This window comes from Falco biarmicus, chromosome W (assembly GCF_023638135.1).
Source record: "Falco biarmicus isolate bFalBia1 chromosome W, bFalBia1.pri, whole genome shotgun sequence".
Taxonomy (NCBI): domain Eukaryota; kingdom Metazoa; phylum Chordata; class Aves; order Falconiformes; family Falconidae; genus Falco; species Falco biarmicus.
In genome coordinates this window covers 23609983-23674171 of record NC_079310.1, presented here as the reverse complement: position 1 = coordinate 23674171, position 64189 = coordinate 23609983, and the positions used below count along the sequence as shown (strand labels likewise).

Below are 64189 nucleotides of genomic sequence, written 5' to 3'. Positions count from 1 at the left end.
CGAACCATCTCACATTTATACAATGAACAAATGAATATTCAATTAACGCCTATACATATTCGTTACCTAAACCCGCTTACTCTCGCTTCCTATGTTAATTAGCTTATCAGTCCTTTGCCTGGGATGTGGTGGTCTTGCAGGTTTGTAGGTGATTCATGTCCTTGTGACCATCCGATCTTCTCCAGCAAGGAGACTTAGCACTCCCTCCCTCTAGATAGCATTGGAATGTCTCTCATCCTTTTCTCATTCTTTTTTAAATAGCCCCTTTGTTAGAGGAAGAAGGGCAGGTGTCTCCTCAAAGCTGTGTGCCTATGTGACCAGACACCGCACCCATGACTAGTCACCATACCCACATTCCTGAGCAGACACATACAATCACAGTGGGTGTCCATTGTCCCCATTTCACACTATTTCTCCATATCAATCCCCCCGTTTCTGTTAAATTAAGTAAATTCTTTTACTTAAGCAGTCTTCCCGAATGATATAAAGCATCATACATAAGTGTTACCCTTTTCTTTGGTTTCTTCCAGTATACGTTGTAAATCTGCATGTTTTAATAGTTCTTTTATACTGCTTATATTTAGTCCTATGGGGTAGGAGTTATCATCTGTGATAGGGTAAAGTTGGATTTTAAGAATTGATGAGACACTACTGCGGCTGAGTAACTAAAATCGCATCCTGTGATAGTAGTAAAATTACAAATACAATAATTTGAATACTGTGCAGTCTCTTTTACCTCCCCATCCATGGTTATTGTGTTACACTTAGTTCTCAAACACGCACATCCCTTCCCTGCATATATAATTACTGTTTTCAAGTTTGCATTTGGTCGGGCCTCGAAATGACATATTTTCTGATCTGTATCTAAACAAGTATCCTGAGCCATTATAGTATTGCTTTCACAGAGGAAGCCCTGCTGTTCTTGCATAATACAAGATTCTAAATCTACTGTTTGCCACTTGTCGCCTGTCTTTCTGGCCCATGTTCTATGTTCAAAAGGGTATAGGAGCACCCCATTATGGTTAATTCCAAGGGCTACAATGGGGTGTACGGTAATTATTACTGCATTACGTATGGTTAACACAAAAGCTGTGATGGTGTGTGTGTTGGGGTCGTAGGTAAAGTTCACCATATTCCACCATGACTGGAGTTTTCTTTCTACCTCCGTAGCATTGTCCCAAACCATCTTTCGAATTTCTGTAGGAAATATGCCTTCCTCTCCTTCTCTTATTATGGATGCAGCTATTGATTGCATCCACATTTGGGCTTGGATGCAACTTAGAGCCGGGGCGACGTCATCCTGTAAACTGCCTAATGCCTTAGTGATGAGTTGATGATCTTCCATGTTTATTTGTTCCCACCTGGGGAGTACCTTCGATATCAACCATTGGTGTGCCCCTAATGCCAATAATGAAGATTTTAGTGGTTGTTGTAGTTTTGATAGATCGGCCGTGGTGGCGGCTAGTTTATTCATTATCACCTCTGAGTCTATGGAATTTAATACTCCGAGTCCCGTTCCCAACATTCCAGTTACATCTCTCACTATTCTGTTTCGATAAATATTTCCCCTTTTTCTTAACCAAGTTGTCCATCCCTCATAAGAGGTTCGTAAGAAGGGGGAACAGGATGGCTTAGCATCAGAAACATTGACTTGTATTTGTAACTCTATTCTTTTAAGAGACCATTCTGGGTTAAACAACATTTGTTGCTGACCTGTATTTCTGATTACATATGGTCCAATTGTATAAATCTTTGGATCTGGTTTAGTTAATTTAAGATCAAGCGTTAATGGGGTTGTTGTAACTGTGGTGGTGGTAGGAACAGTGGTTAGCATGATTGTTATTTTGATCTTATAAGTCAGAGCTGTTCTTGGGGATTCCTTTCCTAGGCATGTTATAAAGATGGGCTCGGTTAAGGTAAAATTGTGCCAACATTCCCGTGAATTAAAGCACATGGTTGTATTTAGAAGGGTAAATTCCTTATCTACCTTTCTGACATTAATCAGGGTGTCTCCCGAAATCTTGGTGTTATCCTTTTCATTATATGTTTGACACCCTACTTTTATCCTATCTCCTAATTTTCCCCATAATCGGTCGACTTTGTGTACATCCTCCCGATCCCATTGATTCCTTTGGTACACCTCATTTTCAGAAAAAACCACCATAGCTAGTTTCGTCTTTGAGTCCACCTTTCCCATTATTCCAGTGTGTTTTTTCTGGGCATGATTCCAAGGCCAGTTATCAGGCTCTTGGTTGTAGGCAAGAGAGAGGGTACAAAAAAACACAAATGGTTTAAACCCACTATTGATCATTTTAAGAATCTAAACGTTCCTCATATATACATATAAAATCTGTTTTGATCAAAATATCTTTGTTTGAGTTGGGGCTTACTAATAACAAGTTGGGCGAGCCTGGCCACTGGCTCAGTCCCCGACTCTTGTTCTATATTGTTTGTTGTGGTGCCCTTCCCATATGGTGGATCCGCAACCGCTCAGGTTCACTTACTTGCCACCCACATTGTTCCCATTTGTCCGAGTAAATTTGAGTTTCAGTTCTTTTTTATCTGGGGTTACTTTCCACGAAGTTGCAGGGGCTTTCTTAATCCGGGTATGGTGAATCCAAGAATTCTGTCCCTCAACCTTGACTGCAGTGTAGGTGGTGAGTGGGACTTGAAAAGGTCCGGTCCACTGTGGTTCCAGGGTTTTATCTGCAAAACACTTAACGTATACATAGTCCCCTGGTCGTATATCGTGAACAGGTCCATCCAGACCCCTACTGCGTGTTCCCATCACATGCTTCTCAATTCTTATTAATTGTTTGTTTAGTGCCACCATATAGGAAGTCATTGTTTCTTCACCAATCTGTGAAGACGTCCCCTTTTGTACCCCATAGGGTCGTCCATATAAAATTTCAAATGGGCTAAGCCCCTCTTTTGCTCTCGGTCTAGTTCGAATTCGTGTAAGAGCTAATGGCAAAGACTGGGGCCAAGTTAGATTTGTTTCTTGGCCTAACTTGACAATCTGTTGTTTGATTAGATGATTCATCTTTTCCACCTGGCCACTCGATTGTGGTCGGTATGGGGTATGTAATTGCCAATCTATTCCTAGATGGTGGCTGATCTGTTGCACTATTCTGGACACAAAATGTGGTCCTCTATCCGAGGACATTACCGCTGGGACTCCAAACCTAGGTATTATCTCTTGGAGTAGTATTTTGGTCACTTCCCGGGCTTAAGCAGTTCTGCACGGGAAGGCTTCTGGCCAACCTGAAAAGGTATCTGTTAGTACCAATAAATATCGATACCCCCCTTTTCTAGGAAGTTCCGAGAAATCGATCTGCCAATGTTGCCCTGGAACATTTCCTCTGCTAATGTTCCCTAGTTTTATTTTATTTGCTGTATTGGGATTATTGTGTAAACACATTTCACATTGCTGAGTCACCTGTTTTATTACAGTATACAAGTTTCACCCTATCAATTTCTGATTTAGACTTTTATATAAAGTATCAGCTCCCCAATGCGTCTTATTAATAATAGGGCTGTGGTCCATATTAAATTGGATGGTACCACTATACGACCATCCCTTAAATAAGTCCACTTATTTATTTTTATTTAATCATTCATGTCCTGAATTACCTTTAAGTTTTCTTTAGAATAGTTTGGCTCCTGATCTGTACTTACAGTTTGGATTTTATCGTCTGGTATTAAGGATAATTCCTCCTTTCCTACCTCCTCTGTTACTCGTCTGGCCTCATGGTCGGCCAGGCGGTTTCCAATTTCCAAATCAGTGCCTCAGAGTGGGCCATTCCTCACATCAAGGTCTGGCATGGCACATGTTCCCACCGCTCAACGCCTACTGGGTTGCAGCCAACAGCGGAGCTCAAGATTCTTCTTGGTGGCAAACACAGAGGCCACCCCAGTCTTGCCCTTGACTATGGTAGGAGGCACCTGACCAACCTTATTCCTTGTACTTCGTTGTCAATGCAGAGTTTCATCTGCACATCCCATAACAAGTCACTGTCATGGCAAAACACACAGATTTACATTAGTAGATCTACTACAGAGTGTATTTTATTTCACTTTTTCTGCCAATATCCCCACAGCCTTGCTGACCAAGGGATATTGTTTTTATCTGAACTGAGCAAGCCTCCCCCTTATCATTTTACTGTAACAGGTAAAGCATTTTTCACCTTTCCTGGAATTTATTTTCAGGTACACCTGGTTAAAAATTTCTTTTACTTCAGGGAGGTCCTCTTTTCCTCTTTTCTGTTGAATTAAAGATAATATCAATATTTCAATTACTTGATCATTTTTAACTTTTAGTTTCATTTCTCCTTCTTTAAAGTCTAGATGTTCTAATAAATCTCATCCCAACAAAGATTTTGGTGAATTTGGCATTCTTATTTGTTCTCTTAGTTTGTACTTTAAAGGTTTCAGGATGTTTTCCTGGTGGCCAGAAGCTCCCACACCTGTAACGTTTTCTTTTTGTTTTTTTTTTTTTTTTTACTGAAGTTTAACAAATAAGTTGGTTTTGTATTCACTAAAATTCCACCTCATACCCATTCCCTGCCCTAAAAGGGGCCGTTACCGGTCCTGTTGTACTGCAAATGCTGCAGCAATTGGGGTGACATTGTCAGGTCCTTCTGCTCAATTGTCAGCAACAGCAACCCCCTCCTCCTCACCAGCAGAAGGGTTCGGGGCAGGAGATGCTCTTCCTGCTCTGCAGGTTACACAAACCTGCCTCTGCAGCAGCACTTCTGTTTTAACTCTTTCTGACCCTGAATGCAAATCTGCTACTTGTTGCTTTAAGTCTGTTATTACATATCAGGCCTTCGCAGGCAAACAGCAAACACCCTGCCATGCGTCCAGCATGACTCAGTCGCACCTTCGAGGGGGTACGGGGGTTTGTACAAACTCACCCCAACACTTTCACAAGGTCTTTGATTCTCCACACACACACACGCCTCAGGTTTTACATACATCAGTACAAGTTTTTAGATCTTACAACGTGTTTCATTCTGGTTGCTCCACAGAAGGAACCGCAACCTGAGCTTTTTAACACAAAAATTTCAACAAGAACATCTTTCTAGTTTAGGTCTCAGTTTTTTCCTATCCTTTTCTAGAGCCACAATCAAAGATCAGGTGATGTTAATCCCGCACTCTTTCTAGTGCTAGTACCATAGGATCCCGAGGGGGTACTAATCCACAGTCCTTTTGCCACTCAGGTTTGTCCTGGAGGGCGAAGAACATGTCTGCATACGATACTTCGTCCCATTTTCCTTCTCTTCTCAGACACAACATTAATTGCAGGAGAGTGTTATAATCTAACGTTCCTCCCTCCTGAGGCCATTTCGCATCACTCCCCAATTTATACAAAGGCCACCACTGATTACAATATTTAACCAATTTCCTTCTATTTTCGGTGCCACCCTGTCCTACGATATCTCTCCAATGTTTTAATATACAACCCAAGGGCGATTTTTCACAGGGCTTACTCCTTCCATTTCCCATTTCGCAATTTTAATTACTTTGTTTTTCTCCGGCCGCCTTAGCCACCCAAGGTCGGAAACGCGGATAGAGCTTCTTATTCGTTTTGCACTCAAACGCCTGTCTCAAGCACTCTTGCACTCACACTTAGTCAAAATAATTAAGCTATACACGGAAAATCAAAATGCGCATCTCAGTCACACCATTCACACTCTCCGGGCAGCCCGCAGTCACACAAGCAGTATGTTATACGGTACCGTGCACTTACGTACAACTTTTAGGAGCACTAACAGTTCACAAAGTATGCATTTCAATGAACAATTGCCAAAAAAACCCAAACAACAAACAAAAAACCAAATTTTTCCTGGTCTTAAGCAGAGTGTTAAGTTTTCCGCTATTTGCCACGAATTACCAGAATAGTAATATTTTTCAACATACATTTCATAACTCCGAGTTTTGAACATATAACAAGACAACACATAGAACAAACAAGACACAGAGCGCTATTTCAGTTGTTACATTCCAGGAATTCCCCAATTCTTAAGACAACCTAAAGGAAGTTTTTAGCTTCCTCTTTTTCCTACGCAAAAGTTTCCCTTTTACTTTTGCTGTGAGGTCCCTCTTGTTCCTGTGAGATCCCGCCTTATTCCGTCCCGCCCCCCGCTTTCCGTCACGAGGCCTCCGGGCTTTTAGGAATGGCAGTAACCTCGGGTTTGCTCGATCTGCCCTCAAGATCGCTAGCGGCCACCCCTTGGTCAGCAAACCCCCTCCCAAGGTACCTTTCCTCCTGGGGACTACGCTGCGCGCCGGACGTCTCCGTGCGTCTCACCAGCCGCCCCGTTTCTAAACATACCGTTTTATCCGCGGATCCAGGGGTTTCTCTTCTGCTCCCGGGTGAACAGCTGAGAAGAGGAGGCTCCTCCGAGGAAATCTCCCGGGGCGCGCCTAGGAGCGTCCGCTCCGCAGCTGGTCCCTCGGCCGAGCAGAAATCCTCCTGGCTGGCTCGCCAAACTGACGTGCGGAATTAGACTCTATAACTCGAAAGTTATAAAGTAGGTATGTTTATTGCGCGCAGATGCACGGGGGATCGCTCCTCCACAAGCATGCATGCCCGAAGTGACGAACCATCTCACATTTATACAATAGAACAAATGAATATTCAATTAACGCCTATACATATTCGTTACCTAAACCCGCTTACTCTCGCTTCCTATGTTAATTAGCTTATCAGTCCTTTGCCTGGGATGTGGTGGTCTTGCAGGTCTGTAGGTGATTCATGTCCTTGTGACCATTCGATCTTCTCCAGCAAGGAGACTTAGCACTCCCTCCCTCTAGATAACATTGGAATGTCTCTCATCCTTTTCTCATCCTTTTTATAAATAGCCCCTTTGTCAGAGGAAGAAGGGCAGGTGTCTCCTCAGAGCTGTGTGCCTATGTGACCAGACACCGCACCCATGACTAGTCACCATACCCACATTCCTTGAGCAGACACATACAATCACGATCGATGTCCATTGTCCCCATTTCACACTATTTCTCCATATCATCCGCATATTAATATTTCAGCCATTGTTCTCCATACCAGAGAGGAATTAACCACTTGGCTTGCTTAGTTGCAATGCATGTTTCACATTCATGGATTACCTGTGCAATAGTGTCCATGGTCAAGTCCACCCCTTGATCTCGGGCCCATCTATATGTTGCATCTCTTCCTTCATGGCCTGAGGTGTCATGGGCCCACTGAGCTATGAATAATTCACCTTTATGTTGCCAATCCAAACCTACTTGAGCCACTTCAGTCTTAGCAGCCTGATCCACCTGCTGGTTGTTTAGGTGTTCTTCAGTAGCCCAGCTCTTGGGTACATGAGCATCTACATGACATACCTTCACAACCAGGTTCTCCACCTGGGCAGCAATATCTTGCCACGATGTAGCAGCCCAGATGGGTTTACCTCTGCATTGCCAATTATTCTGCTTCCATTACTGCAACCACCCCCACAGGGCATTTGCCACCATCCATGAGTCAGTATAGAAGTAAAATATCATCTTTCTCATTCAGTAATGTCCAAAGCCACCTGGATAGCTTTCACCTCTGCAAGGTGACTTGATTCACCTTGTCCTTCAGCAATTTCTGCATTTTGTCATGTAGAACTACATAAAGCAGCTTTCCACATTTGATGTTTTCCCACAGTACAACAGGATCCATCTGTAAACAGGGCATATTGCTTTTCATTTTCTGGTAATTTATTATACAGTGGGGCCTCTTCAGCATGAGTCACCTCCTCTGGTGACATTCAGAAATCTTTACCTTCTGGTCAGTCCATCATTACTTCAAAGTTTCCTAGGAAGTTGGAGTTTCCCATTAGAGCCCATTGTGTTATCAGCACAGCCCACTTACTCCATGTATCACCAGATGCATGATGTGTAGAGGGGACCCTCCCTTTGAACATCCAACTCAGCATAAGCAATGAAGGTGTCAAAAGGAGGTGTGGTTCAATACCACCTACTTCTGAAGCAGCTTGAATTCCTTCATATGCTTCTATTATTTCTTTTTCAGTTGGAGTGGAACAGGCTTTAGAACCCCTATATTCCCAGCTTCAAAACCCTAGAGGTTGACCTTGAGTCTCCCCTTGTGCTTTCTGCCAGAGGCTGCAGGTGGGGCCATTATCCCTGGCTGCAGTTTAAGGCATGTTTTTCACATCTTGTCCTGTCCGGACTGGCCTAAGTGCTATTGCTTGAACTATCTCCCATTTACTTTGTTCAAAGGCTTGCTGCTGCTCAAAGCCCCATTGAAAGTAATTTTTCTTACTGGTCACTCAATAGAAAGGGCTTGCAATCATACTATAACCTGGAATATGTATTCTCTTCTCCTTGCCTGTCTATTTCTACATGTATGTGAACATTTATTAGAATACCATTCTTCTTTAAAGGGCTTCCTTCATGCTTATCATATAGATTATAATTAATAGCTGAGAGACACCAATAGCAGTGTCTGTCCTCATAGACCAATAGGAATAAAGACAAGGGTGGAAAATCAATAAAGTTGTTAGGTCAAGGGCAGTTGGTAGTGCAGAGGCAATAAATGCCTCTTGGCTGTATATACTCTGAATAGCTGAAAAAAGAGAGAGATTTTGAAAAATATAATATCTACTCGTGAAAATGCTGAGCCTTTCTGACTGAGGAAGTTACTATACAGTACATATTTTTGCAATCAGACTTCTGTTAGTACGTTTAAACCATGAAGTGTTTTTGCTGCTGATTTGCCTATTATTGGAGGAAAATGATCTGTAAAGCTCTCTTGAGGAGCTAAGCACTTTGCATACATTATGGCAATGTGAGACATAAAGTGGTAAGAAAGAAATTTAGTAAAGTTGCTACAAGGCAGCTTATTCTCCACATCACAGGAAGGACGTCATAATCTTCTAAACTAAAGGGAAACAAGTCTGTAAATGCACACACACAAAATTCAGGATTTGGAGAATCAGTTTGGAAAATGCTCCCATCTGGACACCTCCCCCCCCCCCCCCCAACTTTTAAAATTACTAATATGAAACATTCAGCTGTGTTATTAGACAGTGTTGCCAAGCAGGGAGTACAAGTAGTATAGGAACAACTTTAATCCAAGATAAGAAGACACAAATCTTCAATACAAACTACCAGTGGAGGATGGCTTCTGACACTTCAGAGCTGTGATTGTGTCTTACTTGCCATTCCTTTCTAAATGAAGTGAATGTGTTTATCAAGCACATGGAAACACTTTGAGCCCACTTACAGACCACTGGTGTAGGTCCCCAAAATAGATATTTATTGACTTGCATGCCTCTAGCCACTCATTATGGAGTTATACATTGGGAGCATCTGTGTTCCAAATATTCCTATAATCGGGAGCAGCGACTTGGAGGACCCTATCAGAAATATGTGAGTCTAATAAATTCCCTGAGGCATTGCAGACTTAATCTATGTTTAATTTTAAATTGTCTACAAAGTGCTATGAAAGTCAATTTGTGTAGGCATGTTTGGATCAGGGTCAAAGTGCTTAGTGCTTTGACTTCCATGGTCAGGATATCACTACTGTTTAAAACAGACTGGGAAACCAAGGTTTCCCTAACAGAAAAATTAAGTGCTTTTTCTAAGGCATCAAGTCAGGCATAAAGCAAATAATTATGGCCTAATTGCTGTCTCTTTTTCCTGATCAACATTAAGAATATTGAAAAGAAATAATGAAAGCTTCAAATTGCTAACTAGCCATTGGGTGAACAAATTTCAGTACTGTTCATATTAAATATGGGGCTTGTGCTAAAAGCCACCTCATGACTATTTGCTGACCTGTTCTAAAGTAGTGACAAGCACTCTGCTTTGGACTAGGGAACAGCAACTGCAGCAATGGAAAAGAAACACACACTCACTGGGGTAATAAAAATTTTCAGGGAAAACTATTTATGCATCAGGATTGTGGCAGCTATGAAAAAAAAGAGATGTGACATGCCAGAAAGACGGGAAACTTGTATAAATACTGCTCATAAACAAATCAAGAATTAAAGAGTGAGCAGTAGTATAGACATAACTGTTATCAAAGATAAAAAGTGAGAGATGCCCCACCCCCAGCTTTTGGCAGAAGTACTGCCTCCCTGCATGAAGCCTTAGGGGCATTTGCCCCAGAAGTCTTTCCCCTCTTCTGGTCACATGGTCTGTTGTGATTGGCACCTCTTCCAGTTTATCTGGAAGTACATCAAACCAGGATGTCCCTTCCCCTACATACACAGGAGACCAACGTTTTCTTTCAGACGCCATTTTATGGCAGGGGAGCTATCATTTTAAAGCAGGGAACTGCCATTTGGTTGAAGATAATAACTGTGGAAAACATAGGCATGATTCGTGTCAAAATAGAATATGGTGTGATAAGTGTAATTGTTGTGCCCTGGATGAATCTAAAATAATTTGTGACCCCTATAACCTATATCACAATTGTGATGAATGTTTGAATCAAATTTGTTATAAACTATAACAATTAAAACAATTTTATTTTGGGTTCAATCAATTTAGGTTGAGAAACAATAAGCAAAAACAGCGCTGGGTGCATGGAGAACTCAACTAGCTCCACCACACACACATCTGAGTCCTAAAAGCAGCGTCTTTTATACCAGCATCTTGACCAATCTCTTCTCGCCAGATGTTCGTCCTGCTCTTTCCCCACTGGGCCGTTAGGGTACACCTTCTCCTCCTATTGGGTCTTCTTTGGAGTGCTTTTTTGAATCTCAGGGTCTTTGTCTCCTTTGGCAGGCTTTCCCTGGTGTGCTTTCTTTGTCTCCTTTGGCGGGTTTTTCTAAGCAGCGATTGCCTCAGGGAAAGAGGGAGCTTTTATATTGTCTCAAAGGAGAAGCACATGCGCCTATTCATTACAATTGTGATACATGTTATAATGGTCACAAACTATTTTAGATTTACATAGGGTACAACAATTACACTTATCACACTATATTCTATTTTGACATGAATCATGTTATAAATTGAGACCACAATGGATCATAATCCAATTAAAATTTTTATTAATTACAGCAAGTAGAATACGAGCAAAGACAGCGCTGGACGACAGGGGAGTCTGCGCTCCGCCAACTGCCGTCCTGAGCAGTTCAAACAGTCCCTTTTTATACTTTTTTTACTTTCGTGTTCATGAAGTAGTGGAGGTGTTGACCCTTCATTCATATGCACAAGCGGCATCCTGGACACCTGGCGGTTATCTTATCTTTCACAAGCGGCATCCTGGACACCTGGCGGTTATCTTATCTTTTGTTGCCTAATCTTTACATTGGGCTTAACATAAATCTTAATAAACAATACTCTAGTCCATAGTTTCTTACAATCATGACTGTGTTTATCACAAATTGAGAATATGTAAGAATAAAATACAGGTGAGTGCGCTTCTCGCTTGAAACAATGTAACCACTTCTGAGAAACCCCCCTAGAACTGATGCAACTGCTGCTTAGAAAAGCCTGCCGAAAGATGAAACCATGAGACTTTCAAAAGATCCAATAAGAGAAAAGCACGCCAAGAGACAAAGACCTCGAGACTTCTAAAAGACCCAATAGGAGGAGGAGGCGTACCCCAGCAACTCAAATGACCCAATGGAAGAACAACAGGACGATTATCTGGCGAAAAGAGATTGGTCAAGTGTCGAGGAATTTTTAAAAGATTGAGGACATATGTTACCATTGTCCGGGTTGGACAACCCAGGCCTGTTAGTTGAAGCTGCAGAGCAACTTTAAATTGTCCTGGGAACAAGCAGTGTGAGAAAGAAAACAAGCTCTGCACAAACAAGAAGCCAGGTGCAGAGCAAGTCCTGGGAACCGCGAAATCAGCACACTCTCATCGGCACACTGATCAGGCGCCTGCAGCATGCTCACCGATCAGCGACACGGACGCCCGCGTGGGCAGAGACTTTTATCCAATCACCTGTGTGTAAAGTCTTGTGAGCGGTTGGTTTAAGTTATAAATATGACCTGTTTGTTTAATAAAGTGAGCACGGCATGTAGCCATATTGGTGTGATTGTCGTGACTTGGCCGACTCTCCACAGGGGACCCTCTTCGGTTAAGATGCTGGTATAAAAGACACTGCTTCTAGAACTCGGTGTGTGTGTGGTGGACCTAAGGGAGGCTCTCTGCATACCCAGCGCTGCTTTGCTTATTGCTTCTCAGCCTAAATTGATTGAACCTAAATAAAATTGTATGATTTTTATAAAATTGGATTCTGGTTGTTTATAACATAACCCATGTGTTTTCATACTGCTCTCTGGTTGATGGCAATTTGTTGACACTGTCATACCCAAGTATTCTCAGGTAGCCCTGTGATTGGCTGGCAGGACTAGCCACTCCTACCAGTGTACCCAGAAAAGGAAGCCCCCACTGACTACTTATAGGGAGGCTGCCATTTTTGATGGTGTCATTCCCCATGTGTTTTCATACTGCTTTGTGGTTGGCTGATGTCTATTTTTGACACTATCTTACCTATATGTTCTTAGAACTCCTTATGATTGGCTGCCTACTTCCTTTGTACCAGGAAGTGCTCAGAAATAAAAATATATACATTTATATATTTTCCTGACCTGTTCTGTCTGGCCATAACCTGTAAGTCAACACGAGACGTCTTGGTTGCAGGATGGAGAAGGAAAGACTTCTCCTTAAGAGGGATTAATTCCCTGTACAGGGATCCACTCCCTCTACCTGGTATGTACAGCATTCCTGGAATTAAGGATGCTTGTAGTCCTCCGGAGGGAAGTGGGCTGTGTCCCTGGTGTGATTGAATGTGGGGACCCCTCTCGTCTTGTCTTGTTTTGACTAAGTCTTTTGTGTTTGCATGTTATGAATTGGAGCTGCGATTGTATTTGGTTTTTGTGTTGTTTCGTTTGTTATTGGAAAGGGTATTGTGGATCTAGAACATTTTTGTTACCTAAATTGTGTGAAACACCTGTTATTGTTTCTTTGCCCGAGTTGCTCGAGAAAACTCATTGCTGAGGGCAGTGTGCCAAATGATTTGGTTCTTGAAGTCTTAGTAACTACATTGTTAGAAGATTTATGGGAGGTGATGTTGAAAAGTTAACTGTAAGCATACCACACTGTGTAAGACCAAGAATAAGAATGATTCTTTTGTAATTGCCCTCTTTATGTTAGATGTAAATGTAATAGATGAGATAAATATATTTTGGGACCAAGGGGAAACCAGGAAATAAGATTAGATAGAACCTTGAATTTGTGGTGTATTTGGTGTGGGTTTAACCAGAGATTAGAAGAAACTCAGTGGAGTAGATTCTATTGCTGTTTGACTCATGCATATGTGTTTTTATATAGATAGATGTGTGATTAATGGATTTTTCTGTTTTAAATCAGGAATTGGTGCCTAAAAGTGATAAATTTGTTCTTGTCACAGGAACCACTGGCCAATCAGAGAAAGCATACCTTTTGAAAACTCTTAAATATAAAATTGGAAACCAAATGGAGCTTATAAATTGTTTCAGAATTTAAGAGCAGTAAATGGAATAGCTAAAACCATACACCCAGTAGTTGCAAATTCATACACTCTTTTGACAAAATTAAGGGACAGTTCTGTCACCAAAATTGGGAATCAAACCTCTTAACACCAATGTAGCATTAAGAAGCAGGCACTCCTTTATTGCAGCACTGGGTGCTTGGTGGCATCTCCACAAATCAAGCACACCTGTGTAGATTTTACAGTTACATTTACACACAAAATTACAAGGTCGTACACTCCCAGTTACAATGATTGGTTAGTAATTTGCATATAATTGTAATATTTGCTGTGTCATCCTTTTCTGTTACTACACTTGCGTGGGGGAAGGGTCGTCTTGACCTGTGGGCGTGATTTTTAGTATTATAATGAAGGGAGTTCACCTCAGGACACTTTAAAAGTAAGTTTTGTTGCCAAGCTGGAAGGCTGGATATCTGCCTTGCCAAGCTGTCCAATAACTCATCCTATACACAATAGAACCCAGGTGCTCTGGTTATGGTCTAGAGAGCAAAGACTAAGGTTATTATGGTCTATAACATAGGGACTTCAAGTAACAGTCTCGGATAACAAGCAGCACAGCAATTCATACGTCATTGGTTAATAAGTGCTAACATAATTCTATCATGAAGGTTAACTCCTTAGAATCAAAATGTTCTTATAACTGTTACATAAACACAAAATATAGATTCAGTAAAATCTTAAGATAATCTGAAACAGTTTGATTTGGTTTACAGCGTTAGATTTGAAGGATGCATTTTCCGCCTTCCCTTAGCACAGGAGAGCAAAAAGATACTCATCTTTGAATGGGAATCAGTTTCCAGTGGAAGAAAGATGCAGTTAGCCTGGACAGTGTTACCTCAAGGGTTTAAAAACAGCTCCACTTTATTCGGCAATCAGTTAGCTAAAGAATTAGGGCTATGGCAGCAGCTACTGGGAGATGGTGTTCTACAATATGTAGATGATCTGCTAATAGCAACTGAAACAAAGGAAGAATGTGTCCAGTGGACAATCTCTCTTTTTAAACTTTCTGGGTTTAAGCGGCTATCAAGTCTCTCAACAGAAGGTGCAGCTGGTGCAAGAGAAAGTGATGTACCTGGGTTATGAAGTTTCTTGTGGACAACATTCTTTGGGAACAGCGAGGATAGAAGCCGTCTGCCAGATGCCCAGACCACAGACGGTGAGAGAACTGCGAGCCTTTCTGGGCATGACAGCTGTTGTTATTGAGTTATAGCGGTCAGGAAATAACGCAACACGAACAAAATAGCAAGCATCAAAAAACTCACCTTTATTTGAATCTCCAGGTTTATATACCCTTCCCCCAGCTTCTCCAATTGGTTATCCTTACATCTAGCATGCTCAGCAACAACTATTGATTGGCTAAGATGTGTGGGTTTCATGTTCTCAGCCAGAAGCTGACATGTCACCCCGCATCCAGCTCTAGCCTTGCTTCATATCCTGTTTTCTCTCTCTTCCTTCTTGTCTTTGAGTTCACTTGGTCAAGATTGTGGCTCGCTCTCTTTAAAGACACAGCTCTATCTCATCATTGAAGCCTGAGCCACCAGCAGCCCAGTCTAATCCCTCATATCCCTCATTTCCCCCTTTTTGTTTTTCAACCAAAAAGGCCGTGTTTATCATCTGTTGTAGGGCCGTTTGCAAACAAGGCAGGCAAGGCCCAGGAAACCAAAAAGTCCTTGATTTAGTATAAACATCACCCAACAACAGCTAAAACCATCAGTGTCCTATCAACATTGCTTTCACATCAGAGCCAAAACACAGCACTGTACTAGCTACTAAGAAGAAAACTAACTCTATCCCAGATGAAACCAGGGCAGTATCCACCCCTTATTCCATACCATTTAATTCATGCCACACTTCCCAATACCACCTCATTAAACACCATCATCCTTTGATATATTATGCAGATATCATTCCCCTGGTCTATGCACCACCCCTGTAAAAATGTCTATCAAATGTCCACAAAATGTCCATTGAGTTCATTTAGTCCATGAACACGATCTCTTATGGTGGTCACTCAGGAGAAGAGAGGTTGTGTGTTCTATGGGATTATCGGGCAACAAAGCCAGCTCATGTCGGGTCACTGTTGTGCTTGCACTGCTTCTTGTAAGCCTTGTCCTCCAGTGGTTCAGGTGGTTCCTGCTATAGTCATTCCTATAACATGAAACTCAAATCATGGGTTACAACAATTTAAAGGTATATCCATTACAATCTCCAACCCTGGTCCCTTCGGACCACCCTGTAGGGTTTAACATTGCAGTGTTTTTCTGTCTGGTGGCCAGGAAATATGAATATTCACCACAATCTTTTTCTTTTTCTTTCTTTTTACTTAAACAATACTTACTCCCCTTGCCCCTGCTCTGGCTTGGACTTATCCACAGACTGCAGTCCCTTAGGGTTGTACCTGCTCCAAGTGGAGTCTCAGCTACAAGCCACAGTCTCTCCAGGGGCCATGACCATAGACCTGCACCAGTGTGGCCTTACCCACAGCCACAGTCCCTTCAGAAGTAAATCAGCTCCAGCATGGCCTTATCCCTGGCCACAATCCCTCCAGGGCTGTACCTGTTCTACCATGGGCTTATCCATGGCCACATCTTTGAGGTGCTCCAGCATGACCTCATGCACAGCCACTGATGCTTCAAGGTGTACCTCCTGCAGCATGGACTAATCCATAGCTGTTGCGACGGAGGGAAGACACAGTCACTCAATATGAGTGATCAGCAGACTTTGTTTATTCTGTCTTACAGTCACCTTTTATGCCTTCTTATAATTAGCTCATACATATTACAAAAGTTAAGCTCATTATTGGTTAGTTGCCTAAATACCAAGCCTGCCCCTAGTTTCTCTTCTGTAGTTTTCTGTTCCCACCTGCAACATTCTTTTCCCACCACGATCTTCCTGTTATTAGTAACAAGAACAGCCAAGGACAGTGTATTTTGCTTTACTTCAGATAAGCTGAGAGCGATGTGCATTTTTGTCCAGCCAGCTGGACTATGTCTATGTGACCCTTTTCAGCTAGCCAGTTATCCACAGTTCCCCCGTTTTTATTTTGGGCGACATAGGCTTGGTTGACCATTTTCAATAACAGCGTTTTAACACAGGAAAATACACAGCCAACTTATAAAATCTCAGTTCAGAAGTATAATTCCTGAAATACTTGAAAAATAAAGTTAGCTTGACGCTTTAATTTAGATGCTCTTTCTGTTCCAGTGATATAAAAAGTTTAAAAACTTCAAAGGTAATTTTACAGTTCTGAACATGGACTAATGCAAGCTCAAAACCCCAAAAGAAACCAAACTGATGTTTGACTAGGAATATTTGCAAATATTTTAGTGGAAAATCCCTGACCATTAACAATTTTCCGTCCAAATAACAACTACCCTTATGCAACCAACCAGTCCATACAGTTTCTGAAGAATTCCTCATTGATATCAAAGAATTAACAAAGGGAAAAAATTAGTTCTAAGCTATATACATTCATAAGGGGATTTTTCAATAGTTACATACAGATTTACACACTAAGCCATAATGGCTTGTAGGTCATACACACAAGAAGAGTACGTTGCTTATCTGTCTGAATGTCTATGCTAAATTTGACAACTGTGCCACAAGCCAAGCCTACATGGGTGCTGTGTGTTATGCACGTTCCTTAACAAACAGAAGTATAATAGACAAATTCCCAAGATCTAGTCCCCAACCTAATTATATTATTTTGTAGCCAATTAAGGAAAATAACACAAATGTGCATATCTACATGTGCACACACCTTTTAGTTCAGAACCGATCTGTGATAAAAGGCCTTAGCCTTATGGCATCATCGAATCTTAACGAGTACAGTAATTAAAAATGCAGTCTTACTGTAAGTGCGATTTATGCTGACATTCCCTCAAATGCTACACGTGAGTATTTCTCACTCAACTGCCTCAAGTTAAAATAGTAGTATTCGTTAATATGTATTAAAAAATCATTAATTCTCTACAAAAGCAGTTGACTTCCATAACACTATGTAAGCAAAAGAGGCTTAAGATGGGTTTTCTGAATACTAACAATTTATTTTAGACTGTCTAAACTCAGGTCTTGAAAGATTTCACTCTGCCAGACGTAGAAACACTGTTGCACTCCAGTTGTGATATCCCTTTTCCCAAGTTGTCACATGCACATCTCGCTCAAGCAACATTATTGTTAAAGTTTCTCTCTGCTACATAAAAGCATATTGCACTTGTAGATATAAAAGACAGCACCCTTACTTAGATTATTACCTTATTACCTCATAACTCTTAGTATACCTTGTATCTCTGATTTCATCACTTCAAAAATTCACCAGAAGCAGATAAAACCACAGCCTCAGACTAAACTACACCTTAACTGCTGATTCAAATAAAGGCATTCTCTTCAGATATGCCTAATGCTTACAAATAATTTTGGCTGGTTTTGATCAAAAAACTATTATTACAATAATGATCATAAATAATAATCCCGTTTGCAAAATGCCTTTAAGCCAGCCTCCTAGTCCCAACCAATTTCCACATTCAGAATACAGCATAAATACAGAATACAGAATAAATTATCTCCATCAAGGCAAAAAGGCTTCTCTTTAAGCACAGAGATGTTTGCTAGGTCAAGGCAGAAACCCATTTCTTGTAGGTGACATCTGAAGCACTTTTTTTTTTTTTGGGGGGGGGGGGGGGGTTGGTGGGTTTGTAATCAATTCCGTATTTTTCCTTGAGAAGCTTAAGCTGTTCCTCTTGTTTCAGGAGAGTTTCCAACTCTGATTTGTCGACTAGGTCCGTATTTCCCAAAGATATCCTACATTTCCTCCGCTGTGATTTCATACGGCAGGTTCCGAATATAAAGGACCCGACTGACCTCTGGGGGCAGCCGGATGTCAGCTCGCTTGGCCGCTTGCATCGCCATGGCGCCGATCGGAGGGGGGGGGTGCCGCCTCGGAGAGAAACCGCGGCCGGGACGGGGCCTGCCGGGCTGCGCCGCCGCTCGCCGCTGCCGCGGGGGACCCGGATGCTACCCCATACGCTAATAACCCGGGTAATGCCTTTTTACAGTCTATGTCCCGAACGCTCCGCTTTTCTAAAAAGCATATGAGCGAATCGTACGTCGCTTGTCTCTCCGTACCGTCGTCAGCGCTGTTGCAGCCTTTGCGAGACTCCGGCGACGCGTGGCCGGCGGGACCCTCTGTAGGTGCTCCCGGGCGCGGGGACTGTGCCCTTCCGCCTCCTGCGCTGCTTTCAGGACCGGTACCCGAATCTCCGTCGAACCGTGGCTCGCAGGTTCAGCCCTCTCTAGGGTCCCTGTTCGGGCGCCATTTGTCGCGACAGAGGGAAGACACAGTCACTCAATATGAGTGATCAGCAGACTTTGTTTATTCTGTCTTACAGTCACCTTTTATGCCTTCTTATAATTAGCTCATACATATTACAAAAGTTAAGCTCATTATTGGTTAGTTGCCTAAATACCAAGCCCGCCCCTAGTTTCTCTTCTGTAGTTTTCTGTTCCCACCTGCAACATTCTTTTCCCACCACGATCTTCCTGTTATTAGTAACAAGAACAGCCAAGGACAGTGTATTTTGCTTTACTTCAGATAAGCTGAGAGCGATGTGCATTTTTGTCCAGCCAGCTGGACTATGTCTATGTGACCCTTTTCAGCTAGCCAGTTATCCACACACAGCCACAGATGCTTTGAGGTGTACCTTCTCCAGCATGGACTTGTCCTTGGGCCACAATCCCTTCAGAGGCATACCTGCTGCAGCACAGACATATCCATGGGCACAAACACTCCATGATATACCTGCTCAGGCATGGGCTTATTCATGGCCACAGGGGCTTTGGGATGTCCTGCTCCCACGTGGACTCATCCACAGGTCACAGTCCCTTTGACTGGAGTTCACACTGGAGTTCCAGCCTGTCCAGTACAGCAGCACAGAAACAGCAGCAATGCCCTGGCCACCTGCCAGCCCAGGCACATCACCACTGCTGTTATCAGAATGTTCCTGGGCACAGCACAGTAAGATGATAAGCAGTACAGCAAGCAGCGAAAGCAAGAAGCAGCCATTAACGAGCACTAGACTCTAATATTCAGTAAGGCAAGCAAGCCCCATGGCAAGCACAGAAATCTGCCCCTAATAGCTAAACAGCAATAACAGCTATGAATTTGATCTAGCACATTCCAATCAAATCTGTTGTTTTCTCAAACCTTTCGAGCCCCACGTTTGGCACCAAAGAGGACTGTCATGGTTTAACCCCAGCTGGCAACCAAGCACCATGCAGCCAGTTGCTCACTCCCCCTCACCCAGAGGGATGGGGAGGAGAATCAGAAAAGAATGTAAAACTCAAGGTTTAAGGTAAGAACACTTTAATAGGTAAAGCAGAAGCCACGCATGCAAGCAAAGCAAAGCAAGGAATTCATTCAGCACTTCCCATGGGCAGGCAGGTGTTCAGCCATCCCCAGGAAAGCAGGGCTCCATCAGGCGTAACGGTTACTTGGGAAGACAAACGTCATAATGCCAGATGTCCCCTTCCTTCTTCCCCCAGTTTATATACTCAGCATGATGTCATATGGTATGGAATACCTCTTTGGCTAGCTTGGGTCACCTGTCCTGGCTGTGTCCCATCCCAGTGTCCTGTTCCCCCTCCAGCCCTCTGGCTGGCAGGGCCCAAGAAACTGAAAGGTCCTTGACTTAGTATAAACATCACCCAGCAACAACTAAAACCATCAGCGTGTTATCAGCATTGCTCTCACATCATAGCCAAAACATAGCACTTTACTAGCTACTAATTTGAAAATTATTTCTATCCCAGCTGAAACCAGGACAAGTAAGCCCCATGATGTCATGCTATGTATATAAACTGGGGGAAGAAGGACAAAGGTGGGGACATTTGGCATTATGGCGTTTGTCTTCCCAAGTAACCCTTACGCGTGATGGAGCCCTGCTTTCCTGGGGATGGCCAGTGGTCCAATGTAGTCAATTTGTCAGGCCTCACCATATAGAAAACCCAGCCACCACCTTCTATTCCAGGGAGATTTTACTCATGTAGCTCACTTGATTGCAGCATGTTTCACATTCGTGGATGACCTGTGTGATGGCCTCCATGGTCAGGTCCACCCCTTGATCACGAGCCCATCTGTATGTTGCATCTCTCCCTAGATGTCCTGATGTTTCATGGGCTACAAATAGCTCACACTCACACTCTCAATCCAGGTCCATCTGAGCTACTTCAATTCTGGAGGGCTAGTCTACCTGCTTCTTGTTCTGATATTCTTTTGTGGCACAGCTCTTGGGCACTTGAGCACACCTTTACAGCAAAATGCTTTTTTTCCTGGTTAATGATGTCTTGCCACAATGCAGCAGCCCAGAGGGGTTTACCCCTGTGCTGCCATTTGATCTTCTTCCACTGCTGTAGCCACCCCCATAGGGCATCAACCATCATCCAGGAGTCAGTATAGAGTACTGGACACTTTTCTTGTTCTGCAGTCTCTAGGGCTAGTTGGATGGCTTTCACTTCGGCAAACTGACTTGACTGTCCTGGTTTCGGCTGGGATGGAGTTAACTTTCTTCTTAGTAGCTAGTACAGTGCTGTGTTTTGGCTCTGATGTGAGAACAATGTTGATAACGCACTGATGTCTTTAGTTGTTGCTGGGTGATGTTTATACTAAGTCAAGGACTTTTTGGCTTCTCAGGCCTTGCCAGCCAGAGGGCTGGAGGGGCACAAGAAATTTGGAGCAGACAAAGCCAGGTCAGCTGACTTGAACCAGCCAAAGAGGTATTCCATACCATGGGACGTCATGCTTGGTATATAAACATGGGGGATGGGGGTGGGATGTGTTAGCTGGGGCCTGGGGATCCTTGCCCCAGGGACTGGCTGGGTATCGTTCAGCGGGTGATGAGCAGTTGTACTGTTCATCACTTGTTTTTTTCCTTTTCCCTTTTCCTTTGGATTTTATCCTTTCCCCCACCTTTCCATTATAACTACTGTTGGTTTTGTTGTTGTTATTGTTGCTGTTCTTATTGTTATTTCCTTTTTATTCTGTTTCAATTATTAAATTGTTCTTATCTCAACCCTCGAGTTTTACATTCCTTTCTGATTCTCCTCCACACCCCTCCGGGTTGGGGGGGAAGTGAGCAAGTGGCTGCGTGGTGCTTGGTTGCTGGCTGGGGTTAAACCACAACACTTGACTCACCCTCTCCTTCAGTGGCTTCAATGACTTGTTGTGTGGGACTCCACACAGCAGCTTTCCACTTCTGATGGTTTCCTACCACATGACAGGATCCATCAGTAAACAGACCATGGTGCCTTCCATCTTTGTGTAACTCATTATATGGTGCTGCTGCTTGGGCACAGGTCATCTCCTTGGGCAATGCTCCAAGATGTCTGCCTTCTGGCCAGTTCATGATCTCTTCCAGGATTCCTAGGTGGTTGAGTTACCCCATTTGAGCCCGTTGCATGATCAATGCTACCCATTTACTCTGCGTAGCGTAGGTTTCATGATGCGTAGAGAGGAACCTTCCTTTGAACATCCAAGTACAGCACAGGCAATCCTGGTGGCAAGAGGAGCTGGGCTTCTGTACCAACAACTTCTGAAGCAGCTTGAACCCCCTCATATGCTGCTACTATCTCTTATTCAGTCAGGGTATAGTAGGATTCTGATCCTTACACCCTGGCTCCAGAACCCTAGAGGTTGAACTTGGGTTTCTCCAGGTGTTTTCTCCCAGAGGCTCCAGGTGAGGCCATGCTCTTCACCTGCATTGTAGAGCACATTATGCACAGCTCTTACTGTCTGGACAGGCCCAAGAGCTACTGCATGAGCTATTTCCTTTATGATACACTCAAAGGCTTTTTGTTGCTCTGGGTCCCACTCACGATAGTTCTTCTTTCAGGTCACTCAACAGAAAGGGCTCACAAGTTGACTGCAACCCGGCATATGCATTCTCCAGAAACCCATGATGCCTGGGAAAGCTTGTTTTTCTTGTTAGCTGGTGGGGACATGGCTGTAATCTTACTGATCACATCCATAGGGTTATGATGATGTCCATCTTTCCATGAATTAGATCTCCCATGCAGATCCTTTGAGCTTGCTTTTTTTAATGACAAAACAAGCTTTCAGAAGGATCTGGATTATTCTTTTCTCTTTCTCAAACATTTCCCCTGCTGCATTGCCCCACATGATGATGTTGTCAGTTGTAGGAAGCGGAGACAGTGGATTGTTTTGACATTGATAATGTGCAGCTTTGGCCTTGCTTTGACTATGTGCAGCTGTGATCCTGCAGCAAAGAGGTAAATAACTTTGAGGGAGTATGAGAAGAAACCCGGATGAGACAGAAACAAAGGAGGAATGTGATCTCACCTCTAGAAAATAAGGATACAGTGTGAACAGCAGAGAGTAGCCTATAGTGAACAGCGGCTGGGTGCGTGGACAGTAGAGTTTGACCAATAATAAAGCTTTTAGCAGCGCGTGTACAGAGTATAAACTTATAAAAGCTGTAACTAACTAACAATAAAAGTCTTTGGTTTACCATCCTGGCAAAGTCCATGCCTCGTACGCCATAGTCAATATATTGCAGATGTTCAGGGGCTTTGCTCCGTTCCAGTACAGTCTGGATCAGTCCATGGCAAATGGTAGGGCTGTGCTTCCACCCCTGGGGTAGTCAATTCCAGGTATATTGGACATCCCTCTACATGAAAGCAAACTGTGGCTTGCATTCTAATGCCAAAGGAATTGGAAAAAAAAAAAAAAAAGCATTGGCAGTATCATTTGTTGCATACCACTTGGTAGCCTTTGACTCCAATTAACACTGGAGTTCTAACATGTCCTGGATGGCAGCACTCAACAGCATCATGACTTTGTTCAGGCCACAGTAGTCCACTGTTAGCCTCCACCCTCCATCAGACTTTCACGCTAGCCATATGGGACTATTAAAGGATGAGGGACTCTTGCTGATTGCTCCTTGCCTCTCAAGTTGATAAATCAACTCATGGATGGGAACCAGGGAATCTCAGTTGGTGTGCTATTGCCCTTGGTGCACCATCATGATAGCAATCAACACCTGCTGTTCTTCAACACACCACAAACCCACCACAGAGGGATCCTCTGAGACATCAGGCAGATATTTAATCTTCTCTGCGTCCATGGCAGCTAAACAAAAGGCTCACATTGATACCCTTTTGGGTCCTTAAAGTCCCTTCCTCTTAAATAGTCTTTGCTGAGGATACATGGGGCCTCTGGGCCTGTCACAGTAGGATGCTTCTACCACTTGTTCCCTTTTAGGTTCAACTCAGTCTCCAACCCAGACAACTGTTGGGATGCCCTTGTTGTTCCAGAAATCCAGATGGGTTCTGCCTCCTTGTACCTGATGGTATTAGGGTACACTGTGCACTGGTGTTTACCAGAGCCTTATATTCCCATGGATCTGATGTGCCAGGCCATCAAATCCACACAGTCCAGTAAACCCATTCATCTGTTTTCTCTGCCTGGCCAGAGGTGGGGACCCTTTATTCTGGGTTGGAGTATTTGCTACCTGACTCCTGCAGTGTCAAGACCATAAGTCCCTTCACCAAAATCAAGAGGAGAGGCATTCTTAGACCTTCTTTTACATCTGGGGGATTGCTGGCTGCCTCCCACCATCTTGACAGCACCTGGAGTGGCAGCCTTCTTGGATGGCATCTTCTTAGCAGCTGTTTTCCCCCTCAGTTCACGTATACAGGCTTATAGCTTATATGTAGAGTCTCCAACCCATTTCCTTGTGTCCTCTCCCTGGTCACACAGGAAGAACCACAGGGTGCCACGCAGCAAGTGCCCGGGGTTCCCTTTCCTTCCAGGCAGGTGGAAAATGACTCCATTAGGTGCTTCTGGTAGCTGAAACACTAGCTTGTGGAGAAAAGAAGGAAGAGATTCTCTTTGAAACACCAGAGCTGGCAAGACAGTTTCTTCACAGTTGGTATCTTGAGGTCTGGCTAGTCCATCATCGCCAGGATGTTGGCATATGACACCAGTGCATTTCAGACAAAACTCTTCCACATGGCCCATGTATACCAGACATCATCTGGATCTTTGGAGACCTGGTTCTTGTCCGATGCTGCGATGGAGAGACGGGACGCTGCTTGATGCAAGCAAATGTCGATTTATTGTACGCAATCACGAGTTTATATGTTTTCAGAAGCTGCGCGCTTTAAACAGATTGGTTCTTTAAGCTAAGCATTGCAGGCTAGGCAATCCCTAATTGGTGGTTAACTACAAACAAAGGACACTTAAAGTAAGTGTTTACAGTCATCAATTAACAGCAAGGTGTTACCTCTCCTTGGCCCCATCCATTCCTCACTCCCCTATCCTCTCTCAGCATGACTCATCCTGTTAATTGTTATCTATTCACACTCCTTGTCCTCCCAGGGTTTGGTGCCCTACAAGTTCTAACACGTCTCCATTCATCAGGCTAACAGTGCTTGGACTCTTGTCCTTGAGGCCTTGCCCTACAGTTCGAGTCGCTGTAGACAACCTCCACCACTGCTAATTCTCTCACATATTGGACACCTTCCTCAGCTGTGATCCACTTCCCTTAGTAATTTAAAAAATCTTCCCTGATGGGATATCTCGCCTTCACATAGAACAGGAGATGCCTAGAGAAGCCGTGGATTGTCACCTCTTTTCCGATTTCTTTCTCAGTTCCCTGGTCCCTAGCTAGGGATGCCACCTGCTGGGCTTTCTTACCTTCCAGTTCCTGACAGTTGCCTTCACTATCCCAGCATCAGAGAAACCAGGCAGCAATCCACTCACCTGGCTGGTGGCTGTAATTGTTCTGCATATCTCAAAGTTCACCCAGGGTTAGAGACCAGGTGGTTTCCACCTCTTGGGTGATTTCGGTCACTTCGTCCTGTTTCCTTGCTGAAGGACCAGCTTCTTGATTAGACCCTTCCTCCTCCCTTACTAATCAATGATATGGACCCCTTGACCTCCACTTCCCCTGTTTCTTTTTGACTACCGGGGTGATTAGTGTAGTTGGGGTTTGAGTCCCCATCTCAGCCATGGTGGTGTTAGATGTAGAAGCCCTCCTTACCCTGCTAACTCTGATGGTACTGGACAGAGGCTCAATAGGCATAGGCCAAGCCCTAAAACAGTATTAGGAGCTGCTGATATCCACCCACTCAAATCCTCCCACACACCCTGCCACCCAGGGATTGACTGCCTCAGGGCACGTTTCTCTGTCACCTCACCAAGTTGTTTACTGTTATGCCAGGAACAAACCAGATTCCACACACTCAACAACAAGCCAGTGATGTTAGCTAATGGGATCAAGCAGCTTACATAAGAATGTACAAGAACCTTGGGAGGCCATGCAGCAAAGCTAGCCATGTCAATCCCAGAGGAGATGAGGAAAGAGTTTTTTCTTTCCACAAAATAGCTCACACAGTACAGGAACGGCAATGCCAGGGCCATATGCCAATCCAAGATGCATGGCTATTTGTTGTAGCACAGGCAAGCTATCAGGCTGCAACAAGACTTTACCATTGGTCAGATTCTACTATCTGTGCTGTATCTCCTTCCTCCAGAGGTCAGACCACACTGCTGCTCCTCTATCCAACCCCCTCTCCCACAATCCTCAGGGCTATTTAACCACTTAGTGGGAACGAGCTACAGCTGCACATCATCCATGTCAATCAACCCACTTCCTCTGCGGTAAGACCACAGCTGCATGTTATCAATGCTAATCAACCCACTGCCTTCATTCCTCTACAATTCCCCCTTTTTGTTTTTAACCAAAAAGGCTGTGTCTATCATCTATTGTAGGGCTCTTGGCAGGATATGTGGAAAGGCTGTTCAGGTTGAGTTAAGAAGGAACAAAGCTACATCTGATTCAGCCTCCGCATCAGGGTCACCCAGATATTCTGACGCCCCTCTCAAGGGTTCTGTGGAACAGCCAGTATCTGATGTCCTCTTGTCAATTCTAGGATCTAAAACAGGCTTAACACACCTAGCTGGAAGCCACCGTGGCCCTGCATCTGTGGAGACATAAGCATACCCTCATCCCCAGGTAATTAAATTCCACGGGCCTGTCCATTTTCCCGTTTGTAGATCTCTCATTAAAACCTTTGCTCAGATAGGAGGATCTCCTCCCCGCAAAGACAAGAAACGTGAGATAATCACAGGACATTCTTTCCCAGCCAGCACAGTCAAATAATTCAACGTATACACAGCTTTCCATAGACAAGCATGTGGAGTCTCAGAACCCATTCCCCCTTTCTGTTTTTCAAGAAGTAGCTTTAAAGTATGATGAACACGTTCCACAATGGCTTGGCCAGTTGGGGAACGCAGGATGCCAGTAACATGTTCTGCCCCCCCAAGAGGCAAGGAACTTGGCCATGCGTGCAGATGAATATGCTGGTCCATTGTCTGTCTTGAGATGCTTCGGAACCCCCAGAGCAGCCCAAGCCTGTCGAAGATGTGAAATGGCATCCAGAGCCTTCTCCCCAGTATGGGCCGACGCCCACACAACTTTTGAGAAGGTATCAACGGAGACATGAACATACTGTAAACAACCGAAAGAAGGCACATGTGTGACATCAGTTTGCCACAGATCCAAGGACTGATATCCATGTGGATTGACCCCTCGTGGAAACATTAGTCTGGGACCCAATTGCTGACACCCTGGACAAGCAGCGATAATGGATTTTGCATCCACAAAAGATATTTTAAATTGACGGAGCAGTGCCCGAGCCCCCTGATGAAAAAATTGATGAGACATGAGGGCCTGTCGTATCAGATCCGGCACTGGAGGAGTCCAAGCGGGAGCTGCAAGAGCATCAGCACGGGCATTTCCTTCACAGATGAATCCTGGCAATCCAGTGTGACTGCAGACATGCAGGATGTAGCATCTATGTGTACGTTGACTCGCTATTACCCATAATGTTTTTAATAAAAAAAATAGTTGTTCTGAATTTACCTTGTTAAGCAGTGCACAGTCAATGAGTCGTGCAACATCCGCAACATAAGCAGAGTCTGTAACAATGTTTACAGCACATCAAGAAAACATTTTAAAGGCAACAGTGACAGCACTAAGTTCAACCAATTGAGGTGATCCCCGTGTCAAGTGTATCAACTCTTGCCATTGCTTTCCATCATACCAAGTGACCACTGCCTTTCCCGATTTCCCAGAACCATCTGTAAAGACCGTAGGGCCTTGCACTGGGCTATCTGCTAACAGCGGCTTTTGAAGTATCTGTATGTCCGAATAAGTTTGTAATAATTTATGACTGAGAAGATGACAGGATATTTGTCCCTTGAATCCTTCCGGAGCCAACTGAAATGGTAAACTGTTTGCCAAACACCAGCTTACATAGTCACGTTCAATGGGAATTATCAGGTAATTGGGATCTTGGCCCGTGAGCTGAACGCACCGCGTACGTCCTTTGGTGATGATTTTTGATACTAGCTCAATCTGAGTGCTCACTGTCCTCCATGGTTGTACAGATAAAAATAACCACTCTAAGACATGTAGCGGATCTTGCCAGCACTCATTCCATTGGCCCAACAATCCCGTGGGATGATAGTTAGCAATGACAATATATAAACTTATCGGAGTTTCTAAGTCTACACGGTGTACCCTTTTTTATTGCAGACCATCGGCCACCCTCTCTAGGGCTAAGCTGGCTTCCTTAGCTAGTGATCGGGGAGACATTAAATCAGTGTCAGCCTTCAAGAGATCAAAGAGTGGTTTCAATTGGTCTGTTGTAAGGCCCAAGTATGGCCTCACCCAATTTATGGTCCCTAATAATTTTTGCAAATCATTTAGGGTTCTGACGTTTACTGGGAGCTGGATAGACTGTGGCTCAAGCGTTTGATCTAGCACTTTAACTCCCAAGTATTTCCACGGGGCTTGCTGTTGAGTCTTTTCTGGTGCTATACATAGCCCAAAGGTGGCCAACGACTGCTGCAATACTGGATACACTTGCTGAAGTTCAGCCTTATTTGCAGCTGATACAAGAACATCATCCATATAATGATAACAATATACTTGTGGAAATTGTTTCCATACAGGTGACAAAGCCTTTGCTACATACCATTGACATATAGCAGGACTGTTTTTCATACCCTGCAGCAACACCGTCCATTGGTATCGCTTACAAGGAGTCATGTTGTTTCTGCTAGGAACTGAAAAAGCAAACATTTACCAGCTTCATGTAAAGGAATACTGAAAAAACAATCTTTTTAAATCGATTATCAAAATGTCCCAGTTTCACGGGATCATCGTTGGGGAAGGCATGCCCGATTGCAGGGCTCCCATTCCCTCCATTACATCATTTACTTTCCTTAAATCTTGTAACAAATGCCATTTGCCTGATTTCTTTTTTATCACAAACACAGGGGCATTCCAAGGACTATAGGAAGGTTCTAGGTGTCCTTGTGCTAATTGTTCTTTGACTAATTTTTGGAGGGCTACACGTTTTTTCCCTCAGGAAGAGGCCACTGTTCCACCCAAACAGGGGTATCTGTCTTCCAAGTCAAAGGCAGAGTAAGTCTTTGTACACACTCCATCACAGTGGTCCCTATTAAAAATCCTTCTGGGTACCAATAATAACTCCCCACTGTCCCAAAACATCCCACCCCCACAAATTCATAGGGACATCAAGCACATAGGGACAGATTGTTGCTGTCTGGCCCTCGGGGCTTCAAACTTGCACCATATACCAACTTTGGACGCTGCATCACACCACCCACTCCTGCCAATATGGAACCTGCTGAACAGACAGGCCAAGAGCAAGGCCAGATGTGCGCAGACATAATAGTTACATCTGCTCCCATGTCAATCATTCCAGTCACCTGTATTGCAGGAGGAGTCCCTTTGGCAAAGGTGATTTTACAGGTTAGAGTTGGTTGAGCATTTTGTATGCTCTGAGTCCAGAGAATTTGTGATGTTCCTGTCAAACTGAACCCTTCTTTGCCCTGGACTTTGTCATGGGCATAATTAACTTGCACGCAGAAAGGAATTAATTGTGCAATCCAGCTACCTTCAGCAATTGACACGGGGAGGGGGGGTGGGGGGGTCCACACCCTTGCTTGAATCTGACCCATATAATCAGCATCAATGACTCCTGGCAAGACAAACAAACCTTGTAATGTTACACTAGAACATCCAAGCAACAGCGCACTCATTTTATTGCCGATGGGTCCCACAGCACTCAGTGGGACCTTATGTACTTTATCATCCTCTATTGTGATGGCAGCTGCTGTGGTAACATCCAATCTGGCACTCCCTGAAGTTCAGGCTGCGAGTTGGCTGCATAAGCCTGGAATGGTTGTGGAGGATTCATTTCTATCATCACCACGGCTCCTCTCCCCATTCCCCTGCTTTCTGTTGCCACCTACAAGTAACTGTCCTTGAGTGTTAAATTTAGATCTACAGTATTTTGCAAAATGCCCTGGTTTGTTACACCAATGGCATACCAAACCAGAGCCATCAGCCCTTCCCTGCCTCCATCTCTTTGGACAGTCCTTCTTTAGGTGACCTTCTTGCCCACATGTGTAACAACAGTGAATGACCCTGACTGCAACAGCAAAGGTCTTTGCCAGACGCTCTGTTTGGAAGGCAGCAGTTCCCACCTTCCCACATACATCCATTCATTCTATTAAAGTGGGATTACGATTCACAATGCCTGCAACCACCTTTCTACAAGGTGATGAAGTTATGAAGTGGAGTCTGTGGCTGGGTAAAACCTAAAAAAATGAAAAATGTCTACAGATATTGGTGTTTTTTAAACTCAGTCTAATTTTTTTTTTTAGAGCATTTCATCATTTCTGCTGGGAGTAGGTGCAAAGCTCCAGCCACTAGAAAGGTACACAGTCAAATGTACAAACTAATTCCTAAGGTCCATGTTGTTATACCCTGTAAATTGCTATTTGAAATTAATTTTTTTTTTCCCAAAGGTTTACAGATAAATTTCTCTCTACTTTTACAGATTGTTCTGGCAAATAGACAGTAACCAAAAGCATAAAGCATAATTCAGTTATGAAACATTGTATTTTTGTCCAGTAAAAAAATTGTAGGCTTCTCCATCTATGATTTGCTACGGGTGAAATACACTCACCAACTCAAAGGAATTGATTTAGCACTGAAAAGAACTAGAGAAAATCCTGGAGAACAAGAGCTTGGCAGGAGCTGTGGAAAAAGCATTTAAGAGTAAATGCTCAGTCCTAAGGGGAACAGTGAACAGTTTAACAGACTTAGTATGCCAGGCAGATGGCAGCACTTTTTTCATCCCCTGCAAGCCCAAACAGCAGCCAGTTGCTCTCTTTAATAAGGTCTACACTCCTTGCATAAACTAAGCCAAACTGAACTTAATTAACTGAGGAATGGATTGTTTCTACATAAAGTGACAGTGTGGAATATTTTGATACAGAAGAGTAAAGGAGATGTGGGAACAATATGCATTTTTATTTTCTGCCCCAGTTTTCCCCACAGTACCCCTGAGGTTGCAGGGCATGTCTCATTGCTAGGGGAGGGCTGAACATGCCTTACAATGAGAATTCATTACCACTTGGACAGAAGCAAGAGCTGAAATGACATTTGGCACTCCCTTTTGAAGGGGGAGTTGTCACCTCAAGGGGTCAGAGATGACTAAAGACAAATTTTGAAGATAGCTTAGAACAGACTCAGAGATGTTCAGGTTTTGGTTGGAGCCTTGTTCTGAAGTACATAGCATGGCAGACAAGTTTCAGAGAATGCACCCCCTTTCAAGACTGATACATATTAAGGAAGCATCTTTGTGAAACCTAAAATAACAATGCCCATGATGGAAGCAAAGGGGAATGCAAGTTCCCAAAAAAACAGTCTGGGTAGTTCCAGAAATGCATTGGTTTGGATTATGCAATAATTACATAAGTATGGTGAGACACTCCAACCATTAGTAAAAGACATAGATACAATTGGTTTATTTTATTGGTTTTTATCTAGCTGGACTATATCAATCATTGATCTTTTCTTAATTAAATTTTGTACTTCTCAGCATTTGGTTCCAGATCTGAAACTTGTCAGGGTTCAAGGCTATTAAGACCCAGGAGTATGGTTTCAGTCCGTTAGGTTCACAGCTACAAGTCAGAAACTTGACTGTTGACAAACACTATTAATAAGTAAATAAAAAGGTATATTTCAAGCCAGGACTCTTTCAGGCTTGTGTCAAGCAGCGATTTAACTACATTTCTCTTTTCTTCTTTGTAGAACCAAGGTGCTAATCTTGAAGTCTTCACCCAGAATTGCGAGAGACTAACTATGGAGCCTGAAATAGAAAAGGAAAGCAACTTCATGATTTATGAGAGTGCAGGAACCATCCATCCAGCTTCAGAAGTGCTCTGTACTGAAAAGACATTACAAAGAATGCAAATTTACAGACCTGTTCTCAACACCATGCTTCTTGTGATAAGAAAGTAAATTGTCACCAACAAGTCTTCAGTGAGCAAAGAATTAATATTATTAGTAATGGCAACAAATCAAAGAATTACATTTAACCTTTTCCATTATGGGATACAGACTGTTCCTGATAAACAAGAATGTTTATGTGCTGTTCTCTTTTCTGCAAAGCTATGGTCTTCCTCCCTTGGCTCATCACAAATGTGTAGTTTTGACTCACACAGTAGCAATGACACATATTCTCTGCAGTCTGTCATGTGATTAATCTCTGTCTGAAGCTAATCCCAAGCCAGTCTTGAAATCTGGAGAACCTGGGTGCAGAGAAGATGCTGATATATCTGCAGTGCATGACAAGCTGTGGAAGCTTCTTCATGAAGAAGAGTCAGATTATCAAATCCCATTTGAAAACCAGGGCATCACAAGTTTAGATGTTAGGCCAACAGATAACAAAGTCACAGAACTGGACTTTGTACAGGAGACTGGTTCTGATCACCCTTTGGCAATAAATTTGCTATCAGAGGAACCTATTGTGCAACCAGCTAGTAGACAAAGAACAGAGAAAAAAAGAGAGTGCAGTGTTTCTAATATCTTACTTAAAACAGATGAAGCATGTAACCATGCATCCATAGGAAACATTTGTCTTGCACAAGTGGTAGAAACTGATAGTATATGTCTAGATTCTAGCACTGGAAATAAAATGGAAACACCATCCATTTGTGTTTCAGCAAATAGTATCATACATACAGATGAGTGCTTGGAGCAGAAGCCAAATCAAACTTTAACTGACAGTAATGGATCCATTCAAATGACTGTCGCTTGGGAAGGAAAGCTTACCATTAATAATGCTTCCCAAATTTGTGATGCAGATTCTCTTCAAAGATTAAAAAATGCTCAGTGTTAATTTAGCATGTGAAAAAGAAAACCCAGCTTACATGTCAGATAAGTTGCATGGGACAATTGCTTCATACTGAGCACAATACATCCTTGATAAACGAGTCTAACGGGTAAAGGGTGTCATTTTAGAGGCTGTTATCCAGCAAGAAAAGCATTGGCTTATTTCCCTGAAAAGACAGGCATTTTCACCAGTGAAAATACTGGTCAGTTTACACATGGAGAACACTCTTCCGTTAACACCATACATAAAAATTCTGAAAATAATTTACAAGAAAGAGGAGATCACTCAGACTTGGATGTGCAAAATGACACTAATTCTGACAGCTATCATCTTTCAAAAAAATAAGGACTGTCAAGTTTTTCAAGTTTTTTCTGATGCACAGAAATATGATTATGTAATGCAATTGCCCACTTTTAATTAAGACTCCTGAAACCATAACACAAAAAAAATCTACCCCAAAATACAGACCAGCTGACAGAAATAGAAAAACAAGAAGTGGCATTCACTCCCTCCCCTGGGGATCCATTTTTTAAGATATTTTTATGTAGAAGTGCCCAGATACAAACCTTGTCAAACAGGAGAAAACCAGAGAGAGATTTGCATGGGTGATGAACAAAGGGCTGGAACTTCCTGTGACTCAGGAGTTAGTCATGTTTCAGAGAGTCAGGCTGCACTTTCCCCTCATAATACATCAGAACAAGGTGAAGGTGCTGTCAACAAAAAATACAAGTCTGATGAAGGGTTAAAAACTGATTCTTCAAAAAAAAAAAAAAGTCAGGCATATGCATCTGTAAGTGTAACATCAGTTAGTCCCCCACTGCCTAGAAAGACTCAAAATGAGTATCACAGCATAGCAAATTAAGATTATAGAGATACCAGTGATCAGTTTGGATATCCAACAAGGGACTGTAAAAGAAACATTACCATTCTTCACACCTGTAAGCCAGTCAGAGAGCCATCTTACCAGTATATCATCAATGGGGTGTCTTGGCACAGGAAGTCAGGTAAAAACCAAATCCACACAAACTGTTGTCAAAGTAGATGAAAATTTGAGTAGGCTGGAAACTTTCTGCAAAGCATTGAAGGATCAGCTCCATAGGGTGCCTGAAGAAAATGAGGAAGCAGTCTTGTGTGAAAATAAAAGATTCTAAGAGCTATTGGATATAACCCAGATGAAGCTCCTTTGCACAGTTTAGCTAGCTCTAAGGCTCAGAGACAGTTTATGAATATTAGCACTAAGCAGTCCTGTCCTGACTTGATCTCTTCCAGCAAGTTAACTGAGGTTGATAATTCAATTAAGTCTACGGAGTATGATAAAGAAGTCATGACATCAGAGAGTAGTAACTGGTTTAGTTAATTTGCCACCAGATGATTCAGGGAACAACCAGTATTTTCAAGAACCACCATCATGCAGCAGAACTCAGCCATTCTCCTTAGTGTCAACCCCATATGATCTGTTCCCAGTCAATAAGGAAAGGCTAAGAAATCAGGAAGGGTCAAAATCCTACCAGACATCACCAGCTGTTGCTGAGACTGAGCCCATCAAATATAAACAAGACAAAGCAAGGAGTGGGCCTTCATCTGCTGGAGCCAAGAAGAAATTGCCACCAGCAACGCTGTCAAGAAAAGCCTCGACTGGAGGAGAGAGGAAATGTCAGCAAGGATCCTAGCTGTGTTGAGAAGTCTTTGAAGAGTGAGACAGGCATGATTCATAAAGAAGATAGAAAAGAGCAAAGGAAAATAATTTTGAAGGATAACAAAGGTAAGACAAAACTGATTTTCATTTCTGTCCTTTCCCATCATTCTGGCTACACTATAAAATTCAAATTTGTTAAACACACTGCAAGCCTACTTTGGTCTAAATTGTGTCAGCTGAAGGCATCCTGCCCTCACCAATTTTAATTTCTAGTTCTGTGAACTTAGTAACTACTGCTGTGCCCATGCCACAGAGCTGAACCCTCCAACATCCTTTTCCTAGCTGGCAAATATTAAATTTATGAATTTTAACCTGTTTGAAATAGTTACTTCTTCATTGGTCTTTTCAATTAACTTTTCAGGGATGTATAGCATAATGGAACCAGGTGAGCTTGTAACTGAGTAGAGTTAACTGGAGCCTCCCCCATCAATTGTGGAATCCCTGCCCCAAGATGTGGATCATCCTGGGGGTATTCCAAATTCATCAATGATTGCTCATTTGCCAAGCACCTCCAATTTGACTCAAACATTAACATTTGCATAGGGGTCAGTATAATTTGTGCAATTGAACAGCAATCGTGAGCAGTAAGTTCTGCTGTGAAAGTACTACGTAACAATGACTGAGCATAGGGTGAGCCTATTCCATACTGTATACAGGTTGATCTTAACTCTTATCACTCCCCAGTTGAAAGCTTCCCACTCTGGGGGAGCATTACCATCCTTTCAAAGCACTGGGGAGGCTAACACCCTGCCCCCCATGGCAGTTGCAGCATCGATATCCCTTTCCATGAGCGCTTGCTCCCGCATCTTTTTCCAGATTTTAGCAGGATCTGGTCCCAATGTTGTAATTTGGACTGGTTGTTGAACATGACCCGAGGTCTCCTCCGATAAACCTATCGCAGATAGGAAATGGGATGATGAGTAGATCTCCCTGTCGCCCCAAAAGGAACAAACTCTGCCCGCTTGACCTGGCGCCGCTCTGCTCCTCCTGCCGGCCTTGACTGCATGAATCAGGTGACAGCAGAGAATCCAATGGCACCAAAGGTACCTTACTGGGCACCATCTCTGCAACCGGGGGATGTGGCCATTTCAACTGCAGCCTTTGTCTCCTTGTCCACTTCTGATTGTTCTAGTAAATCAAAGACCAATCTCCATGTTGTCAATGACATTGTAGCAATTTTGTCCCCTCTTGTGGCAGCCCCAAAAAGTAACAGTCCAGCGCTTTGCCATATCTGAATGCTTGAGACATTTTTCACTGACTGGCAAATTATTCCTTCTATACCACCCCTAGCAGAGTTCTTATTGCCATCTCATCATACTTTATGCCTTTATTTTCAAATATTTCCATTAGCATTGTTAATATAGGGTTTATTTCTCTGTCCACATCTGATTGTTCTAGCAAATCTATGATCAATCTCCATGCTGTAAACAAAGCTTTGGCAATTTTGTCTCCCCTCAAGGCAGCCTCAAAAAGTAACTTTCCAACACTTTGCCATATCTGAATGCTGAAAACCTTTTTCACTGTAACTGGCAAATCATACTTTTTACACCACACTAGCAGAATTCTTATTGCCATTTTGTCATATTTACACCTCTTTTTTCAAATATATCCATAAGCATTGCAAATATAGAATTTGTCTCCCTATCAACTTCTAATTGTTCTAGTAAGTTCAAGACTAATCTCTATGTTGTTAGCAACATTGTTGCTATTTTATCGCCCCTCAAGGCAGCCTCAAAAAGAAATTTTCCAGCATTTCACCATGTCCAAACACTGGAAACATTTTTTTAGCATAATTGGCACATCATTTACTTTGCACCCTCCTAGCAAAGCTTTTACTGCATTCTTGTTATACTTTACACATCTTTTTCAAATATGTCTCTAAGCATTGTTAAAGTGGAATTTATTCTTCCATAGCCATATCAATTAGTCCCCATCTACATCAGGTACCAAAAATTGCAATTTGAGTTAAGATGGACAACAAATACTGCAATACACCCATATCAATTAGTTGCAATGGCTCACCTCTCACATTGTCTGTTATGGGTTGCAGGTTCTCCTGCTTGTCTCAGCTATGTTGGGCACCAGTTGTTGCAGCCAGAGTCCAACTCAGCCAGCCTCACACAGGGCACCAATTGTTGTAGCACAGGCAAGCTATCAGGCTGCAACAAGGCTTTACCATTGGTCAGATTCTACTATCTGTACAGTAGCACCTTCCTTCAGAGTTCAGACCACAGTACTGGAAACAATGCTATACCCAACCCAACAATCCTCAGGGCTATTTAACCACTTAGCAGGAACCAGCTACAGCTGCACATCATCCATGTCAATCAACCCACTGCCTCTGAGGCAAGGCCACAGCTGCATGTTATCAATGCTAATCAACCCACTGCCTTCATTCCTCTACAGCTATTGCTTTTATCAAAATGTTCCAAGGCACAGAAAAACAGATAAGCAGCAGAGACAACAGCAAAAGCCAAAAGCAGATGCTTACCAGCCCTAGACTCTAATATACAGTAAAGCAAGCAAGCTCCATTTCTAGCACAGAAGCATGCCAATTAACAACTATAACAACTATAGCATGCTCAGATCAAAACTATTGTTATCTCAAGGCCCATGCTGGGTGCCAAATATGGACTGTGGTAGGCTAAACAGCCAAACGCCCACCCAGCTGTTTGCTCTTTACCCTCTCCCATGAGATGGGGAGAAAATAGAAGGAAGGTAAGAATTCTCATGGATCGAGATAATGACAGTTTAATAGGGAAAGCAAGTCATGCATGCAAGCAAAGCAAAAAAGATTAATTCCTTCACTACTTCCCATCCGCAGACAGATACTTAGCCACTTCCTGGAAAGCAAGGCCTCAGTACGCATAATGTTTTCTTGGGAAGACAAATGCCATAACCACCAGTGTCCCCACTTCCTCCTCCTTTCTCTTAGCTTTTATTGCTGAGCACAACGTCATTATGGTATGGAATATCCCTTTGTTATTTTGGACCAGCTGTCTCAGCTATGTCCCCTCCCAAGATCTTGCCCAGCCCCAGCCAACTGGCCTTTGGGGATAGGGTGTATCACATGCTGGTCCAAGACTGGAGCGAGGTTCTGCTTGTATTCTCGGGAACAGAATTAAGACTCAAAACAGAGTCAAGAGCCAAGGAACTTTATTTGCCTGACAACAGGTTTGCAAATGCAAAGGAGAGAGTGAGAGATAAAGAGAGAAAGGAAGGAAAGAAAGAAGGAAAGAATGAAAGAGTTCACAGCAATAGCTACCACCCTGGAGCTGTGGTGTCCCAATAGTCTGATTCGTTTCCAAGTCCAGTGGGGGAATGTTCCATCCAATGTTGGTTGGTTCTCTTCTTTTATAGGGTTGTCACGAGCTGTTCTGCTTAACCACACCTTCCACCCGGCAGTGGTGTTCATGCTCAATACCGTCAGGTGGTCCTCAGAGGTCTCCAGACCCCTCGATCCCCCCAACCCCACGTCTGGATGCATGCACAGGGGGTTGGTTAAGTTTCTCAGGATTAGCTCCTCCCCCCCCCCATTGCTCCGTGGTGTCAGTTGGTGGGTTTCCTGCCTTAACAATGTTGAGATAAACATTTCCTGTGGTGATGGTGTTGGCTTCCTGCCACAGATAAACATTTGGTGTGAGTTCCCTGCTGTAGCAATGTTGAGTCAAACATCTGCTGTGGTGATGGTGGTTCTCACCGACAGTCTCTTACAGGGGGGTGGCGTTTGGAGAGAGTCATGATGGTATGGGAGCACTGCTCACCAGTAGCCAAAACACTGGTGCGTTATCAACACCCTTGTAGCTACCAATACAAAGCACAGCACTATGAAGGCTGCTATGGGTGAATTAATTCCATCCCAGCCAGACCCAATACAACAGCATGCAAAATCCTAAATGTTGCTTTAATTTAAATCAGGCACACTGAAGCCAAGAGGTAAAAGGCCACTGAGTTACAGAGATTTAGAAGGCCTGAGGGTAAATATAATCATCTTTGGAAATCTGAGGAACAGAACAGTGCCAAGGAAATGCTGGACTACAGCTCTCTTCTCCTCAAATATTTATTTGTGTTTCCAGTTACTGATCTTTCATGCTATTTCCTTCAGCAGACACATGAGACACTTCAAGCAGCTCTATCAATATAGAAACAGAAAAAGAGAGGAGAATACTGGGATTTAGCTAGAGCATATAAACACAGGATAAAGAAAAAGGTCAACTAGCCAGAGCATTCATTCAATGCAGCAATTTAATTGTGGGCTCACCACCATGAAAGATTGATAGAACAATTACCACCAGTGTGTATTACAGGCTTTGATTCAGTGATGTACCACAATGCAAGGGAAAGCAATAACGCTCTGTGAGCATTCATCAAAAGTTGATGATGGATGCACACAAAAAATTCCAAACATTCAGCATATTTCAAGAATATTAACACTCGTTACGTTTTCACAGCAAGTGAATTTAAACAGAACATACAAGGCTATTTGTTTAGTTTTAGAACAATAAGAAAACACTAAAGAGGTAATGTTTTATGCTATCAAGAAATTCCTCTGAAGAATATCCGTCTTTTACTTAGAGCCCTCTTTTCAAACTGAGCACCACAGTAAAACTGTTATCCTTCCACTTTGAACAGTGATTAAAATGGACTGTATGGCACTGAGCCAAGCTGAATGTGAATGCTTTCCTGCAGTGGCACTTTCTTAGTTTCCCATTTCCTAACAGGGGTTATAAAAGTCTTGTCAGTACCAGCAACAGTGATTAGAAGGTAAAAATGCACATACAAAACTGTCGTGGTTTAACTCTGGCCAGCAACCAAGCACCACGCAGCCGCTTGCTCACTCCCCCTCACCCAGAGGGATGGGGAGGAGAATCGGAAAGGAATGTAAAACTCAAGGGTTGAGATAAGAACAGTTTAATAGGTAAAGCAAAGGCCATGCAAGCAAAGCAAAGCAAGGAATTCATTCAGCACTTCCCATGGGCAGGCAGGTGTTCAGCCATCCCCAGGAAAGCAGGGCTCCATCAGGCGTAACGGTTACTCGGGAAGACAAACACCATAATGCCAGATGTCCCTCCCCTTCGTCCTTCTTCCCCCAGTTTATATACTCAGCATGATGTCATATAGTATGGAATACCTCTTTGGTGAGTTCGGGTCAGCTGCCCTGGCTGTGTCCCCTCCCAATTTCTTGTGCCCCTCCAGCCCTCTTCACTGGCAGGGCCTGAGAAACTGAAAAGTCCTTGACTTAGTATAAACATCACCCAGCAACAACTAAAACCATCAGTGTCCTATCAACATTGTTCTCACATCAGAGCCAAAACACAGCACTGCACCAGCTACTAAGAAGAAAATTAAATCTATCCCAGCTTGTTGCATTAAAGGGGAATGGAATAATTTAGCAGGAAATAACTGCCCCTCCCTGCCTTCCGACTCTCACTGAGGTGGGAGGTTGGGTGCGGCTAGGGTTAAATTCTAGGTGATGTCCAATTTACCACTATCAGTCCAGTCGCGTCTAATATGTATATTAAGCTACCACAGTTCTGGATACACTGATAGCAGTCTGCACTGCCAGTCCAGTTGTGCTCATGAACTAGCACGGCCACACTCTAGGGTATGGTTGCGTTCAATGAGAAACTGCGACAACCAGCTACTTAACAGTGCAGTTTTATTAGCAACAGATATACAGGTTCTTTGGATTGCCAGTGATAGAGACTGTCTGCAAAAAGGCACGTGCAAGTAAAATATTATAAAGTCTAAAATGTGTGGAAAAGTTACAACAATACAGCCTGGCTACAAGCATTAAAAAGTAACTCTCTAGAGAGATTTCTAAGTTTCCCAAAGAAGCACTTAATTTAAGTCTCACCCAAGGTGTCCCAAGGGGGGGAGAAGAAAGGCTCAGTCTGTCGGCCGGTCCCAGGAGTCTGTCTCCGTGGTGTCTTCCCCATTTGTCCCCTCATTCATTTACTTTTTATACTTCTCTTACTCACACGTGGAGGTTGAGTGACTCTAATCATACATTCCTTTATTATGATTGGGGTAAAATTCTCTCACTTTCATTTAAAGAAACAGTTCATTTTAAATTTACTGCTCATGCTCCCCCAGCGGGGGATTCACTCTCTTTGGGGGGGCCATTTGAGTAGGAGGTCTCGATCTCCCACTACCACAATTATTTTATCCTAGCATCCTTGACTTTTATCTCTTCAGCAGTTTGTTTTCTTTTAGCAGTTAGCATGTACTTGTTAGAAAGCTTATCTTTTCTTTGAAGCGCTAAAGGAGCCTAGTTCCTGGCCCTCTCTCGCAGATAATGACCCTCTTGCTTGGTCTTCGCCACAGTTGTTGACCCAGCAATGGGCATCTTCTCATATATTTTACAGCCGCTATGCAGCTTATCAGCTGTATGGTACCATCACCTTCCAAATCCTGCAGGGAGTACAGCAGAGCCTGGCCGTGGTGTCTCCACTCTGCTCCACCCTCCGCTACTCCTCTAGGATAGCAGTTTGTATGATATTAGGGAACTGTGGTGATGTAGATTCTGTGCATGCCGACTGTTTGAAAGTGGCAATTGTATTTTTCCCTAAAGGGTTGATATAATATTAGATCTGTAATTCCCCCCTCCAAGCAATTTCAAAACACAGCTGAAACCAGGACAAAACCCCACCCCACCCCTTAATTTCTATATTGAAGGATTCAAAGTAATAATGACTAAGTTTGAAGCTTTAACTTCTCTAGGAATAGCTAAGTGGATTTGCATTTCATGTTATAGGTCCTAACAACTTTCTCCTGGCATTTATGTTCCCTGTCTAATTCTTTATTTTGACCAGAAGGATATAACCTAGCACTAATTAGCCTTTATGTTGCTTTAAAGCCATACAGATCATTTCTCAAAACAGCCTCATGAGAAATCCTATTTAGTATCCTTCAACAGACATGCAAATCAGTTACTTTGTCCCAATGCCCCACATTTTCAGTCCTGGTTACGTCTAACATAGGTCATATTCATGGCAAAGGTATTAGTTTAAGTTTTCACATTTCTGTTCCCTTTCACTCTATATGTTTAGATCCTTCAGGGAAAACACTTTCATTTTCTTCTGCCTTTTTGTCTCTAAAGTATTCTGAAGTTGTTATGCTGCAGATATGACCTAGAAAATGGTAAGAAAATAATGTCTGTTTTTAGTGAATATTTCTAGGACTGAGGTAATGACCTCTTTCCACATTTTCTGACTTGTTCCTCTCTCCCCTTTTAATCCTATTTTTTTCCTGACTTGATCAGTACAAAAGTAAGCAAATGTCAAAACTTCAAGAAGCTCATATGATTACAGGCACCCTTAATTTGAAAAGAAACATTCACTCAATTTGCAGAATGCTTCAATCAGTAGAAACATGATCACATTTATCCCAGGCATTAACAGAGATTGGCAATTTGCTCATCTCTTCCCTTGTCAGATCTTGTACATCTTGTAAAGACCCAATATATTTTAGGCTTTTCCTGTACCTTACATGACTTAGGAAGCCAAAGCTACTGCTAAGCATCCAATGAAATAGATTATCAGATCAGTCCATTAACTGGGCAGGTGGATAAAACATGGGTGGGTGATAAAAAGAAAAATGGTTGGGGAGGTATATATGGATGCATGTGTCTAATTTGTGAGACTTTACTCAGTCCCAGGTTACGGAAGTTTATCAGTGCATTTCTTCCCTTCAGTAGCTCACACGACCATGACTTTTCAATGCAGAACTCACAATAGCTAGGCACACATTGCTTAAAGCAAGGCTTGACTATCTCCGCACATGCCAACTTCGACTTTGATGTCAGCAGAGAACTTTTCCTGATGAGTGAGTGGGGACTTTACACAGAACACTGCCAGAGTGTCTAGCTGGAATTTAAGAGGCTGAATTTAAAATCACAATGCTGTTCACTGATGTGGTGGTTTGACCCTGGCTGAATGCCAGGTGCCCACCAAAGCCACTCTATCACTCCCCCTCCTCAACTGGACAAGGGAGAGAAAATATGACGAAAGGCTCGTGGGTCAAGATAAGGACAGGGAGATCACTCAGCAATTACTGTCATGGGCAAAACAGACTCAACTTAGGGGAATTAGTTTAATTTATTACCATTCAAATCAGAGTAGGGTGATGAAAGCTAAACTCAAGACTTAAAAACACCTTTCCCCTACCCCTCCCTTCTTCCTGGGCCTGATTTCTCTACCCCCTCCCTCCAAGTGATGCAGGGGGACAGGGAGTGGGAGCTACAGTCAGTTCATCACACATTGTCTCTGCTGCTCCTTCCTCCTCACACTCTTCCCCTGCTCCAGCGTGGAGTCTCTCCCATGGGAGACAGATCTCCATGAACTTCTCCAATGTGAGTCATTTCCATGGGCTGCAGTTCTTCACAAACTTCTTGTCCTGGTTTTGGCTGGGATAGAGTTAATTTCTCTAGTCTTCCTTTTATCACTGATGTACCTATAGAAGCTTTTCTTATTGGAACCATAGTCAGACTGTTGAGGGAATTACACCATGTGCCAGGAATTATGCCACAGTCAACAGGGCTTGGCCCTAGGTTCCTGCTTGAAGAAGATGAGTTGCCAATTCGCTGAGTAAATAAGTTGTTTATTTATCTGACATGCAGAGCAGCTTGAGCTGGGTGCTTCCAAAGAGAGACCCTGAACAAAGAAACCCCTGGGCAGTTATATTATACCTTTACAATCTAAATTTCCCACCCCTCACACAACAGTTCTTACTAGTATTAATATTAGGGTCTGGGGTCTTCCTGTTCTTCATTGGGTCCCTTCATTGTCTCTAGGCGGGCTGTTTCTTCTCTTATCTCTAAGGTTACTGCATCAGCTGACAATGGTAGTGGCCTTCCTTGCTTCCTTATCTTCCAATTTGAACCAGCTCTGGGGCCTCCTTTTACTTAACTAGGTAAGTTCAGAATATCTAGGTGAAAATTCACAGCTTGTAGCCTAAGGCTTCAGCAGATTTAGCTACTAATGCTAAGCAAGTTACGCTGAGCAAGTTATGCTAAGCAAGTTCTATATAAGTAGTATACCAAATCGCACGACGGTCCCCCCTTTTGTTTTTATAAGCATACCTGTCTTATAAAGGGTCATCAAGGAGGGTACATCTACACCCTTGCATGCTCCTAAGTATTATATTTCTTAAACAAGTCTGAACACATTGAAAAAAGCAACAGAACAATAAGAACATAACAAATACAGGAAGTAAAATCTTAATAATAGTGGCTAATAGGCTTGATAACCAAGAATTAATTCCCCAGTGGCTGAACAGTGTTTCCCATTAATGTTTTGAGGGACCTGGGTGTAGATGGGAAACTAACAATTGAATAGTTAGCATCTGTTATCGCTTTGCCCATGTTATTGACATAGAAACAGCGAGATTGACTAATAGCTACACAAACACCTCCTTGACTGGCTAAGAATAAATCTAAATACATTTGGGTTTGAAACACCATTTTAGATGTTCCGCTATTGTTTGTATGGAGGCAAAAGCCAGATTAGAGTTAGCTAGTGTACTATTAATAAAAAGTGTTAATCAATGAAAGAAGCCCAGGGAGTATATGGTTCCTGAGGTTGGCCTATTAGGGTCGCTACCCATTCTGGCACAATTATTTTAGTTCTTGATAAATGTAAATATATACAAAGTATTACTAAAAAGGATCTAAGGAGTATTAAGAGTATCAATATCACAAGCTCCCACATTGTGGGAAAATCACCTTGAGGGGGGGAACTAGAGAAAAATTGGGTCCTAATAGAAGCGTAGTATTACAGAAAGCTTTTTAGGGTAAAATACAGCTATTGCCTTTTGAACGGTTGGCATGCATGGAATCTACATCACCACAGTTCCCTAAGCCACACAACCTGCTATCCTAGAGTAGCAGTGGAGGGTGGAGCGGAGTGTATTGTTTGTAACTTTTCCATGCGTTTTGTGCTTTATAACTTTTTATTTGCACATGCCTTTTTGCAGACAGTCACTATCACTGGCAATCCAAAAATATGTATATCTGTTGCACAAATAAAACTGCACTGTTAAGTAGCTGGTTGTCGCAGTTTCTCATTGAACGCAACCATACCCTAGAGTGTGGCCGTGCTAGTTCATGAGCACAACTGGACTGGCAGTGCAGACTGCTATCAGTGTATCCAGAACTGTGGTAGCTTAATATACATATTAGACGCGACTGGACTGATAGTGGTAAATTGGACATCACTTAGAATTTAAACCTAGCCACACCTAACCTCCCACCTCGGTGAGGAGAGTTGGAAGGTGGGGGTGGGTGGGCGGTATTTTCTGCTAAATTACTCCACCCCCTTTAACGCAACACACATATAATCAATATAAAGGCTATATGACTAGACCTAAACAGGCTGAGCATTACAGATGTGTGTAATTCATCTGGATGTTTTTCCCAAATTATCAATACCCTGTATTGTTGCAAAGCTCATATAACTGTTAGTGGCTGGTGTAGTATGCATGCACAGCACCAGTTTATGTGTCCAGAGGCGCTTTCCCTAGTTATACTTCCTTGACTTCAACTCTGTGAACAATGTTCCCAATGACCTTTAAAACAATTATTAGTACACCTTCTAGGATGACATGGGCCACAATTGTTTCAGGATAACTGAAGCCAACCATGCTGATAAAACCTGAGTTGTTCTCCTCTTGGGGAATTGCTTGGATATACAGCAGCTCTATATGGATGATGAATACACCAAACAGGACACTGTCCTCTTTTAACAGTATCTAATAGTCCACTTGGCCACGCTGCAGGAGCCGAGTCTCTGGTCCAGGTACTTTCCTCTAGAAAGGAAACAAAACCAACATGGTTCTGGAATTCCTTCTTCCTTAGGGAATTACAATGGTCCTGGCTTTAATCTCCACAGCAGGTTTGGTGGGGTTCTGCATGGCTGGCTGTTATTCATTTAACCAATGTTCCTTTAGGAATTTGTTTAATGTATGAGTGATGAATCCAATTCTCTTTCCCAGTAACTTTTACAGCAAAATAAAAAGTTAATAGCACAGTATATGGACCCTCCCATTTATGGTCCAACTTCATTTTGCAAGAGCGGACTTTTATCATTACTGTATCCCCAAACTGGGTATCATGTATCTGTGTTCCTGCTGGTACTGGTTGAAACCATTTGGCTTGTGCCATATTTTCTGGTAGATGTTTTTGTATTCCCAATCCAAGTCTCATTCATCTCCATCTAAGAGATTGGTCCTAGTGGGGCAAAGGTCCCAGGTACAGCTAAATGCCTGCCAAACACTTTCTGCTGGTCACAACCCTAGAGGTTGGTGAGGGGTATTACTAATATACCATAGCACTATTCCTAAAACTTCAGGTCATTTCAAACCCAGTTGACTACAAGTTTGAGCAATTTTATTTTTAAGAGTCCTATTCATTCTTTCCACTTGTCCTGAGGACTGCGAATGATATGGAACAGGTAGCTGTCGCTGTATTCCTAAACTTTTATAAATGTTGTTTAGTATTTCCGCTGAAAAATGAGAACCCCTATCGGATTCTATGGTTTCAGGTATTTCATATCTGGGAATGATTTCCCGCAAGAGTGCTTTGACCACTCCCACAGTATCAGCTTTCCTGGTGGGAAAAGCTTCTACCCATCCTGAGAGTTGATCCACAGTCACCAGCAGGTGCTTAAGTCTGCTCACAGGAGGCATGTCAGCCTAATCAATTTACAGGTTTGGGAATGGGAACCATGCCCACGGTCATCCTCCAGCCTTCTGCTTGGATTTTGAGTTGGAAAACGTCCAACATGTGGGACAAGAACTCACAATCCTTTTTACTGCCATATGTATTCCTGGAGCTGCCCACATTATCTCATTCTGGTTAACAATTGCTACCACCCCTCCATGTGTTTTATCATGAAACCCCCTAGCCAAAGTCATTACATATTTTCTTGGTGAAATGGATTTTCCTCCAATAGTCCAAATTCCAGTTTCATCTTTCACAGCCTCCCAACTTCCCCATCAAGCCCATTCTTCCTGAGTGACCTCTTGCATATATTTGGGCTGCATTATTGATATCTGGCCAATCACTAGTAGAGGGAGTTGTTATAGCAGTACACTTGTATATAGGTTGGCAGGCAGCAGCTTTTACTGCTTTATCTGCCAATTCATTATTCTTTTCAGTTTCACTGGATCCTTTGATATGAGCTGGACAGTGTACTACAGCAATTTCCCTTGGAAGATTGATAGCTTCCAACAGCATCAAGATTTCAGACTGTCCTGGTTTTGCCTGGGATGGAGCTCACTTTCTTCTTAGTAGCTGGTGCAGTGCTGTGTTTTGGCTCTGATGTGAGAACAATGTTGATAGCACACTGATGGTTTTAGTTGTTGCTGGGTGATGTTTATACTAAGTCAAGGACTTTTCAGTTTCTCAGGCCCTGCCAGCGAAGAGGGCTGGAGGGGCACAAGAAATTGGGATGGGACACAGCCAGGACAGGTGACATGAACTAGCCAAAGAGGTATTCCATACCATATGACATCATGCTGAGTATATAAACTGGGGGAAGAAGGATGAAGGGGGGGACATCTGGCATTATGACGTTTGTCTTCCCAAGTAACCGTTACGCCTGATGGAGCCCTGCTTTCCTGGGGATGGCTGAACACCTGCCTGCCCATGGGAAGTGCTGAATGAATTCCTTGCTTTGCTTTGCTTGCATGGCTTTTGCTTTACCTATTAAATTGTTCTTATCTCAACCCTTGAGTTTTACATTCCTTTCTGATTCTCCTTCCCATCCCTCTGGGTGAGGGGGAGCGAGCAAGCGGCTGCGTGGTGCTTGGTTGCCGGCCAGAGTTAAACCATGACACAGACCCATTAGAAATATTTTTTTTCCCGCTGAGGTAAGGAATCCTTATTCTTTCCATAGCATACCCATTGCATGACACACTTCAAAGGTATATTTAGAATCAGTATAAATAGTTATCTGTTGATTACATCCCCACCAGGCTGCTCTTGCTAAAGCAGTTAATTTAGCCTCTTGGGCACTCACTAAGGGTCACAGAGGTTTTAAGTACCTCTAAGTTTCTCACCACTGCATAGCCCGTGTGTCATTTTCCATTCATGTAATACAAAGACCCATCGGTGGAAAGGGTTAGATCAGCATTCTCCAGAGGTTGATGTCACAGATCTTCCCGTAGGTGGCTGGAGTGGAACACTACCATAGCACAATCATGATGTGGCTCACCATTGGAGGGAACAGGTAGTAAATTTGCAGGATTCAAAACATTACATCTTTTTAAAGTAATATTTTCTGCATTTTAAACTGTTAATCCATAGCAACGTGCTCTTTGTGGGGACAATGCTTGTGTAGCATGTTGTTTAAGAATCAGTTCTACTTTGTGCGGGACATACACGGTTGTTGGGTGACCGAGAACTAATGGTTTGCTCTTTTTCGTGATAGTTGCTGTTGCTGCTATTGCTTTAGCACAGGAATTATTCCCCACCACTACAGGATCCAGATGAGTAATAAACCACAGGGTGGCGATGTGGATCTAGCTTTTGAGTAAGGACTCCACTAGCTAGTCCTTTGTTCTCATGCACAAATAGTTCAAAGGGCTTGGAGTAATCCGGCAATCCCAATGCCGGAGCAGAAGCTAAAGCTCCTTTTATAGTTTGGAAAGTCTTTTCTCTCTCTGGACATCAACTTCCTCTGCCTTGGTAGCATCTGTCCATAGCTGGCTTAACTCCTCTAGCCCCAGTATCGAGGGTCTGCAGTATCCTATTGTGCCTAAAAATCCTCACAGTTGTTTTCTTTGTTACCGGTTGAGGTATTTCTACAATAGCCTGGACCCATTCTAGGTCTACTAATCTCTGTCCTTCTTTTAATATGAATTCTAAATATTTTACTTCCTGCTGACACAACTGAAGCTTAGAAAGAGATGCATGGTGACCTTTTTTTTCTGCTAAAGCCGTACATAGACAAATAGTATCTTTCAAGCAATCTTTGTATGTCTTGCTGGCAAGTAACAAATCATCTACATATTGTACACATATAGAACCTCCAGGTAATATAATATCTTTTAAATTTTCTCCTTGCCAACCCAGCACATGATCCTTAAAATAGTTGCAGGTGTCAGAGGCAGCTTGGTCCACAAACACACTTGCTGCCAATTCATTATTAAAATTCTGGAGAATCATTCCCTCATACTTCAACAAAGCCTGTTGCAATCTTCCCCAGTAGTCACTGGGGTGTTCCCCTGGCCTCTGTCTACATTCCTGTACTTTTAGTTCAATTTACTCTTATCTCCTGGCAAGCTCTAATCACATTTATCAGATTTCTAACCACTATTCAGCAATTATCTCTATCTGTTTGATTATTATAATCCCAATTAGGATCAGCCTAAGGCCAGGCAGTGTGATTTCCCCTGGCTGTAGGGATAATTCCACATTCTTTTCAATTATCTTTCTGTCTGGACCTGGATGGAACAACTCTCTCAATAACAGGTTAACATCAGTCCAGGATGGATTATATCCCAAATATATATTGGAAAATAATAATGCACATAGACCTGCATCTTCCTTTAACCTGGGCATTTGATTTCCCCACATAACCAAATCCCTGGGGTTCCAGGGGTGATGGGTGTATACATGTAACACTGGAGGTGGGGGAGGAACAGTTCACATGCACACACCCATCTCTCCACCACTGGCTGCATTGCAAGAGGATTAGGGATAACGTTAGAAAACACAGAGTAAGGCCCAGCAGAAGCAGTGAGGACAGCAGAGGCAATTTGGGGGGGGAACCAACAAGCAATACAAAGGGAGGAGTATAGGGTGGTGCAGTTACCCACAGCTGCTGCAGCTGAAGTTCTTCCTCAAGGTTTTCGTACTCGTTTTTGATCATCCTCTTTATGGTGGTCATAAGCCAAATTATTCCATACATATCAATAATCCATTTGCTGAAATTTTTTTTCACCTTCCAAAATTTTCCAGAGGGTAGCTAATTTCTTTAATTCAAAGGATCCTTCGCGGGGCCATACCCCTGCTCCTCTAAGTGCTGGCCAGTCTTCCTTACATAACATTACAAGTGAGTTGATTAATCTGAAGAAGGATGCGCATACTAACTTGTAAAACTCAAGGTCCTTTGTGTGGGCCCAAAGGATAACATCAACAGGAGGCCTCACACATCAAGTAGAATATGAGTTAGAACAGAGTCAAAATTGCTGACCCCCTGCAGTGCTTGAGAAGGGATAATACTTAACAGGGTCAATACAAGGAAAGTCTAACACTAAATCTTTTGAAAATGAAATATCATAATGGACTCAAGAAACAAAGAGTATGCTTTAAACTCTTTGCAAAACATGGTCAAGTTCCAAGCCTCTGTGTCTATGCACAGTCACTAAAATCTATAGAATCACAGAATGGTTTTGGTTGGAAGGGACCTTTAAAGGTCATCTAGTTCCAAGCCCCCTGCTGTGGGCAGGGACATTTTCCACTAGATCAGGTTGCTCAAAGTTCCATGCAACCTGACCTTGAACACTTCCAGGAATGGGGCATCCACAACTTCTCTGGGCAACCTATTCCAGTGCCTCACCACCCTAACCATAAGAAGTTTCTTCCTTATATCCAATCTAAACCTACCCTCTTTCAGTTTAAAGCCGTCGCCCCTTGTTCTGTCACTACAGGCCCTCTGTTCATCTTCGTAGATGATCTTCATAGCTTCCAGGAGGATCTATCTGTTCCATGATCTTACTGGACACAGAGGTGAGGCTGACTGGTCAGGAGTTCCCAGGGTCCTCCTTTCCACTCTTTTTAAGAATGGGTGTGATGTTTCCCTTTTTCCAATCACCAGGGACTTTGCCTGACTGCCATGACTTTTCAAATATGATGGAGAGCGGCTTAGTGACTACATCTGCCAGTTCCCTCAGGACCCTGGGATGCATCTCATTGGGTTCCATGGACTTGTGTATGTCCAGGTTCCTCAGGTGGTCTTGAAGCTGATCTTTTCCTATGATGGGAGGCACTTCATTCCCCTAGTCCCTGCCTTGAGATTCAGGGACTTGAGAAATGTGGGAAGAACAATTGCCAGTGAAGCCTGAGGCAAAAAAAATTGTTGAGTACCTCTTCTTTCTCCTTGTGAGTTGTCACCAGATCCCCTGTCTCATTTTTCAGGGGGGGTGGTGGTGGTGGTGGTAGTGGTGTTTCTTTTGTTGTCCTTTTATGACTAACTTACTAGTAGAAGCCCTTATTATTCTTCACGTCCCTTGCTAAATTTAGCTCCAGCTGTGCCTTAGCTTTCCTAATCCTGTTAGGGATTCCTGAGCAGTATCCCTATATTCTTCCCAGGATGGATGTCCCTGCTTCCAATGCCTATGCATTTCCCTCTTGTGTTTCAGTTTGACCAGGAGGCCCTTACTCAGCCATGCTGGTCTCCTGCCTTCCTTGCCTGATTTCTTGCACGTGGAAAATGAGAGTTCTTGTGCTCTGAGAAAAATGTCCTTAAAGAATTGCCAGCTCTTATCTGCTCCTTTATCACTGAAGGCAGGTCCCCAGGAGGTCCCATCCACCAGTCCCTTAAACAACTGAAAGTTCACTTTCCTAATGTTTAGGGTCTAGACTATATTTTTCATCTGGCCTGTATCCCTCAAGATCATGAATACCACTGGGGCATGATCACTGCAGCCCAGGGTACCACCAGTCTTGACCTCTCCAATAAGTTCCTCTGCATTGGTGAGCAACAGGTACAGTAATGCATCTCCTCTGGTTGGGCTTAGAAATCACCTAGCTTAGCAAGTTATCCTCAATGCACTCCAAGAGTCTCCTGGACTGCTTACAACTTGCTGTGCCTCTTTTCCAGCAGATGTCAGAGTGGTTGAAGTCTCTCAGCAGGATCAGGGCCTGGGAGTGTGATGCTTCATGTAGTTTGAAGTAAGAATGCTTCATCAACATCCTCCCCTTGATCAGATGGCCTGTAGTAAATACCAACCGCAAAGTTTCCTTTGTTGGCTTGGTGTCTAATTTTCACCCATAAGCTCTTCACCTGTACACTGCTGTTTTTCAGGCAGCTCTGTGCAATCAATCATTTTTTTTACGTAGAGGGCAACCCCCACCCCTCCTTCCTTTCCTGTCTCTCCTGAACAGTCTATAGCCGTTGATTGCAGTCCTCCAGTCATGCTATTCATCCCACCAAGTTTCAGTGATAGCAAGAAGATCATAGCTTTCTAGCTGCACAGTGGTTTCCAGCTCCTCTTGTTTCTTACCCATGCTGCATGCATTGCAATAGAGACACTTCATTTGGACTGTCTCATCTTTTTGGAGGAACTTTTTTGGAGGGTTGGGGGGCATTCCTCACTCACTACTCTGGTAGGTGCACTCATCTACCCTGTTGCTTGTGAATACACAAGTGTCACAGCTTTGGACACCCCACCCCCCCACCCCCACACCCCCAAGTTCATCAGTTTAAAATGCAATTCACCGAGTCAGCCAATCTGCCAGCAGAGTCTCCTTCCTCTTCTAGATAGGTAGATCCCAGCCCTCCCCAAAAATCTGTATTTATTTAAGAATGTCCTGTGATCATAGAAGCTAAAGCCCTGGGTGACGACACCAGCCGCAAAGCCAGGTGTTGATCTGCATGATGGGTCAACATCTGCCCACACACCTATCTCTAACTTTCAAGATAGAGGAGAAGATCACTTGGGCCCCTGTCCCCTTCACTTGTGCCCCCAGCGCTCTGAAGTCCTGCTTGACCTTGCCTAAATTATGCTTGGCTGTGTCATTGGTGTCCACATGGAAAAGAAGTAGGGGATAGTAGTCTGTGCTTTTTACCAGTTGTGGCTGTGTCTCTGTGACATCCTGGATCTTGGTTCTTGACAATCAGCAAACTTCCCTTGAGTGTATATCAGCCTGGCAGATCAGTGCCTCGGTGCTTCTCAGTAGAGTCACCCACTGCTAGCACTCGCTGCTTCCTTTTGCAGCTTTTTGCAGCTTAGATGCTTGTATTTGTGGCTTACACCAATTTACTCATAGTGAATAGGTCTGGAATGAAAAGCATACTTGAAGTTCAGGTTAAATGCCTGTTAGTCTAAGTAATGAGAGAAAATAGGCAATATTAATCAATTTTTAACAAAGCAGGACACAGAAACTAGATGGTTATTTTCTGTTTTATAGGTTGTTCTTTATGTTGCGATGCATTTTTTCTTTATATTGCCCAAATGGTGTTTTAACTTAAAATTTTCTTTAAAATCTTTAGATCCAAAGTATTCTGAAACATCCCTTACTTTAATGCAAATTAATGGATTCACTGTGAATTCTAATTACATATTAAAAGAAAAACAGAGAAAGAAAACATTAACTTCTAGAATTAGTGGCATGGTCAAAATGTGTTAAAACTTTCTGTCTTCTGTGTAAAAGTCACAGAATGCTAATAGAAGGTTAATAGTTGCTTTTGCTGCCCCTTCCTCCACACTGGGAAAGAAGTATATTCTCAGTCAGTTTCTTAGGTTGATTTTTAAAGAAGTTGAAATAAATGAGTGGTCTGACTGATTCAGAAGCTATAAAAGATTACTAAGTACATCATGGATTACAAAGTTTTAAACATGTTTTTGAGGGAAGAAATAATTATGCCAACCAGCAGGAATCAGACGTTGAGAAGAATGTGTGGAAAAGTTATACCAGATCTCCTCTCTCCAACACAGTTTTAATTAAGTGAAATAATTAAATATCTAAAGCTCAATTAGCCTATAATAGCAATTTGAAAAATTCTGTGTTCTGTTTTCTTGAGCTTTTTGAAGAACAAGAAATTGGATATGCTGATGTTTTCCAGCCAACTAAAGGATGAAAATAAAAATGTCTCCATAGAAACAAAGCTTCTTTCTAGATGGTTTCTCAAGATATGCCTGAACTAGAAGCAGATGTCTGATTTGAGAACCTTCAGTGTAAATGAATGACTTATCAGCAGGTATTGGAAATAATGTGGAAGTCCTATTAAAGGGCCCTGGGTTCCTGTCACTCAGGAAGCCCCTGCCAAAAAAGGGTTGGTTGTCCAAATAAAATAGAATAAATTCTCATTAGGCTTTAGCTTTTCTCAGGAAATTATTTTCTCTGCATGTTCTTTCTCCTGTGAATCTGAACATAAGTTGTTTCTTCTGTTCATCTATTCTGCTGGCTCTCACTTTCTCCACCTCTTTTTGGATTAACACTTGATATGTGCTGCTACTTTAAGAGTTGTGACATTTGTGATTTTTAACCCCCCAACCCTCTTTCCCCCACCTCCTGTGATAAAATAACAACCAGAAAAGAAATCTAACAAGGCATTGCATGCCTGTTGAGAGAGAACAACCTTGATTTAAGGAGAGAACAGAAAATATGTGACAGGGGAAGTGGATCAGCAAAGTTATAGACGGCTAATTTCTCCAGTTTGTGTGAATTTATAGATTATGTTGTAGCCCTTGACAGTATAACACCAAGTGTTGCTAAAAAGAAAAAGATTTTTCTTTTAGAGGGACCACAACTTTGAAAGAGTTTCGATAAATGTGTCAGCTTTGATTACTGATGATACACTTCTAGGATTCAAAATCAGATTATAGGGGGTTTTTTTGGTGTTCGGTGTGTCGTTGTAGTCATCTCCGTGTCCCCCCGTCCCCCCCCATCTGACTAAGAAGTATGTACATTTTGGTTTTTCTTTCCTTTTGAAATTATTGAGAAAATTTATCTGCAGTTAATAATGTGTTGTTCTAATTTAACATTTGTGCTGCATTTGCACTTTCTAGCATCAATTTTGGACCCAGACACCATTGCACTAAGCACTGTGCAAATGCAAGGCTAGAATTTGTTTACTTACAGCCAACAGATGAAAAACTTTATCACAGACCTTTCAGAAGCAGACAGGACATGTTTTCCAATGTTTCTAGATTGAAAGTCAAGACCATATTCCCCGCTGCTCATCTCTGCTTTTTTTCAGTGTCTAAGATGTACATAGTGATGCTTTTAATAATACTCAAATGGATAAATGTGAATAAACACAAAACAAGGCTTCTGAAAAGCCTCAGTATTACTATGCAGCGTTGTTGTGGGTTAACTAAGCACCACAGCTTGCTCACTTCTCCCCCCACCCCAAGTGGAACAGGGGAAAAGGAAAGGAAGAGTAAAAGCAAGAAAACTTGGCGATTAAGATAAAACAGCAAAAAAATTGTTTAGTAAGTGAAGGCTAAGTGGATAAAGAGAGAATAAAAAAAAAACCCAACAAGTGATGCAAAGGTAATCACCCACCACCTCCTGTAGGTAGACTGATGCCCAGACAGTTCCTGATCAGAAGATGGCTAACCCCCCCCTAAAATCCCCTCTTTTCCCTTAATTGCCAAGCATGACATAATACGCTATGGAATATTGTAGGGGACTAAAATAAGTTGACCTTGTAGAGGAACAAGGCTGAATTGGCAGAGCTGTTAGTGTACAGATAAGCGGCCAAATTTGGCAGTGAAACCCCAAGAGTGTGAACAGCTCGTAATAAGTAACTGCTTTGCTACACATAGACAAATTCCCAGGTGCTTGCTGCACGTAGCCACATTCCAGGGCAGAACTTGGGTAGATAAGCATTTGTATATAACTAGCATTTATGTATGCAATAAACGATCTCACTTCTTCACTGACTTGGTGTCCTGGTTTAACCCCAGCCGGCAACCAAGTACCACACAGCCACTTGCTCACTCCCCCCCACCCGGAGGGGTGGGGAGGAGAATCAGAAAGGAATGTAAAACTTGAGGGTTGAGATAAGAACAATTTAATAATTTAAACAGAATAAAGAGGTAAGAACAACAACAATAACAATAATAACAATTAAAACAGAAAGGTGGGGGAAAAGGGTAAAATCCAAAGGAAAAGGGAAAAGGAAAAAAACAAGTGATGCACAGTACAACTGCTCACCACTCTCTGACCGATGCCCAGCCAGCCCCCAAGCAACGATCCCCCCAGCTAACCCTCCAAGTTTTATATACCAAGCATGACGTCCCATGGTATGGAATACCTCTTTGGCTGGTTCAGGTCAGCTGACCTGGCTGTGTCCCTTCCCAGTCTCACATTCTTTACATCTTGCCCAGTCTGAACAGGCCCAAGACCTGCTGCTTGAGCTATCTCTTCTTTAATTTGTTCAAAGGCTTGTTGTTGCTCCGGACCCCATTTAAAATCATTCTTCTTTTGGGTCACATGATAAAGAGGGCTTACAATCAGACTGTAATTTGGAAAGTACATTTTCCAAAAACTGATGACACCTAAGAAAGCCTGAGTTTCTTTTTTATTAGTTGGTGGAGACATCGCTGCTGTTTTGTTGATCACATCCACTGGGATTTCACGACGTCCATCTTGCCATTTTATTCCCCAAAACTGGATCTCCTGTGTGGGTCCCTTGACTTTACGCTGTTTTATGGCAAAACCAGCTTTCAGAAGGATTTGGACTATTTTCTCCCTTTTCTTGAAAACTTCTTCTGCTGTATCACCCCATATGATGATGTCATCAATGTATTGCAGATTTTTTGGAGCTCCACCCTGTTCTAGTGCAGCCTGGATCAGCAGATGGTAGGGCTGTGTTTCCACCCCTGGGGCAGTTGATTCCAGATGTATTGGACGCCCCTCCAAGTTGAAAAAAACCTGTGGCCTGCACTCCGCAGCCAAAGGGATTGAGAAAAAAGCATTTGCACTATCAATAGTGGCATACCACTTGGCTGCCTTTGATTCCAGTTCATATTGAAGTTCTAGCATGTCTGGTAAGGCAGCACTCAATGGTGCCGTGACTTCATTCAGGCCACGATAGTCCACTGTTAGTCTCCACTCTCCATTAGATTTTCACATTGGCCATATGGGGCTATTAAAGGGTGAGTGGGGCCTGCTGATCACTCCTTGGTTCTCTAGTTGGTGAATCAGCTCCTGGATGGGAATCAAGGAGTCTTGGTTTGTGTGGTGTAGGGAATGGAGGCAGTGAGTTGTTTTGACATTGATAATATGCAGCTGTGGCCTTGCTTTGACGATGTGCAGCTGTGATCCTGCAGCAAAGAGGTAAATAACTTTGAGGGAGTATGAGAAGAAACCCAGGTGAGACAGAAACAAAGGAGGAATGTGATCTCACCTCTAGAAAATAAGGATACAGTGTGAACAGCAGAGAGTAGCCTATAGTGAACAGCGGCTGGGTGCGTGGACAGTAGAGTTTGACCAATAATAAAGCTTTTAGCAGCGCGTGTACAGAGTATAAACTTATAAAAGCTGTAACTAACTAACAATAAAAGTCTGCTTCACCATCCTTGCAATGTCTGTGCCTCGTACGCCACAAATGGCGCCCCACAGTGGGGTTTTTTAAGGAGGGAGGCTCACAGAGCCCGAACCGGTGGCATAGCCCGACTGAACCAGGAGCCACGGAAAATTTTGTGCACCCATCACCTTAAAAAACAGATGAATAGTTGGGAACGATGGGCGGGAAGTTATCCCGAGATCAACAGCGCAGCCTGGATGTATTGCGACGGCTGCTTGCAACTCAGCAATGAGCTGTGGCGGGTCCGCAGCTAGTGACTCTGTTAGAATGGATCCGTGACAAAGTGCTGGACTTTCCACCTGATGGCACTTTGCAAATTTCTGCCTGGCAAGCGGTCGGCAGACGATTGTATGATGCTGCCGCGGAGGGGGACTCCGCGGTGGGGAATACATTTAGCAACCTTGTGGCAAATTCTAGCTACTCTTCTTCAAGTTTCGACTAATTCTACTAATGGTGCTAAACCAGGTGAGGCTGTAAATTCCAACAACAGCGTGAGCACTGAACCAGGGGAGGCTGTAAATTCCACTGACAGCACGGCTCTTCTCAACACACCGTCAACGATGGCAACTCCGTCTGAACCTCCTCTGCCCCCAAAGCTCCTGTCACCGATTGCAGCGACCCTCACAACACAGGACCAAGTGTGGGAACAGTACAACTGTTAAGTTCAGACTGGGCAAGATGTGAAGAACATGCTCTATAGTAATTATTCCATTATACTAATGGAATTGTAGAAAGGACCAATGGTCTCTTAAAACGACTTTTGAAACCTCACGAGGGAAATTGGGATGTCCGCTTGTGGGAAGCTGTTAAAGGTGTAAATGATAGATGAGGGGTAAACGGATGCCCCAAAATAACCGCTTTTTGCCCAACGGCTCCTTCCTTGATTCCCTCATTAAAGGGACCAAATGATTTAAAGAACCCAGCTCACTTCCCAGGGCAACCCGTTCTGGTGGCACTTCCTACTGTGGGAAACATACCACTGGTACTGAAAGCCCCACTGAATGCATGTGCTTGGGTGGCCTCTGATGCCCTGGGAAAGGAACATAAGATAAATACCCATCATTTTAACTCTTTTTGCCTCAGGGAGGCAAACTCTGTTGTTTTATTTTTGCAGGAGAACTCCGAGGGACACTGAGAACATGAACTATAAATAGATGAAAATTCAAAGCCCTAAATTTTAAAATTACTAATAGTAAAATTGGACTGGTACTACTTTTTTGTATTTTCCCACTTACGCATAACCAAAAGGGTGCTGAATGGCCTTGGTCTAAAGTTACTGTTGGGTATACTGGTTTTACCGGGCAGTATCCAAAGAATCACTTTCCAAATTTGGCCACTGTAGTACTGCATGATGATAAGCCCTATTCCCCACTTGAATGGGAGTGGGATAGGAAAGACTGGATCAGAACCTTGACTGGAATAATTGGAGAAAAGATTACGGTAGGATGTAGAAAAGTGGAAGGACTTCTCTATGAAAAGGCCTCTTTAATTACCATCTCTGGGAATCTTTTGGATCCAAATTTAACAACCAGAATTCACCCCAGTATTTCAGCAAAACTTTGTCATACTGCTGAGTGGGAATGTGATAAGCAAGAATACCTTATTATGTGCTGTCGCCAAAAGCACGTCGGCAATTATACCACCCTGGACCCAAGTACCAACAACGTTGAGATCTCTAAATCTTGTAAAAATGACAAGACTGACTGTTGGTATAACTTCACCTTGACGAGGCCTGTCTATGTGGTGTGTAATTGGCGAAGCAATCCGGCAAACCAATCAGATCTATTGAGTCTGACCTTCAAATTCAAAATAAATGCTGTAACTAAAACCCCAGTGATGCTTGTTGCAATAGTCACACACCATGGCATGGACACCACCCTCACACTAAATGATAAAAATAAAGTTTTACCCCCTTTTATGGTGGCTCAGGGTGACAACATCTCCATACGATGCAGATTAATTACTGAGTCCCTTATTGTGCCAACAAACAGCTATGGAGTTGAACCCCATGGTTCTATTTTGTCATGTAAAAACCAAAGCCAAGACTGTTGGCTGAATTTGACTGCAGTGCAGTACCCCTATAAGATTATGCGTGGTATAAAAAGCACAAAATACTGGGGTGAACTCAGGATGGAAGTCATTACACCTACCACTCAACCAATGGCTCTACCCAATCCAAAATTTTTTGAAATTGGACCATACATAATCAGAAATACAGGTCAGCAACAAATGTTGTTTAATCCAGAATGGTCTCTTAAACGAGTTGAGTTGTTGATGCAAGTTAATGTTTCAGATATTCAGCCAGCCTGCTCTCCTTTCCTAAAACCCTCTTACGAGGGATGGATAACCTGGCTGCAGAAACGGACACCTTCTGGGAAATGGACTTGGAGAGACCTAACTGGTGTTTTGGGAACAGGATTGGGGGTTCTGAATGGCATTGACTCAGAGATATTAATGAACAAATTGGCAACTACAGCTAATGATCTGGCAGGATTGCAACGACCTTTGCAATCTTCCCTATTGGCTCTGGGAACTAACCAGTGGCAGTTAGCAGATGTGCTACCAAAATGGGAAAAGGTGAATGTGGAAGATCACGAATTGATTGTAGATGCACTTGGTATAATCCAAAATAACCTTTCTTTGGCTCTTAGTTGTATCCGGGCACGTTATGGATACAATCAGTGGCTGCCTCGATTATTAGAGAAGGTGAAGTGTAGAGGGATTTTTAAAGGACCGAGGACATATGTTACCATTGTCCGGGTTGGACAACCCAGGCCTGTTAGTTGAAGCTGCAGAGCAGTTTTAAATAGTTCTGGGAACAAGCAGTGGGAGAAGGAAAACAAGCTCTGCACAAACAAGAAGCCAGGTGCAGAGCAAGTCCTGGGAACCGCGAAATCAGCACACTCTCATCGGCACACTGATCAGGCGCCTGCAGCATGCTCACCGATCAGCGACACGGACGCCCGCGTGGGCAGAGACTTTTATCCAATCACCTGGGTGTAAAGTCTTGTGAGCGGTTGGTTTAAGTTATAAATATGACCTGTTTGTTTAATAAAGTGAGCACGGCATGTAGCCATATAGGTGTGATTGTCGTGACTTGGCCGACTCTCCACGGGGGACCCTCTTCGTCTGGCACCCGAACAGGGACCCATTTATTCGATTAAATGCGGTTCAGCTTAAATGCTGTTCGCTTAAATGCGGAAGTCTCTGTGCATCGGACCCAAAGGGAAGTTGTCCGATTAGGGAGCTGGAGGTCGGAGGCGGGTGGAACCTGGAAGGTGAAAAGCGGAGTCCAGAGTTCGGTGTAGAGCTGCAGATCGCAGCTTTTCCAGGTTTCTTCAATTTAGCTATTACCTTGTAGAAGAATGGCTGCAGAAGAGTGGCCACAGAATCCCTAAAGATCTGCACAATCCAGGCCTGGAATTAGAATAGGCCTGGAATTAGAATTGTGCTGAAGTTGTTGTGCTGAAGTTAACAAGAAAGTGGCCTTGATCTATTCTTGAATCCTGAGACCAAGTAACTTTGTTGTACTACCCACCCGTGGCTGTAACAAGCTGCAGCTGTTAGGGAAGACAGGTGCAAGGCCAAGGGAGATAGAGAACGGATTCAGCCAACAGTCTTGGCTTTGGTTTTTACATGACAAAATAGAACCATGGGGTTCAACTCCATAGCTGTTTGTTGGCACAATAAGGGACTCAGTAATTAATCTGCATCGTATGGAGATGTTGTCACCCTGAGCCACCATAAAAGGGGGGTAAAACTTTATTTTTATCATTTAGTGTGAGGGTGGTGTCCATGCCATGGTGTGTGACTATTGCAACAAGCATCACTGGGGTTTTAGTTACAGCATTTATTTTGAATTTGAAGGTCAGACTCAATAGATCTGATTGGTTTGCCGGATTGCTTCGCCAATTACACACCACATAGACAGGCCTCGTCAAGGTGAAGTTATACCAACAGTCAGTCTTGTCATTTTTACAAGATTTAGAGATCTCAACGTTGTTGGTACTTGGGTCCAGGGTGGTATAATTGCCGACGTGCTTTTGGCGACAGCACATAATAAGGTATTCTTGCTTATCACATTCCCACTCAGCAGTATGACAAAGTTTTGCTGAAATACTGGGGTGAATTCTGGTTGTTAAATTTGGATCCAAAAGATTCCCAGAGATGGTAATTAAAGAGGCCTTTTCATAGAGAAGTCCTTCCACTTTTCTACATCCTACCGTAATCTTTTCTCCAATTATTCCAGTCAAGGTTCTGATCCAGTCTTTCCTATCCCACTCCCATTCAAGTGGGGAATAGGGCTTATCATCATGCAGTACTACAGTGGCCAAATTTGGAAAGTGATTCTTTGGATACTGCCCGGTAAAACCAGTATACCCAACAGTAACTTTAGACCAAGGCCATTCAGCACCCTTTTGGTTATGCGTAAGTGGGAAAATACAAAAAAGTAGTACCAGTCCAATTTTACTATTAGTAATTTTAAAATTTAGGGCTTTGAATTTTCATCTATTTATAGTTCATGTTCTCAGTGTCCCTCGGAGTTCTCCTGCAAAAATAAAACAACAGAGTTTGCCTCCCTGAGGCAAAAAGAGTTAAAATGATGGGTATTTATCTTATGTTCCTTTCCCAGGGCATCAGAGGCCACCCAAGCACATGCATTCAGTGGGGCTTTCAGTACCAGTGGTATGTTTCCCACAGTAGGAAGTGCCACCAGAACGGGTTGCCCTGGGAAGTGAGCTGGGTTCTTTAAATCATTTGGTCCCTTTAATGAGGGAATCAAGGAAGGAGCCGTTGGGCAAAAAGCGGTTATTTTGGGGCATCCGTTTACCCCTCATCTATCATTTACACCTTTAACAGCTTCCCACAAGCGGACATCCCAATTTCCCTCGTGAGGTTTCAAAAGTCGTTTTAAGAGACCATTGGTCCTTTCTACAATTCCATTAGTATAATGGAATAATTACTATAGAGCATGTTCTTCACATCTTGCCCAGTCTGAACTTAACAGTTGTACTGTTCCCACACTTGGTCCTGTGTTGTGAGGGTCGCTGCAATCGGTGACAGGAGCTTTGGGGGCAGAGGAGGTTCAGACGGAGTTGCCATCGTTGACGGTGTGTTGAGAAGAGCCGTGCTGTCAGTGGAATTTACAGCCTCCCCTGGTTCAGTGCTCACGCTGTTGTTGGAATTTACAGCCTCACCTGGTTTAGCACCATTAGTAGAATTAGTCGAAACTTGAAGAAGAGTAGCTAGAATTTGCCACAAGGTTGCTAAATGTATTCCCCACCGCGGAGTCCCCCTCCGCGGCAGCATCATACAATCGTCTGCCGACCGCTTGCCAGGCAGAAATTTGCAAAGTGCCATCAGGTGGAAAGTCCAGCACTTTGTCACGGATCCATTCTAACAGAGTCACTAGCTGCGGACCCGCCACAGCTCATTGCTGAGTTGCAAGCAGCCGTCGCAATACATCCAGGCTGCGCTGTTGATCTCGGGATAACTTCCCGCCCATCGTTCCCAACTATTCATCTGTTTTTTAAGGTGATGGGTGCACAAAATTTTCCGTGGCTCCTGGTTCAGTCGGGCTATGCCACCGGTTCGGGCTCTGTGAGCCTCCCTCCTTAAAAAACCCCACTGTGGGGCGCCATTTGTGGCGTACGAGGCACAGACATTGCAAGGATGGTGAAGCAGACTTTTATTGTTAGTTAGTTACAGCTTTTATAAGTTTATACTCTGTACACGCGCTGCTAAAAGCTTTATTATTGGTCAAACTCTACTGTCCACGCACCCAGCCGCTGTTCACTATAGGCTACTCTCTGCTGTTCACACTGTATCCTTATTTTCTAGAGGTGAGATCACATTCCTCCTTTGTTTCTGTCTCACCTGGGTTTCTTCTCATACTCCCTCAAAGTTATTTACCTCTTTGCTGCAGGATCACAGCTGCACATCGTCAAAGCAAGGCCACAGCTGCATATTATCAATGTCAAAACAACTCACTGCCTCCATTCCCTACACCACACAAACCAAGACTCCTTGATTCCCATCCAGGAGCTGATTCACCAACTAGAGAACCAAGGAGTGATCAGCAGGCCCCACTCACCCTTTAATAGCCCCATATGGCCAATGTGAAAATCTAATGGAGAGTGGAGACTAACAGTGGACTATCGTGGCCTGAATGAAGTCACGGCACCATTGAGTGCTGCCTTACCAGACATGCTAGAACTTCAATATGAACTGGAATCAAAGGCAGCCAAGTGGTATGCCACTATTGATAGTGCAAATGCTTTTTTCTCAATCCCTTTGGCTGCGGAGTGCAGGCCACAGGTTTTTTTCAACTTGGAGGGGCGTCCAATACATCTGGAATCAACTGCCCCAGGGGTGGAAACACAGCCCTACCATCTGCTGATCCAGGCTGCACTAGAACAGGGTGGAGCTCCAAAAAATCTGCAATACATTGATGACATCATCATATGGGGTGATACAGCAGAAGAAGTTTTCAAGAAAAGGGAGAAAATAGTCCAAATCCTTCTGAAAGCTGGTTTTGCCATAAAACAGCGTAAAGTCAAGGGACCCACACAGGAGATCCAGTTTTGGGGAATAAAATGGCAAGATGGACGTCGTGAAATCCCAGTGGATGTGATCAACAAAACAGCAGCGATGTCTCCACCAACTAATAAAAAAGAAACTCAGGCTTTCTTAGGTGTCATCAGTTTTTGGAAAATGTACTTTCCAAATTACAGTCTGATTGTAAGCCCTCTTTATCATGTGACCCAAAAGAAGAATGATTTTAAATGGGGTCCGGAGCAACAACAAGCCTTTGAACAAATTAAAGAAGAGATAGCTCAAGCAGCAGGTCTTGGGCCTGTTCAGACTGGGCAAGATGTAAAGAATGTGAGACTGGGAAGGGACACAGCCAGGTCAGCTGACCTGAACCAGCCAAAGAGGTATTCCATACCATGGGACGTCATGCTTGGTATATAAAACTTGGAGGGTTAGCTGGGGGGATCGTTGCTTGGGGGCTGGCTGGGCATCGGTCAGAGAGTGGTGAGCAGTTGTACTGTGCATCACTTGTTTTTTTCCTTTTCCCTTTTCCTTTGGATTTTACCCTTTTCCCCCACCTTTCTGTTTTAATTGTTATTATTGTTATTGTTGTTGTTCTTACCTCTTTATTCTGTTTAAATTATTAAATTGTTCTTATCTCAACCCTCAAGTTTTACATTCCTTTCTGATTCTCCTCCCCACCCCTCCGGGTGGGGGGGAGTGAGCAAGTGGCTGTGTGGTACTTGGTTGCCGGCTGGGGTTAAACCAGGACACCAAGTCAGTGAAGAAGTGAGATCGTTTATTGCATACATAAATGCTAGTTATATACAAATGCTTATCTACCCAAGTTCTGCCCTGGAATGTGGCTACGT

General features: G+C 43.1%; 1 pseudogene; it reads left to right on the top strand.

The window, feature by feature from the left end:
* The first annotated feature begins 9319 nt into the window (after window positions 1-9319).
* Window positions 9320-60144, top strand: LOC130141930 (uncharacterized; annotated as a pseudogene).
* The last annotated feature ends 4045 nt before the right edge of the window (window positions 60145-64189 follow it).